General features: G+C 40.8%; 2 protein-coding genes across 2 annotated transcripts; both read left to right on the plus strand.

Moving 5' to 3' along the window:
• Positions 1-12,160: 12,160 nt before the first annotated feature.
• Positions 12,161-46,817, plus strand: LOC125017708 (SH3 domain-binding protein 4). The gene is made up of 5 exons (XM_047601155.1): positions 12,161-12,535; positions 28,603-28,821; positions 29,439-31,801; positions 41,536-41,724; positions 43,408-46,817. The coding sequence occupies exons 2-5, from the start codon at positions 28,698-28,700 to the stop codon at positions 43,630-43,632; spliced, it is 2,901 nt and encodes a 966-aa protein (XP_047457111.1). The 5' UTR covers positions 12,161-12,535; positions 28,603-28,697; the 3' UTR covers positions 43,633-46,817.
• A 19,636-nt stretch (positions 46,818-66,453) lies between these two features.
• On the plus strand, positions 66,454-68,542 carry LOC125018217 (ADP-ribosylation factor-like protein 4C). The gene has a single exon (XM_047601995.1). It carries the CDS (start codon positions 67,211-67,213, stop codon positions 67,787-67,789), a length of 579 nt encoding a protein of 192 aa, XP_047457951.1. The 5' UTR covers positions 66,454-67,210; the 3' UTR covers positions 67,790-68,542.
• Positions 68,543-72,089: the final 3,547 nt, after the last annotated feature.

Raw genomic sequence — 72,089 nt, forward strand, 5'->3', positions numbered from 1 at the left:
ATTGAACAGATACAGATACAGTACTTGCCCTCAAACAGGTGTATATTTCAGCCTTTGTTGCTAAGGCCATTGCTAAAATTGTTATGTGTGGTGTTGGTTAGTTGTCTGGTTGCATATTTTCCATATTGCATATTTTAAGCCAGGAGTTTAATGCACAAAATTTTCAATTTGTGGACAGGTGGCAGCACAATGCACAGCCATGTCTCCATTCAGCACACCAGAGACTGAGAGGAAGGAAAGACAGGAACACAACAAACCCACTAGAAGCAAAGTCAAACTCACTTCTTATCACAATGTTGGTCAGGTTACACAACATTTTGATTTAATTATGGGATGTGTTTCTACTTATGAAAGAAAAAACACTGTGACACACAATTGGATAGTCCTCCAACCAACCAGTCATTTAGTTCAACTCCACAGTGCTCAGATGACATGTACGACTAGATCGTTCTTACGATCTAGTCGTAAGGTCAGGCTGACTTCCAGGTTTGTACAGATTATATATTGAAGAAAGAACAAGAAAAATAACTGAATCATACTTCTATTATTAATTATATCCAGAAACGCCTGGAATTTGCCCAAAACACAAGTCTGTTTCCAACAGAGTTTCTGCCTGAAAATCAAAACATTTAAACCATATTCTTGTGAATTCATAGAAAAAGAATACAGACCCTGAAATGTGCGTGTAAAACTCTAATAATGCACTTTCTTTGTCCTGTTCCAGTTTGGACTAGAGGAACAGAATTCATTTTAATGCACTGAACTGTTTTTCATATTTTCTGTATTTCAGCACCAGTGACCTGGAGGTCCCTTGTTCAGTCATAACCATCTGCTTGTGTTGAAGTGGCAGAAACTTTCTTTAAAATGCAGAGCAAATAAACCAGAAAGATGGCTTTACTTTAAGTCTTTGTCACCAAGAGGGAAACATAAAACAGCTGAAAGTGAGTATAATTCATAATGTACGATCACAGTATCCTCTCAGGTAGCTCCTTGAGTCTGAGAAACAGCTGAGGAATAAAAGCCGGATGTTGCATTTCGTCAAGCTTCAGTGAGCAAACATCTTTCCTCTGAAAGGGCGCTTTCCACTCTCAGATTCAGTGCCTTCAGAACGTTGAAAAGCCCTTTGTCATCCTGGAAACCCTTAAATTCAACAAGCAAAAAAGCTTATTCATTTGATCTTTTCTAAAATCTCAGACAGACACAATGAAACATATGGATAGAAAACAAGCAGTATTAGAGAGGGTGAAGGAAATCCAAATATTTGCTGGACACAGGTTCAGTATAATTTACAGCAAAAGGTGACATAAGGTCAAGAACCAAACACTGAGTGCCTTTAGGTGTTTGAGTCAAGATGCCACAAAATGCTAAAAAATTAAACCAAAATAGTCATCAAAAACTTGGCAGTTGCTCTAATGTTTAGAGACTAGTTTTGTTTTATGACATCTGTATGGGGAGAGTTTTGTTATGGCTCACCTCTTTAAACCATGTTAGTCGAAGGGACATGGGGCAAACTAAAACACTGAAGTACATGTCAACTGGTTGGTTTCTGACATTCTGTCAGATATTTAATGATGTGTGTGCAAGTGTTCTGTGAGATGTTACATTTAAGTTTAACTTATTTGACGCCATAAAAACTGTCACAGTTAAACGGTATTGATGTTTAGTTCTTTTAATATGATTTGCACTTCCACTGGAAGTAACTAACAGTTACCATGGGTTTGTAAGGGAAGTAAATGCTGTGGCTACACACTACTTCCTCGTCTGTGTGCCTACTGCTAGTGGTCCAGATTTCCCCTTAGGTCTGGTGCCCATAGGATGTGACATGCAGGCGTACTCTTAGGTTGCTAGCTACTTGCTTCAGCTGCACTCACACTCCACCTCGTTGATCATTTTTGATTTAGCTTGGAGTTATGTGGAGCCAGGCACTGCTAAGATGGCGACAGCCAGAGACCTCACACTGAGCTTCACAACCGCTCTTCATGAAACTTAGGGGAGACGTCACTGGTTGTTCATCCATCTTTACATCCAGTTAGCAGTTTTAGTCAGCACTTACTGGAGTGCTATCTCGGGTAGCACAACCTCAACTGGCACATTAACTAGGAAAAAGAAGATATTTGTTAACCTGTTAGTGATGGGCAGCGCTGGTCTACCTCTATTATGTTGTATCCAATTAGCTGACTTGCTAAAATGATCTCCAGAACATGAATCCAACCTTTCCTATAGAGCCACAACAGATTCTGTCACTTTGAATGATCTACATCATTGAGATGAATTTTTTCAAGGACTGGCTGCCAGCAAATTTTTATTTTTCAATGAAAAGAGATGACATACAAGCTGTGAAGAATAAACTGTTCCCTACAAGAAAACTGTACCATCTAATCAAAGCCAGATGCAGTTGGAGACATCGTATCTGGCTGTTATTAGCTTTGCCTCTCCCCCCAAACAATAATCTGATCCCTCACAGTCATAAAAAAACTGTTACACTCTTGAAATGAAGCCACCAGTACTCAGCTCTGTTGGTCAACCTTCTTTATTACTGTGCTGCAGTAGGGATTCTGAAAAAGACGTAAAAGACCATCATAAGATCATGTGAAGCTCTCAGAGAAGTGGCTGCCCGCTGCTCATTTATCAGGCTGTTCAGATGTGAATAGAGCATCTGTCTCGTTGTTGACACTCAGTGTGTTGTCAGTTCTTTATTTGGGCTGATGGCGTGACTAATACTGTCAGACTGAGAGGGAGGATGAGGACTCGCCAGACCAAGGATCATAATAATTGGATTTTGAATAGATTCATTCAGTTTGCTGCTGAAAGGGAATGTTGTCAACTGTGTTGTTTTATCACCCACACTTCATCACTATCACTGATAAACGAGACCTGGAGCTGCATAGAAATTACACCCTTCAGAGTTAAATAGAAGGAGGACAGCGTTCAACTCGATCTCATGTATAATAAATGTTTGTTTTGCATAAAAACAAACTGCATGTATGTTTTAGGGGTTGAAAGACTTCACATCTTTTAAAACCAACTCTTATGTGATGTCAAGTCAAGTTGTTGACCAACTAGTCTCTGATGACTTCGACTTCAATAGTAGAAAGCGATGCTTTGCAACAATGAAAGCAATATTCTTTACCTGAATACATATGCTAAGTACAGACTATAGACATGTATAGCCTGCATAAAAACAGGCCGCAACTCAGCATTATCAATGGCATTTAACAGTAGTAAAAATATTTTGGTGTTTTTAAAAGCCCTGTCTCTAACCATATGGCCTCAATCGTATGGGTCCCCTCATATAATCTGGGTTATCCTCAAGGTTTCTTCCAGTTATGTGAGTGTTTTCTTGCCACCTTACTTGCTCTGGTGTTCTGGGTGATTAAGGCTCTGGGTTCTGTAAAGCATCTTTAGACAATATGAATTTTATTGACGCTATGTAAATACATGTGAGCCAAATAAAATGCACCTCTACAAGGATGTGGCGGCATAACTAAATGTGCTTATGCTGCATGCTAGCAGAAATGTTTTGCATCTGTCTGGTCTGATGAGAGAAATTAAAAGAGGAATCTGTCGCCAATGAGGACACTTGCACTCTGAGACTTTCTGCCGCTCTGTAGATTCACCTGTGAGCTGAATTTCAATGCATTACAATCCTAGACGTGTCACATCACCATTAACCGTGCTTATAAGAAGAGAATGAAGTGCTTCTGTGGGAGCGGTGGCTGTAATGGGGATGTGATGGGTACAGAAGATGTGCTGAAGTACTTTGCTGCCAGTCATATTGAGTTCTTTGCAGGCGTTGCTGAAATCCATTTCTGATGGGGAGAGACAGCAGCTTATCTTCATGACAGAGCACAGTCTCATTGACATGAACATGCCACCGACACATCTGCTTTATACTCCAAGAATTCGGATGGATTATCTCATTAATCTCCTCTTTCATCAAATATTTACCATCTTTCTCATATGTCCCGCATGAGATGGAGAGCAAGATAGTCATAAGGAAAGCTGATTGAATTTGTAATTGAGCTCATATCTCATAAATAAGCCTGAGCAGTGAGTTGGACTATGTCAAGAAAATGCAAATCAGCCTGCGCTGAGCGCGTGCAAATCGATGATCTGTTTATTTCTTTCGTACGGCCGAGGAGGAAATCTCAAAACAAGACGCTGTTTTGATTCTACGGCAAGATATGGCCCCCTGCCTCCAGACCTGACTGTGGACAATAGTGGATCCAAGGAAAAGGAGACATTTTTATATCACTTCATTGACTTTTTGGGGGTTTATATTTTGTAAAATTAGTTTGGGCTTTCTTGTTTGTATGTTGCTTTATTTTTTTGATACATTGTACGTTAGCAAAGCAAAGAAACAGTTGAACATATTTAAGTTGCAGTAATATAATAGTATAAACGCACACTTAGTCTCTCTGTCTAACTCTTCTTCAGCACACACACAACCGCATTCATACACCCCTGCCCTTACCCATATAAGTCACATGCCAGATACTTTTACTTAAAAATTAATATCAACAAGCAGTCCACGGACACTCCTCCCATTTTTTTCTACTCCAAGTACCTTATTTTTTTGTTTGATATGTATGTATTTCCTATATTACCTCTGCAATAACATGTAAATATGTAATCCCTGTAATTCATGTTTACATATGCACCTTAGTCACTCATACAGTCATGGTTATATCCTTCATGGACAGAATGGAACATTTATGGCATTTGTGTCTTGTACTTACAAGACATGCTCCTCACTTTAAGTTGTCATATTTTGCTATGGCCCCTTTCAGATCTTTCACTAACATGTCTGTAACATATCTGACTTTCAAAACCTCTTGTAAGCCGTGTGTGCATTCACAGTTTGTGTTTTTAACATGTGCTGCAATCATTTTCATCTGGAGGCTGCATAAATCTGGAACACCAACATCACTCTGAATTATAACGAAGCTGTGCTGAGACAATTACAACAGCAGACCTTTGAAAACATGTAATCATAATTACTATAACAGTGTGAGGCTGTAATTTCACAGCGGCCGTTCTCCTGGAGGGACGAACTCTGACAGCGTAGATGATGATGTCTTGTTTGTGTTTTGACCTTTTGAGAGGCAATCAAATGCGGTGGATTCGCTCATCTCTTCTCATTTTGAAGACACACCGTTCACTGCAAACAGCATAAACAATAACATGGAGACACTGATCAGTCGTAGGTGAAGGGATAAACACATCAAGATGACAACTACAGGATCACAACTTTCCTGTCATATTTTAGTGCCATGAGTTTCAGTTTTGGACACTGATTCTGTTTAGGTTTTGTTATACTTTCATGTTTCTTCTCCGTTCCATATTTTGCTTACGTCCATTTCACAAATCACTCTGATGTTTTGCAATGAAATCAAAGCGCATTTACTCTTCTCAAGACAAAATGCATACAGAAATGCACTGTGCACTACTTGCACCTTTATAGACTAAAGAAGCTCCTCCTGTTTATCAGTGGGTTGTACAGCGTCATCAAATGGTTTCCTAGTAGCCAGATGTGAGTAGTTATACTCGTTAGCTGCTGTTGTTAGTTGCTGTTGTTAGTTGCTGGAGAATTTCTCTGCCTGCAATACATTGTTGTTTTTTTGTTTGTTTGTTTGTTTTTTATGATCAGCTACACTAATTTACACGATCTGGGAAGTTAAAGTACTCAAAATATTGGGTTATGGCTTATGAAAACCTTTTGGCTGGAAACATGAGGCTGTATCTGTCAAATTAGTCCTCTTTCAACAGTTCATTCCCCTTGATTTCTTACCTATTGAGATAGCTTGCATATTTGTGTGTGTCCTCTAGTTGGAGCCTTCCTCCCATTTCTTGCTAAAGCGCTACGCTTTCCATTCTCATGTGTTCAGTTTCAAGGATGTGGTTTTGCCCTTGGTTTTGTTTTTGTTATTACCTCCACCTGTGCTGCACCTGCTCAAATAAGTCAAACATCCATGGGGAAAGGTTGAAGGCAGCTCACAATAGAGACTTTTCTGGTCACCACAAAGAACACATGAACAGAAGTTAAGTCCCAAACAGGAAAAAAAGTGGAAAGCCCAATCCATGTGTGAAGACATTATTTCTTGGTCCATCATCTTGCAGGTCTGTGATTGCCACACGTGAAATAAAATATGGTACTGTGCACCCAGTCTCACTGTTTTTTTAAATGGCTGCTGTGACAAAAGTTGTGATGAGCTGCAAAAAAAAAAAAAAGTTCTAGTAAAAAAATCTAAAATGACCTCCTCAGTCTGGACTAATCTGAGTGTAGCCTACTGTTTCTTGCAAAATCCAACTCAAGAGACTTGCCTCTGTCTCCGCTAGAATCTCTATTGATATCTCCACTGGCATTTCCATTGGTTTCTCTGGGACTTGTAATGTTGTTCGAATAATATCATTTCCATGGCAAGTCTGTTCAGCTTAAAAACTCTAACTCTCACTCTTTGTCCTTTACTAGAGGAGTCCCTCAAGGCACTGTTCTGGATCCCCTATTTTTTTGTTATTTACACTTTAGCCAAAGTGTTTCGTTAAATATTCATAACTGGTCCTGTCAGGTTAAGAGTCTAGGTGTTGTCCTTGACATAACTTTATCTCCAGAAGCAAACATCAACAGTGTCGCTCAACCTGCATACTTCCGCCACCACATTAATCAACTATTTTTCACCTTGAATACCACTGCCATTCTGTAATTCAGGTTGTTTTTTTGTTTTTTTTGGGTCTGTGCTAAAGTTCTCAAGTATGTACAGGACTCTGCATAAATGAGCATCACCATATCTGTCTGATCTATTCCAATTATAGACACCCTCCTGTGCTCTTCAGTTGCTCAACTCCCTAAGTACAGACTCAACTCTTCTTAAAACTGCTCTGTTTGATTTCATTCCTATATACTTTTAAATTTGCTTAATTTTTATGATGTTTCGTGCAGTACCGTTTTTGGTAAAATGTGTTAGCATAATTATAATTATAAATTCTGCAATAGACTGGCGCCCTGTCCAGGGTGAACCCTGCCTCTCGACCGATGCTTGATGGGAAAGGCTCCAGCAACCCCTGCGACCCTAGTGGGGCTTAAGTGGTATGGAAGATGAGATGAGATGAGATGAGATAATTATAAATTAGCTTAATTCAGGCCAACAGTACAGTGGTTGTAAGACTTAAAACTATTCACAGATTTTTTTTTCTGTCCATCTGTTGGCCTGCTGTTCAGTAAGCTGTGAGCTATCGCTAGTCTAAAAGTATGTGTTTACACTTCCTTCTCCCATCAACTGGGATCGCTCGTTAAATATTTGATGCTGTTTTCAGCACGTTTCCTTTCATGCACAGTCTCAGGCTGCTGCTCTCGCTGCCATGATGAGGAGTTCATCAGTGGAATTCTGTCTCAGTTAAAGTGTTTCCAAAGCTGCCCAACCACAGAGTTGTTACAGTCAGAGTTTTCCCCCGCAGGAGTCATTTTGCTTTGATCCAGAATACTTACTCGTCTGTCCTGCAGCTGTGGCAGTTTGTCTGTCTCTAAATTTCACAGGAGGAAGAAGTCAGTAAACCCACAGAGTAACGACATTTTACTCTTCTAAACTTCCAACTGGGCTTTAAAGAGAATTAAATGTGTCTATCTAAACACAGATGTTCTTAGTTTTCCTACTTTCCGACATGGGGTGTTGTCCTGATTTTGCTGCTGTTCACTCTGTTCAGAGTACATGTAGTATAATGTGTGAGTCACAAAGTGCTGTGAACGATGCACTGGAAACAGTTTTGACAGGTGTAGAATCAATGAACTGGACAAAGTCTGACAAAAGAGCTAAGAGCTCTAGAGGAGACATGGGATATAAACAAAAAAAAAAAAAAATACCACGAATAAAGGATTTATTTGCAGTGTTCTTCTTCAACATTTAAAAATAAATGTTAAAATAATTCCAGGCAAAAAAGTGCAAGATGGTGAACTGATTTGACCTAACCAGTCATTCTCATTGTTGAACTGTTGGACATGGACGTTGAAAACATGATGCGAACAGATATGCACACCAATCAGACTTAACATTATGAACACCTAATATTGTACAGGTCTCCCTCCAAAACATCTGTGACTCATCAGAGAATGGACATGGTCCTTCTGAGGGTGTCCTGTGGTGTCTGGCAACACAATGTTGGTAGTAGGGGTCTTTGGGTCTTGTGCTATTCTTTGTGTTTGTTTTTTTTTTTTTTTTAGTTGTTCCTAAACTGTCTTATGTGTGTGCCAGTGTCAACCTGCATCCTGGGCTGCAGGCTGCATAGGGTGGGGATGTCTAGGTGGGTGGTACATGTCTAAATAACAAATGACAGGTCCAAAAGCAGAACATTTCATTGGAAATTTTGCCTTTTTGGTAATGCTAGAATGTTCTTTAATTTTTCTCCTTATTTTGTTTTATTTCTTTAAATTCACCTCTTTCCAGAATACATTGGAGATCACCTTCAGGAGCAAGTGTTGCAAATTGGTGGTAAATTGGTGGCATTTTCGTACTTTACTTGTATTTTCTAAAATTGAAGTACGTCGTGCTCTTTCTGCTGCCATAATAATAAGACAGGATGTTAATTTGGGATACAGTGGTCCATAGTAAACATTTATACATCCATCTGCCTCGTCTTCACTTCCTGGTCAGACACTGATGCACCCAAGCCTCACAATAAATATAAACTGATAGTGCTGGTTTGACAGAAGTCACTTTCTTGCAAACTGTGATCTAATTTAACTCCAGTGGGAAGTTCAGACAAACAAAGTGTTTGTCACATGTCAATAGCTGCTCAGGGGTTGGTGTTCCTTCCTTTGTTCGGCTACTTCCAGCATTTCTTTCGCAGGAACAGCTGGAGCCAACTTGCCCCGCGGGTTTGGGAGCTGAGTTGTGTGATTCTTATGCGGAGCTAAACTGCTGTTTAATATGATCATAGGGAGTATGTATGGATGCCAGAAAGTTCACACTGTCTATTTTCCTGTAGAATGATAACATAGGTATTACTCCATCTATTTCTAATTTTATTGGCAGTGCCAGTGAAGGGGCCAACAACTGTCACAGCCTCAGCCATAAATGCAACTCTTCTTGAATTAGTGCTGCAGTGGAGTGTACACAGAGAGTTTATAAAGATGGATATAGTGGTGGTTTGCATTAGAGCCACTTTGATATGCAGCTCATGGCGATGCAGTCATTTCAGTCTAGAGAAAGCCCTTCTGGAAACTGGCTTGTGCCTTCTGGTAACACACCTCAGCACTGCTAACCTATCTTGAACAGCAACTTTCTAAATTATGTTTGCTGATCAGATGAAGAGAACTATGTATTTGCAAACAGGATGCACATAGGTGTAGTATTCATGATGCCATGTGCAAACAATCAAGAAATAATGCTTTTGGTTTATATTTAATGTGACAGCTTTTCAGTGAAGTAAAAACTGTATTAAATAAGTATGTATAATTACTTTTCGCCTCAAACACTAACCACGGCAATATTTTAAAACCAAAAACTGATTTTGGATTTGCCATTTAAGATCCATTAATCACCTGCTGCTCATACAAACTGTAGGATCTGTGCCCCTTGCAGGCAAGTTGTTACTACAAGAGGTATCAAGTGTAACAAGAACTTGGGATAAATATTTTGGCAGTTGGAGAAGCGACATTACACAGCAGAGTTCCAGATGAATGCAGACGCTGGTGGTAATGGAGGAGGAGAAAGGCTGATGGAGACTTTAATTACCCATACCACAATGACATGGAGTAGGAGGAGGAGGAGGAGAGCTGTTACAGCAGACGATCGGAAATTCATATGGACAGAAAGTGCATTGGCTCAGAGATCACAAGTAAACAGAAGAAGTGAAGCTTCTGGAATTAAGAATGAATTGATTTTTAGCGCATGGCAAAGCAGAGGGTCTGAAGAGAACGGAGCAGCAGAAATAGACTGAATTATCCACACAGAGTAGAGATGTGTGAACATAACTAAAAAACAAGCTGAAACAAGGGCAACTGGATGTAGTTAGCTGTTCGTTAACAGATTCTCATCATGTGGTTTCCATGTGGACAACACACACATGCTCCTACTTAAACCAAAACTCCCCACCAGTCTTTTAGATCTGAAGAAGCTTCTTAGATGAGGCATCTTCAAGAAACCCCACAAGTCCAGTTCTCCAGGATGACTGTTAGGACCAGATTTTAATGTGCAATACTCAATTCTTTAGACTTTGCATGAGTAGTGAATTGCAGATCATGCAAGGAGGACGACACATCCCATATCCCATGTCCAAAGTGTGTTTCAGTTGAGGCAACACTACCAGCTAATTTAAATCCCATACTTTTCCTGCAGAGCTTTTGTGAAGCTCAGTGTGGTGTCTCCAGCCATCGCCATCTTGGCAATACCTGACTCCACCGGGCTCCCAGTAAATTAAGAAAAGTTTCAAGAGGTGGAGAATGAGGATCCACAGCCTTATTTAAGAATAGCTTAAAATATTTAGTATGAATATATGCTCAGACCATCTATTTCTTTGGGTTTGTTGTCTTGCTACTTAAATTTAAAGCTATCTCCAAGATGTTGTTGTGCACAGGTCTGTGTTAGAAAAGACAATGCTTTTTTTTCAAGGAGAGGTCTTCAACTGAATATAAATATATATATATATATTTTATTTTGGCTGCTCACTGTCAGCCCAGCTTCTTCTCTGGCTTTGTGGAGATTGAAGCTTACTTACTTCAAAGTCTATGAAGCATAAAACAATTTGTTTGGCGTTGTGCATGATTATGCAGCATATATCTGCCATGCAAGGGTAATGTAATCTGGTTTCCTAGGCGTGTTTAGGCAGCCTGTTAATCTGTCAGGACGCAGCATCAGGTATGAGCTCCACTCCAGACATCAGCCTCAGAGCTGATAAATTCCTGCATCTCCAGCTTGCTGTTCATCACACTGATTGAGAGGTGTGGGATTCCAGCACAAAAGCAAGTCAGTCATTTGTGTTATTGTTTGTGCATGTTTGCCTTAAGAACAGCAGTCTCACTTCTGTTCAGGCTGAAATCTCTGGAGATCCGATAAAAGATTGTTTTTCTGTTCCTGAACTTTCCACTGCAGATCATAAATTATTCTGTCAGTCACCCGAAAGAGGTATTGAATCTTATTGTTATGTCTGTCAGCTTGTTCTTAATGTCAGAATTCTACATTTAAAAATGAACGAGGATGTGTCTACTATTGTCCATCACATACCTGATAAAAATCATAAATATTGACTTGACTTTGACCACTTCAGAATACTGCGTTCTACATGACATTATATAAAAAAATAAGTTTTGCATAAATTATTTAAGCACCGTTGAAGTGTCTCTCTGGTGGTGTCCTGTGCTGTTTGTGATTCTTTGACGTGTGTATATGTTTTCGGAGCTACTCTTGTAGTTGCAGTTTATGGTCGATGGGACAAGAAAAGAAGAGATGGCTGTTTCTTTTTCACATTCTGGAAATGATAACCTCAGAGTAGAGACAGACAAAACAGCTAATGTAAGCAATACTGTGTTAACAGGCATGGTTCACAATTCTTACATCCCTCTGCATCCCCAATGGTTTTGCAGTAACAGTGCAGGTGTCTTGGCCTAATAAGCCACACCTGACTAGATGCGGATGAAGGCTAGGCTGACGAGGACTAAGAGGACATCACTCTGGTTGCAGAAGCTTGCACCATGTCTCATCTTGAGAAGAACGTTACTGGTTTAGAAAGACAGGTTTACATTGACACAAATATTCCACTATTAATCTGAATAAAGCCCCTGGCGTGCATGGAAAAGCATCTTAATCAATATATACAGTACATGGCTGACATTTTTATTTACAGGACAATAGTTGGACTTTGCTTTTGCTGACATGTTTGGACCCAAATGAAAAAAAATAAATAAAGATAAATCTAGGGTGTAATATTTAGTTGTAATTGAAATCCTGAGAATAAAACAGTGAGTTAATCTCAAGAGATTTGTGAAACAAAACTTGAAAAAGTTGGCGAGGACTTAAGCTTTAAACTTTACTCATCCTGAGGGAAATTCAGTGTCCAGTAGCTCTGTCACATATAATAATAATAATAATAATAATAATAATAATAATAATAACAATAATAATAATAACAATAATGAAACAAATTAGGGATAACGGTTGCAGTTTTCTATGTAATTTTATATTATATTAACATATACAATAAAATATGAAATAAACAATTAAGACGGAAATTAGTATTTTAAATGTGCTGTTAGTATCTGCAGATGTCATTGTTGCAGCTCCTTGCTGTTGAAGACTCATTTGAACCAGTAGAAGTGACATCACGTCCCTATGGAAATATGTCCCGGGGAGGCCCCTCCCTGTCCCGGTGACATCAGCCGGAGCTCGGCTGCTTTCCTCCAGGAGCTCTCGGTGGATCCGCTCTCTCTCTCACTCATCCAAGCACCGCCACCGGGAGAGAGAGCTCGACGGAATCGGCGCCTGCTCGGCTGTTATCGCTGTTTTTTTTCCTTTCATGGGACAAAATAAGACTTCTTTTCCGCCAGGTAAGCTGCCATCTTCCTCCCGTCTTCATTCTCCTCTTCATGTCTTGGGTTTATTTTGGGGGTTGATTTCGTTTCCCCACCTGGAAGCGACAGTTTTTCTTTCTTTTTTTTTTTGCAAGCTGCAACTTTTCACTGAGGGGGAAATCCGCTCCAGCGGTGCTCTTATTTCACGGCTGATGAGATGAGAAAACGACGGTTAATCGGCACTAGTCTACCTTCTCGATAACATAATGCGTTCAGACTTTATTAGTTTGCTTTTATTTGTCTTATTTTGCCTGTTTGTTGGAGCCCTTAGCCTTACTGTGGCTGTAACGTACCTGCTGTAAAAAACTACTGTAACGGTTGTTTTTCCACTGTCGCTGCATTTATGTTATCAAAAGTCGTTTAGAAACATTTGTCAAAGTTTCAATCCACATTTAGAAGGCGGCTGAATGCGTGAAAGTCGTGATAATTGTCAGATGTTGAGCTGCAGTGGTGTTCCAACCTGATGGTTCCTCTGTATGCTAATGCCGTTAGCTGGAGTGGGGCTGTAGGGGCACTCTGGTTGCCATGGCATCAAACTCAACACTGATTCCAAGTGGCACCATCATCTTCGTCATCTTCATCACCTTTACCACCTCCATTGGATTATGACAAGCTGCACTTTAAAGCTTTGTGGCCCCGTGACCTTCAGGAGCCATAAGCAGGCACCATTTATTTGTTTCTTTTTATACCGAATTTTTATACCGAGTTTAATTTGTGTACATTTTTTGTACACCAATACAACTATCAATTTCTATCTGAAATTGCAGTAATAGCAGCGTAACCGGTTACCGTAATAACTGCAGTCTGTGCACAACGTGCTCACTGACTCTTCCTGTCTGTCTGCCGTCATAACTGTTGTTCTAGTGTAAACTAGATTTACTGCAGGACTGTTGTATTAGAATGTGTTTTTTATTGTACCTAATGAACCTGCATGTATGTCATTATGTTCAAGTGCACAGTGTTTTACATAATGGAGTCTGATTTCCATTCATCCAAATGAAAGGTTGTTCTTGACATCAAATATTATCTCAAATGCCAAAATTAGTTTCAAACCCTTGCTTGTACATTTTCTTGGTAATCCGGTGAGCTTTTGAGGTGGAAGGTACATTTAGTTTTTAGTAGATCTACTATTAGCTAGGAGACTAGGAAGAGTAAGGTGACCAGATTTAAGCTGGAGAAAAAGAGGGTCCTTAAGCGGCAGGGTGAGACACACAGAGAAACACAACACAACTTCGATGTAAACATGTTTGAAGCTCTAGTAGAACAAAGTTTGAAATAGTTGAAGAAGTTTGATTTTTATGTCTCAAAAAGAGGACATGACAAATCAGCGTTTTTGTTATCCGATTAAGACACCAAGATAATGCGATTGGAAATCGATGTTCTCTGGCATATATACACTTAATGGGACCTTTAACTGGACAATGCGTGTGTGCATGCTCCACAACCGCTGTGGTGGCATATGAGATTAAAAAAGCTGCACTATTATCCATCTGGCTGTTGTTTGAAATGCTGGTCTGCCACATGAACGACTTTTGTTTATTATATGATATAATTGGTCAACCGGAAAGGGGGCCGTATTAACACTTGACACGTATCGCCACCTGGTGTGGAGGAGTAGGACATGTTCCCATCAGTTAGTCAGAAAGTCGAATTTGGAGCTGTATTAAGCTGTAAGCATGTAAACTGGTAGTTTTAGAGTTGGTTGGTACATTTAGTTTCCTTTAGGACTGTCTGTTTCTAGTCTATAAGATTATCAACTCCTGTCTCCATCTGTGAGTGGACTGCACTCCCTACTCAGATACACTAGCAGCAGTGCCCTGGTGGATTTTAGTGAAGATTAGATTAACATGAGCGTGACTGATGCTGACATGACTGAAGTCTGAGAGAATATGTTTGTGGAAAACGGTTTCTAGATCTTTTATCACTCTCTAAGCATAACTTCATCCTTCCATCATCCACGGGCTGATCTTGTGTTTCAGCTGGACCTGAATGGATTTCTTTGTGTGAATGAATGCATGTGATTGCAGATAAGCACCCTCCTCTTCCCCACCTCCTCCCCTCCAGGGGTGAACGTGCGTGTCCTGGTGTCGCTGAAGCTCAGTTCCAGCTGATTACAGCATGAGTTATGACAGGGAGGGCATGGCTGTTGTTGGCACAGACAGGCAGCTGGTTCTCGAGCTCTCACCGCACCCCCTCACCCCATTCCTCCCCCGGCCCAGGGCCACCCCCTGAAACCAGCCTTTATACCAGGGGTGAGTCATCTCAGAGTCTTTCCCTACCAACCTCCCCTTTCCCTCAGGCTAGGCATCAGCTTGATCCTCGTGTGAGCATTCAGTACCACTAGTGAGTCATGGCTACCTGTTCCCAGGAAGCAGGCGCGCCACTTATCAGGGTTATTTGCATTTTCTGTATCATGCTCCATGACCTGGTGTCAACATCCCCTCCATGCATTTCTGTTTAACATTCATAACTGCAGCAGTCTTCTCAGCATTATAGTGTTTGTTGTTGTGTCTTTTGGTTGGGATCGTAGGAAGGTGCAGTTTTTCTGTCACCAATATGGACAAGGACAAGGACAAGGACATCCTGACCTGATATTTTTTTTGTCAAGTTGGATTATGTTGCGTTACAGGTGTACAGTCAGAAATTTTTACCTTGAAATAGGAAAGAAGTCTGTGACAATAGTGATGTACTTTTTGATATTTTAGTAGTTTAATAAACTATAACCTGAACAGTTTCATTGATAAAGATCCCATCAGCTTGTTTAATGGTGCTTTCCCACCTGTTACCAACCTGGGAGTGCTTTCCTGCCACGTCAGTTCATATGAGCTGGTGTGAAGGCAGCAGTTGCACTTGTTTCTAGAAACAAATCAATCGCTCCAGGGACTGTCATTGTGAACAGACATCACCAAACCTTTAATTATATAATCAAGGGGTTTACTTGATGTGATGTGAAAAGAACTAAGGTGTGTGCAGCAGTGTTCAGTAGCTAGACACCTGTGGCTGTTTCTGCCAGACTGACTACTACCATGGCAATAATTATACAACCAAGCAGTTTATGGTATGCATCTTCCAACAGATCCAACAGTGCCTTCTCATACTCGTTTGCCAATTCATTAGGTATACGAGTCAAAACAAATGCATTCAAACATTGGTACATGAATCGCAGAACCAAAAAAAAAAAAAACGAAAAAACACCAGTTCCCACACTCGCTGCTGTTGCTCCATTTTTACATTATTTACGGTTTTCCTAAAATCCAAATATTCTGCAAAAGTATGACCAACTTTAATAATGTGAAAAAATGTGAATGTAACATCCTAACATACTGTACAGGGTTGGGTTTCAAAAATGGATTATCTATTCCAAATTGAGCTTCATTGAAAAGATAAAATCCTCGGATCAATCCTCTCGCTACAAATCCTGATGCAGTCTCGTGAGACTGGTCTTGCGGCCAAATCTTGCGAGTCGAAACGAGATTAGTCCACGTGTGATGGAGATCCAAAACGTGACAGAAGCTGTGACTCTGACAGCATCGTCAGACCTGAAAGCTGATTGGGTCTAAAAAGTACGGCGACGGAGAAGAGACACAGAAGAGCAAACACTTATCCGAAACTAGAGGTAAAATATCACAGAAATACCACAAATTTCTGGAAACAATGACATTAATTTTGTGAAAATCCCTTTCACAGCCGGAAAGTGTGTTTATGACATTTTCATGCTGACTAGGCAGTAGGCTCAGTAGGCTGATATCAGGCATCTGTACTCATCAGTCGAATTCCAAACAGCTACTACAGAAACCAAACAAAATATCATTTCCTGCAATAGCACCACGGCCAACAAAGCCTTGTGTGAGCAGTGTGTTTGCTGCGCTACACCAGTATCAGTGGATGTGGAAGTTGTTTGCAGGCCATTTAACGGGTTATAGTAGGAATTAAACACGTACACAGGATGGGTTCTGGTGCGTCACTCCTCCCTGCCGTTACAGCTTCAGTCTTATGGAACAAAGCAAAGGGAGTGAAGTGTGTATGTGTTGTGGCAGGGGGATAGGGGTGTGTTTGTCTGAGGGTGTGTGCATTGCCATTGTTTTCGGGTTCGTGACAAGACTGGCAACACTGAAAGCAGCCCAATGAATTTTCTGATAAAGACCCAGAATGACAGCTTAACATGATCCCCAACCTCCCCCCTTTGTCGTCAGAAGAAACCCCCCCCCCCACACACACACACACACCACCACTCCTCTTTCACTTGTATAATGGATGATTTCATTTGGAGCCCGGCATTCCTCACATTCCTCCTCACTTTATCCCTGCAGCCCCTCTCCACCTTGGTGTGTTTATGTTGTGAAGTAAAAGAATGAATGATGATTGCAGCTGCTGCTGCTGCTCTGACAAATAATCATGCAGAAGACATGTCTGGCTGCAGACGTGCAGTGTATCCACCATGAGTAAATATGTGCTTAAATAAATGGACCTGTTACTGGGAGAGCCTGGGGTGTTTGCAGCCCAAACGTTTTTTAACATGCACAGTTTGCTGCCTCTGGTCGTCTCTGGGGAGAGTCTGTCATTCAACAATCACCCACTGTGCCCTACAAAAACAGACTGAACTGAAAATACGTAGTCTGTGTCTTTGCAGGTTCATCTGAGGTCGTGCAGGTGGACCTGGGGCTGTACGGCCCTCGGACGAGAAGGAGTTTCCACAGAGAAAAGTCAAATTTGAATATTTTTCACAAGAAAGAGCAAATGAAGCAGGAAGTACGATTTGTTTTAGTCTCTGTGCAGACATGTCAGATGGTTGACATGAAATGAGTTGCACACAACTATTTATATATATATGTGTGTGTGTGTGTATATATATATATATATAGCCTTCTTTGTGGAATAGTTCCAGGAACAACTGAGTTTCTGGTACTAATTTAGGAACTAAAAAGTACCTTATCTTATCTCCCTTTCCATAGTCATCACATTCATGCAACTGTAAAGAGCAGGCAAATTAGGCGACAGTAACATTCACCTACCAGGAAGCAGGAATCATGTGGTTACTACTGTCTGGTGTTTAATGCTTGAACGATAGTGTGTAAATGTAATGGAGCCAGTACTGGTGGTTTATTTTTGGCTATAGGCAGCTAATGCTCAGTCTTATCTGCTCTCTCTTCTATATAGCCATGCTTCATTTACTTTGCTCTTTTTCGAATAGGTTGTTTCAATAATCTTTGTAATAAATGTCTTTTCTTCTGTCATAATATGGCTTCTCGATAAACGAAGCACAGTTGTAGGTGTACTTAGCAACATGTGAGCTTCTGGCCTTTTTGTCAGCTTTAGTAGAGCTAACTGTAGTCGCTTAGGTTTTATACTTCCTTAAAAAGCTATTGTCTGCAGAGTCTGTTGAGGTTCTGAGTCATATCGTTACCTATAATATTATATTGTTTTTCACACAGCAATTGGTCTGGGTAATAATCACACACACACACTCTAAAAACACCTTGCAGTGAGTTTGGGTATTGCTGTGTGCTGTGTTTGTTTACATTGAAAGCGCCCCAGAGAACAATATATACGTTTTCAGACTGAAATCTAACTGAAGTAAATGTTGTTTTAAACTGTCACTTATTTTTGAATCACTTCTTACGTATTCTGCACTGGTGCTCACTGCTGTATTTAGTTGCAGACTTTGGCTGCTTGTGGACTCAGTGTGATGTTACCGTTTCAAACTGTAGAAAAATCTTAACTATTTCCAAATCTCAGATGTGGTGTGTGATTACTTTGCAATTGGGTTCCTGTGATACTGCGAGATCGTGACTTGCAACAACCCATTCTGCCAAGCTTCAGCCTATGTATTTGTGGCCATATCACTGCGGTTCAAGCAATCAGTTAAAAAAATATATTTGTGTTTACCTTTATTTACATGTTGGTGTAACCATCCACCAACGTGTTTACTACATAGCATACAGTACATACATAGATACTTAGATAATACATAGATACTTATTTGCTATCCTTAGATGTGCCTTTCTGTGTTGAGCATATGATATGTTCCTTTGTCTTGTGCCTGGCTCTCATTGCAGTTACTCATATTTAAGGTTTGGTTTCCCTTGTTTTGGCCCAACATCAGTCAATGACTCTTGCTATAGTTCAACAGTGTGATTAGAGCAGTCATCTTTAAACTCCCAGCAGAGGCCCAGCCAGCGCTAAGGGCTCATACAGAGCCAGTAATTTGGATGCTTTTATTGCTGCGTTGTCATGTGTTTGACCTTGTACAGTTAATGGCTTCATTAATGCTGATCCACCGCACCTTCTTTTAATGTCAACGACAGCACAGGTAGGAAGGTGGTGCCTGATTTAAGACACAATATTTTGTTAAAGTTTTCAAAGTTCTGTCCTCCTTGCTTTGGCTCAGCATGTGTCAACGACTCTTGCTCTAGCCCATGATGATTCATACACCTGATTTCAGTGGTCAAGCTCTGACTGGCTTTTCAGCTGCTGTCACATAAGACTCCTCAAATACTTTCATAACTTCACACAACACTTTATCTGAAATTGACCGTTAAACTTCACAGATTTTTCTTTCAGGACCTCAACTTCAGCTTTTTTTTAGCGTTGAACTACAAAATGTTCCAGTATTTCAAAGGTTTCTACAGCACAAACAATATAAACGTGTCAAAAGAATCAAAGATGATTGTAATGCAGCGACTGTTTAGCTGCCGCCCTGATGTTAAACGTTTTGTAGGTGTAGTTGTGACCACCAAGCGTCACTCTCTCGATGCACAGTTGTGTGTACTCTGCAGCGTGGCTCAGCCTCGCAGCGGGACGTGATATACTGGAGCTTTGTTTCTGAGCACTCGAGGCCTCAGCAGTGTTGACTCAGTATGACACTGTTTGTATTCTTACACGTCTCGCTCTGCGCTGCTGCCTGAGAACACAGCATCTAGGTTTCTCTGAGTATGTCACAAGTTAAGCAGCTAATTCGAGCTCTTTGAGCCTGTTTAGCAGCCAGCATTCATCAGCTGCTGGAAACGAATGTGATGCAGCTCTGGGACCGGTGTAACTCTGTAACTTTCATTTTATCGTTACCATTTAGAAATCAGAAAACATCCTGATATTATGCTCTGAATGTCGCAGCGGTTCACCTTATATACAGTACATGCCTTTTGTTTTATTTTTTTAATCTTTGTTGTTGATTTTGAAGCATCCTTGAACAGATAAGAGCAACGTATCGAAGGCGGCACTTTGAAGGAAATGTAGCAGGCAGGGAGAGTCAGCAGAGATCTGGCTGCCTCTCATCACAAAGGCATTTCCTCCTCAGCCACTTCCTGCTAAGGAGCAGTCATCTTTAAACTCCCAGCAGAGGCCCAGCCAGCGCTAAGGGCTCATACAGAGCCAGTTATTTGGATGCTTTTATTGCTGCGTTGTCATGTGTTTGACCTTGTACAGTTAATGGCTACATTAATGCTGATCCACCGCGGCTCCGTTCAGATAAACACTGTGTACTCTGCTTTTAATGTCAACGACAGCACAAGTAGGAAGGCTGATTCTGATCTGTCTGATTTAAGACTCAACCTTTGATCCAAAGCAAGAATATCTAATAACGGGTGCAGAAAACAGGAAGGTAACATTTTTTAATGTTATCTGATACTTTATGTTACATTGAGATGCACGATACAGATGTTTCATCTGAATCTGGGAACACAAAACCATGTGTCTCTGTTTGTGTTTGGTGAAATCTTGTCATATGAGCTGGGTTCTTCCTGTTAAAAGGATGCTTTTCATGCCAGCGTTGGATCTACACTAGAGCGATGATGACTTCAACTTATTTTTTGCTCTATGGGTACTATGACCTAATCATAAGTATTTGCATCATCTGTTCCTGCATTTTATAGTCTGTCAATGTTAATCCAAACTTTGCTTTCAATAATGTCTCCAAGTGTCTGAATGACACTCCAACCGCAACTCAGCAGAAATGTTGCTGCCAGAACAGACCAAGTTCTTGTTTTTATTGCTTGAAGTGTAAACAAACCATTAGTTCATGCTCTTAACTTGAGGTTTCAGAATTAAGTGAAAAGTCTCTTGCATCCTTAACGTTAGATCATTAGCATTGAGCTATGCTTAACAGTGTCCAAATACTGAACGGCCAAACTCACATTTCTCACCAATTTACAATTGCTTTTTGTTGTTGTTGTTGTTGTTTTTTATAACTTAATTTACTGTTTTCATCAGTGTGTCTTCAACTGTCACCCAAGACAAATGGGGCAGATTCAGTCATGTGCTTTGTAGGGGCTTTTGGCTAAGAAGCGTCAGTGAATAGCCACATTACTTTAAGAATCATGAAGCTCACAATTGACACTTGTTAGCACTTTTTTGTTTTATTTGTCTCCATTATTGACTGAGCCTGTTCCAGGGAGGAGGTTTAAATTTAAAATATTCTTAAGGCAAATAGTTCACTGGTGGAAGTTTATCTTGTTGTAGATGAGCATGTTCAGGGTTTTTTGCTGACTAGGACTAAAAAGATCCAGTGCATATTGGCACAAAACAAGTTGTTTAAATAACGTTCACCTGTTGAAACACCTTTGAAGGATTAGTCGAAAATGGAAAGCCAAACATATAATTCACAACCCAGGCACATAGTGAGAAGGTATTACCTATAAACTATAAGAAACTGGGATTTCTTTGATGAAGGAAAGCAGCTGCTGTGCCCTATCAGCTGTTTAAAGACATTTTGTCTTTTCCCCATGAATCTAAAAAACCATGTGGCACCAGCCTTTTCCTCGGGGACATCCACCCCACAGGAAATGCACTGCTGAATAAAAGGAGTGGCACGGATGACAGCCTCGTGGAGAACTTCCTCTGCGGGGAGTGTGAAGGAAAGGCCAAGTGTCTTTTTTTTTTTTTTTTTTTTTTTAAAGCTGAGTTGTTCTCCCACAGCTGCTCTGGTGAATCCAAGGGTGGAAATCGCCTTATGGTGCCTCAGTAGGGTCAACTCACTCCGTTGCTGGAGCCCCGCTGATAGTGGCCACCCCACAGTCCAGACAGGAAACGAGAGCAGAGATTGGAGACTGGCAGACATGATTATGATTTTATAGCTTTGGTTTGCATTAGGAGAATCCTATTAGACTGGAGCAGGTAACACAGCAGGGCCTCCCTCTTCCTCCTCCTTTTCCTTCTCCTGCTGCAGACACTTTGAAGGACAGACAAGTCTGAGGCTGGCTGAGCTTTATCTGGTCTGACAGTGGATCTGTGCCATTAAACAGAGAAAGGCAGCAAACAAATGATCTCCTCACAGCTCGCAGTACACCGCACCACAGTTTATTGAACGATTTGCATCTGGAGCCTGTTAAATGTCCTGTGTAAATAATTTAGAGATTATTACTTCTTTCCCTGTAGATATGCCGTTTATGTGCTTGAATTTAAAGCTACAAGGCAAATAGTACTTAAAGGGATAATCAATCTTTTTGGACCATTAGTGGTGATGGAAATATGAAGAGCTGATAAGGTGGGGTTGACTCATGAGCAACCAAAGTCTAATTCCAAGTGAAAGTTTGTGCCAGATGTAATGAAATTCCTTCAAGATGTTCCTGAGACATCACACTCACAAGGAGGGGAAGTGGTCACAGTGACCTTGACCCTTGACACTAGAAACAGAAAGTCAGTTGCCACAAAAACACTTTTGCAGTTTAAACTAAATCACTTTTATTGGTTAACTTTAAAGCAGCAAGAAAGCAGATTAAAACAACTTCAGGTCTATCTTGTGTAAATTAAAGCACCAATGTTACATTGTCATTCTTGACGAATGTGAAGCACAAAACCTTCACACTACAAACTGAAACCAGGGCAACTGGACTCGCTGGGTTTTGTTTATACAAATAGCTTCTTCAATTTTAAAAGACTGGAAGGAAATCTGAGTTTAAATACAGATATCTGTGGGTGTTTTCCATCAGAAACTCGCCTCTCTACCTTAGAAATAAAAACCTTGGATGAGTCCTGTTTCCCTTGTTTGAGCTTGTTTCATCTGGATATACCATTCCCTGGATGACTGAGAACCTTCACAGATCTGTATCAGTGTAGTTTCCTTTTCCTTATCCTTTTCCTTTTCATCCTACTTAATGCAATTAACTGAAGTGTTTCAGGATTTATTACTAGTGTGGGGAAATACAGTAAACACAAACCTTTAAGCCTCATTCACATACATAGCCTCATTGTCCACTTGTATATTTCCCTCCTTAAATGTTTTCTAGCATAACAAGCAGATCACAAAAAGGTTGCTAGTGTATGGACAAAGTTATGAGCTTTAATACACTCTCTTTCTTCAGTGTGGTTGTAGAAACCAGATTTGTGGATGATGTTTCCTTGCGATAAACGTTTGGGGAACTCTCTATTGGTTTCATATGTCAGTCAACTGTATCAGTTCTTCCCATTGGTCGTTGCCTCAAAGATGAGATTATTTCAGCTTGGTACCCCCACACTCTTATCATTATTCTCCCTTCATGGCAACAACTCGCTGAATTTCATTAACTTTTCATTGTCTCTTGATGCCACGTTGCAAGTAGTCTCTTCTCATGTGTACAAATCTTTACACAAAATTGAACACAATAATAATTTCACACCGTGTGTTATTATATTCCTTGTATTTTACAAGCTATCCATTGTTGAAAATTGACACGGGAAGGTGTTTGGAGCATATGCCAAACTAGGAATTGGTTTTTCACTGCCACGTGAGCTCCAGGGGTCTTAATCTTAATATATCACAAAATAGGTTTGTGGCACTTCTGCGTCCTCCATGGTAATATGGTGTATTGGTGTTGTTAGTGAGAGAATTTCCCTAGACTATCCTATGAGCTGAGAAGGGTTTGGACTGCATATTGGACTCCACTGGTCCCTAAGCTTATGTGCCTGCCTTCAGTTATTTTCTGCAATGGGTATGATATTTAATTTACATCTACATGAGTGCCCTGAAAATTTTGTCCTGGCAACTGTCTTGCCTCTCACACACACACAAGGCTTGCAGTAAAGGGCTGGGTTCGTAAAGTTGGTGTTAAACATTAGAGCATATGAAGATGGTCAGTGGAACGGCTCCTCTTCCCTTGGTGTCTGGCTGCAGTATGAGTCATAAGCTCCACCTCCTCCGTGTTAGTGGATGGGACTAAACGCTAAAATAGATGTCAAATATTTGTATTTCAATGATTGTTTCTGTCATTTTAGGTGGTTAATATAATGCTGTTGCTTACTCAAATGCTAGTTTGTTATTTGAAGCAGTTTGTTTACTGCTCCCTAGATCATTACTGCCCCCCTACCCCACCACCCCATAAACAGGTCACGGTTTATGGGGTGGTGGGGTAGGGGGGCAACAGTGGTTAATCCAACATTTCTTTGTAACTGATGGAGGAGAGTGGACTGCAGTATTAATCAAATGAAAATGTGAGTGAGTCTGGAGGAAATGTGGGCGGGCCATCGATAACGTGGCTCTGCATGGCTCCACTCGCAGACTCTAGCTTCAGATTTGCGAGATGGCGGTGCTCTTATCCCTGGGTAAATGGTGTTAGTTTGGCCAATGCAAAGAATTGGGTGGTCGTCCCTATTATATACAGTCAATGGTATTAAATTAAGGTATCCAACTGTAGTAGTCTTAGTCATCCATTCATACTTGGAGCATAGTTGGATCTTTTTTCAGCATTTTTGAGCTCCACTGCTTTATTTCTCAAGCCTGCCAGATAAAATGACAGCCTTACAACTTACTTATTTTTATGCCATAAACATACAACGCGTATTCTGTTTCATTTGATGCCAGGTCTGCAGTGTAATGAATATTTTTTTTATTTGTAGGTTGAAGTGAGAGGCCAAGAGGGCCCTGCAAATTGCAGGATAATGGGGGTAATAGTCTCTTATCTGTGAGGGTTTATGGAGGATATGGCTGTCTGTCAGAAATTATCAAGCTACTGGTCATTGCATATAATCTTATATAACAGAAAAAACGAATCATACTAATAGTTGATGAGACTATCTACAGTTCTCTTGCATGTGTGTTTCTGAGCAAAGTACCAGCATGAGTGAATTTTCTTAGACACATGAACTTGCGTTAACTGTTAATTCCACACGTTATGAAAGACTGGGCTAACAGCCGAGCAGTTAAACTCTGCAGAAATATTATTATTGGAGCCTTGAGGGAGAGTTTTTGACACGCCCGCTACCAGAGAGGCTGGCTGATCCTCATTATTGCCTCTCCAAGCGCCTTATTACCAGGCAACATGTGGTGATTTGCATGACAGAGTTTTCTTGTTGTTGTGCTCTCTCAGATTTACGTGCCAGGAGAACCACACCCACCATTGTTCTTAGTTAAACGATGCAGGCTGGTCAGGCTGAGGTTTGGAGATCTGCTGCCGCTGTAGACCACCCAGAGTTTACATCTGACCTCACCTCACCCCTGCACATCCCCTGCCTCCCCCTGCTTCAAAGAGATGCAATCCAGACGTCACGCTGTCATGCAGAGCATGATAAAACATCAGGACTGCATTCGCAGTGGCAGAATCACTTGAGGGGTCAGATTAACAAGGATCATTGAATGTGATACTGCTGATCTGTGATCAAAGCAGCCAACGGTGGGTTATTTTTATCAAAATGTTTGTACAGCACATTATATAAAATCTAGTGGAGTTAGTTATTTGAGGTGAAACACACTAAATGAGATGGAGAGCATTACAATTGAATCAAGAAAGTAACGTTGTATTTATATAATAATGTGTTTGTTAGTTGCAATCCCAATTTACTGATATTTGCGAGTGTACGTCATTAAATGCAGACATATCCCCATCCTTCAGGAAACTGTTCATCCAGTTCCACGGCTTATTTACTTTGATGCTGACGCACAAAAAATCTGTTTTTAGTATATATATGACATATACTGGTTGTGCTCAGGTGTTTAACAAAAACTTTTTTTTTAGCTAATGGCTGAGTAATATACCTCTGCACATGAGTACAGACTTTCTTGTCTAACTTTAAAAATGTAACAACACATGCATGTCTAAGCCATGAAGCTTCTACCTCTGCACTTTGCTGCAATATTTCTCAGCTAGCGTAAGTGGATACAGATTCATCATACGCTGAGATCAGACAATAGGGTTTTGTTCTGCTCTGCCCTAATGAGGCTCGGGCACTTTGCATGTGGGTTTATAGAAAATCATATACTGTGAAGTAGCTGATGTTGCAGCTTTTGTATACCAAAATAATAATTCAGCTTCAGTGAATGGGCTGTTAACAGTTTTAAAAGCGTAACAGAATAAGTCCTCCGAATGCCTAAATGTCAACACAAGATAGGGGGGAAGTTGTACTGTGCATGCATGACTTCTTTTTTTGGAGCTGAAATCAAATGGTTATATACACAACATAAAGAGTGGGTGATAGTTCCAGCCTCAGTGCTTTTTTCTACCTCAGACAGTTTCTGTGTGAATGTTTTCTTTGCAGCGGCAGGAGCAACTTCACTAACTATAACTCCAGCGTCACATTTTTCTCTTTTTCGATGCCTGAAGTAAATAGTTCTTCTTGCATGATATGGTTAAATCAGTCTTATCATATTAACTTCACAAATATTTCCCCTGTAGATTTATTAAATATATTTTATAGCTGACCACTATGTGTTCAGTGAATGACGACATGAGATTCAGTTTGAACAATAACATCTGGCTGATGAGAAAGTCATCATTGATTCAGAAATAATTATCCAGGTGTTTTAAGTAGTTAGGCTAGACCATTATGAACAAAAATGTCAATAACCAATGACCAAAGCTGTTGGGTTTTATATGCTTAGGGTTATGATTAACTTGACCGTTAACCTGACCAACCAAGACTTGGCCTTAACATGAAGTTCAACATAATTTTGTGCTGTAAATTGAAAGATGGACCCAGATGGGACTAGAGATGCTCTGATCCACATGCTTGTTTCTCAAGTCTTTATACTGGCCCATATAATGTTGAAGAAATCTGACTTGTGATATACTCCAGAACTTGACACGCATCATTGATACAAGATATTTACTTCCCCTGGGACAGGGCGTAATAATTTGGATCATTTGTGCTTAACAACATGTGGCCATTTTTATTGTGTGTGGGTCCCATAGAAGAAGTTTGTGTCAATATGGTGCTCATAAGATCCACTAAAGTGAATTATATAATGTATGTTGTATCATCAGGCCTTTTGGATGTTTATGGTAAATTGTCTTGCTTTTATATAGCACTTTTCTACCTATTGGTACTCAAAGCACTTTTACAGTCACAGAAGTCAAACTCACACACGCACATCCACACACCAGAGCAACTGGGGGTTCAGTGTCTTGCTCAAGAAGACACTGAATATGGCACATTCCGAGAATCGAATCGGTAATCCTTCGGTTCGTGGACAACCCGCTCTACCTACTGAGCCACAGCCAATGTTTGGATGTTTCCCAAAACCACAAATCAGATTGTAAATTATAAATAGTTAGATGAAATTAGGAGTGTTGGAATTTGCTGTCAGAACTAAATGCCTGGCTGCTGTAGAAATGTGTCAGTACTAAACTGCCTTCAGTCTCTTACTCCCTGCGAACAGTGTCACCCATGAGCTCATGCTGTTATGAATTATGGATCGAAGTGAAAAGCCTGGTATCTCTCAAGCTGCTGTGTTCCACTGACCCACATCCACAGCTTTCATTTGTTGAGCCTTGTGTTAACATCGTCTGCAATGGTTTGAATATATATTTTGCAACTGTGAGGGACCCAAAGAGCATCGAAAACTTGACATGATCGATCTAACAGCCTACCAACACCAAGCAATCAGAACAGCAATCCAACATTTTGAATATTTTTTGCATCTTATGTCTCATGGCCATGATAATCTATCAGTTGACTTTTCAATGGTTGGTTTGACAGATCTAATGTTAATGAGTCCTAAGTGGATGGATGGATGGATGGATGGATGGATGGATTGAGGGACTAATTTAAGTCCTATTGATTTATTTTATATACAGGTCAAAAGTCTGGATTTAGCAGACAGTATTTGCACATTTCAGAGATGCAACATCCACATAGAGCAATGTAAATAACTATGTGCAATAATGGGACATGTGCAGTGTCCAACCTGACATGAATGTATGATTGATGTTGGATGAGAGCGTGTTGTATTTATTCAACTTTGTCTTACTTACTTTTATAGCTACATTTTTACTTTTTTCCCTACCTTTATAGCTCCTTTTTACTTTTTATGCTGTATTTTATAGTGTTTGTATGTAGTACTGGTGGGTCGAGCTTGACAATTTTGTTGTTTCAACAACAATGACAATAAAGTCATTCATTAATTAAATCAGAAAGGTCTATTTTGAGAAATCAGTTATTTTTAAGACTTTTAAGCCCTCAAGGTACCCTGTTGGAAACTTGAGATTTAGATGGAGAATTGCTTTGGTCCGTGCGTATGATTTATTGACTTCCAAGAAAATACACGGCATCACCAGTCTGAACCTAGCTGGTTAAGATCAGCCTTGAGAAGATGCTGATAATGATTCCCTTCATCTTGGCTTATTTCTGTGCATATTTCGAAAAACTCTACTTCACAGACTACTATTGATTTTCCACTCACTTTACCATTGTGCTAATCATCACAGTAATTATTAATCAGCGAAGGGTAAAATTGCCTGAATAAATAAGCTGATATCAGTGAAGATTAATCAGACATCTGTATTCATAAAAGCCATGCAGCCAGAAAAACTGTTGAATTTGCCATTCCATTTAATGATTTTCTAATTCTCCTGCAGGTCCAAATCTGTGGAGATTGTAACTCCCAAGGGGATGGCGGAGAAACAAAGTTATTCAGAAGACTTTAATCTGAATTTATGCTTATGTTTATAGTGGATGTGCGTGTAAACATTGGTGTTCAGGGGCTAGTTTATGTTGATTTGAAACACATTAAAAAAAGAAAAAGGCAAACTGGGTTGAAAATCCTGCTTACAGCATGAAGCATTTGAAAGTACATACATTTAATAAACAGTTTATGATGTTTCTCGAAAAAAGCTACATAAAATATTTTCCATGTCTTGCAGAGATCATGGGAGGCTGTTGACATCCAACCTTGCCACTTGCTAAAAGGACAGAGTAGCCTGAACACCTACTGGTGCACTTGGTGACAGGTCCAAAAATGGCCGCCCATCGAATCAGAGCCACCAACAACAACAATACTTCTCTCCCTCGCTGCAAGTCCGAGGGAACGCTCATTGATCTCAGCGATGGAGTGTCCGAGGCCAGCCTCACTGATGTCAAAGGTAAGCCACTCAAACCAAAATGCTTTCAACAGGAACGAAGAGACTGTAGTTACTAGAGGTCCCTGAAAACTTGTTTCCGCAATCGGCTTGTGGCAATCTGTACATTCAGTTTGTACATCTGTATTGTAGACGATGTACCCAAAAATGTAAAATAATAGTACAAGATATATGTAAACTACATGAATAATCATTCTACATGTGTTTTACCATGGATAATGTTGATTGAAGCAATTTCGCAGGAGGCTCTTGGCACATCTGCTAATGGGTTACATCTGGTTACAGAGATGAAACTGAACAATAAGCAGATTCTGCTTTGTGCAGTTTATCACTGCCAAAAACATGGAAGCATGAATTAGTGAGCAGCCTTTCTTTTCTGTGCTGAAACAGACTGAGTGGATGTCTATGCTCGACTTAGTTGAAGCATCTGGTTGTGATAACTCATTGCTGCACTGGATAGGTAAAGAAAGAGTTTATCCATGCAGATGACGTCCTTGTAAGCAGAAGTTGTATAAACATTGCATAAATAGACAGTAATGTACACCAACATAATGATTTGTTTCAGCTAGGAAGAAGGGATAATTATTTACATGGGACTGACACTGCTCTTTCTTTTCCAGTGCCTTCTCCCAGTGCCTTACGACTGGATGCGACTGCCTCCTTCGGCACTGCCCGGGAAGTTGTTGCAATCAAGGACTACTGCCCATCCAGCTTCACCACCTTGAAGTTCTCCAAAGGGGACCGCCTCTACGTCCTGGACTCTTCGGGAGGAGAATGGTGGTACGCCCACAACAACACAGAGATGGGTTACATCCCTGCAGCTTATGTGGAGCCCATCAACTACAGAGATTCGTCATTCAGTGACAGCGGGATGATTGACACTCTGGGAGACTGTAATGAGGAGGCAGCCAAAGAAATGGACCTTCTAGGAGAGTGGGCAGGAGTGATTCTGAAACCAACCACCTTCCAGAATGGAAATCCCTTTGCAACAAACCATACCTCTACAAATCCTTTCCTAAACGGGGGTCCTCAGAGCTCTCTTGATCAGAATAGTAATGAGAAATCAGTCGACCTCCTTCTATTTGATACACTCACTCCTTCAGTGCCCAACTCCACCAGCAGCACTTCTGACATTAATGGTTTTGGCAGTGGCATTTTTAATTTGAATCCTCTTAGTCCCTCAGTAGGGATGGGGCAAACGTTGCGCAGGGACAACCCTTTTTTTAGAAGCAAACGTTCCTACAGTCTGTCTGAACTTTCCATCCTGCAGGCCCAGTCCGATGCCCCTCAGACCTCTAGTAGTTTCTTTGGAGGTCTTAAAGCACCGGCACCAGAACAGTTCCAGAGCAGGGAGGATTTCCGGACAGCATGGCTCACCCACCGCAAGTTGGCCAGATCTTGCCATGATTTAGATTCACTGGGTCAAAACCCAGGCTGGGGCCAAACACAGCCAGTCGAGACAAATATTGTCTGTAGGTTGGACAGCTCAGGAGGTGCTGTCCAGCTCCCAGATACCAACATCAGCATCCACATACCTGAGGGCCACGTGGCCCCAGGGGACACACAACAGATCTCAATTAAAGCTCTGCTTGACCCACCATTGGAGCTCAACAATGACCGCTGCACCACTGTCAGCCCTGTGGTGGAGATTAAACTCAGCAACATGGAAACCAAAACCACCATTACCCTGGAGATGAAAGTGTCTGTTGTAGTAAAAATGGAGAGCAGGCAGACGACTGAAGTCTTGTGTGTCCGGAGTGATTGTAAAGAGGGTCCTTATTCTCCCATTCCTCAGGCATACATGTATGGGGACACAGTCCAGGTGTGCCTGGATAACCTTGAGCCATGTATGTACGTGTGTGTCGTGGCTCAGGCCCAGTCCATATCTCCGGACTCCACAGTTTGGGAGCATGTGGTCAAAAAAATCACTTTAGGAGTGTATGGCCCCAAACACATTCACCCGTCCTTCAAGACAGTCGTGGCTATGTTTGGCCACGAATGTGCCCCAAAGACACTATTGGTAAGTGAGGTTGGCAAGCAGGCACAGTCTGCACCACCAGTTGTGCTGCAGCTCTGGGGTAAACACCAGTTTGTCCTGTCTAGACCTCAGGATCTGCGTGTTGGAGTTTACTCCAACATGGCCAACTATGAGGTAAAAGCCAGTGATCAGGCCAGAGTGGTTCGGGGCTTCCAGGTTAAATTGGGCAAAGTCAGCAGGCTCGTCTACATCATTGCATCACGCAACACAGATGATGTTTCAGATTTCACGTTAAGAATCCAGGTCAAAGACGACCAAGATTGTATACTGGCTCAGTTTTGCGTTCAGACACCAACACCACCACCCAAAACAGGCCAAAAGACATCTGTGCAACGGCGATTCCTGAAGAAGAAGGAAGTGGGCAAGATAGTCTTGTCTCCTCTGGCCATTGCCACCAAATACCCCGTTTTCCAAGACAGGAGAATAAACAACCTGAAATTTGGGAAATTGATCAAAACTGTCATCAGACAAACAAAAAACCAGTACTTGCTCGAGTATAAAAAGGGTGACTTTGTAGCTCTCTTGAGTGAGGAGAAGATCAAGCTGAAAGGCCAGTTGTGGACAAAAGAGTGGTACATTGGATATTACCAGGGTAGAATGGGACTTGTTCACGCTAAGAATGTGCTCGTGGTTGGCAAGGTTAAGCCCATCTACTTTAGCGGGCCCGACCTTACAACTTCACTGTTGCTGGAGCAGATCCTGAAGCCCTGCAAGTTCCTCACGTACATCTATGCCTCTGTAAGAACTATTCTAATGGAAAACATCGGCAACTGGCGGGCGTTTGCGGATGCTCTTGGATACGTCAACTTGCCTCTGACGCACTTCTGCCGCGCAGAGCTGGACAGCGAGCCGGAGAGGGTGGCATCTGTGCTGGAGAGGCTGAAGGAGGACTGCAACAATGCAGAGAGCAAAGAGAGAAAGTCCTTCCAGAAAGAACTCCTGACAGTAAGTTACAGCCTTGGCATCCTCCTCTGTTGCAGTGACTTAGCATTTTCTCCAGGCCATTGATTTCAAATCCTCCTAATCCTTGCTTTCCTGTTTTAACTTTTGATTCTCAGTTTGTTTGGTCCTTTGTGTGTCCAAATAAACAACCATATGTTTCTGTTTGTATCCGCCTGGGTGGATATTTCTGTCTCATAGCACAATTGTGTCTTTTCCGTGTTATCCTCCCACAGCTGTTTCAGGCTTTAGGTTTTAGGCTGTGGTCCATTCTGCTTATTCTACCAGGAGTGCAGTCGATAACTGCTGTGTAGGCATCAAGGGCTAATCGGGACCTGAGGAGCTGTGGAGAGCAAAGTGCTTTGTCCAAATATGTGTCTGTTGCTTGATTTACAGAGTGTGCAGTGTGAATACAGTATGCTGATCCTATAAATCCAATTGATTACTCAGGCTACTCCAATAATTTTTTATCTTTATGGATGTATGAATCAGAACAGAGGCAGAAAAAAACAAGCAGTGAAACAGCTCAATGAAGTAGATGGATAAGCTTGTATTCATTTCAGGAATGTTACCACCAGCAGCTTACCAGTATCCTTATTTCTCTGGTATTTGTCTGGTTTCAGACATGTTTGACATTAGCTGGAATTTCACTCGTGCCTTTTACCCTGAAGCAAACAGATGTGTCCACAGCAGATGAAGATGTCTGCCCATGGCTTTTTTCTTTTCAGTGCACTCAGCCTTTCTGAGAATGCTGAGCTGTTTTCACTGTAAATGTGCAAACCAGCTCTCTCTGGTGCTCGGTTGTGCATCTTCTGTCTTCTTCTGCTGTGGATTTTCAGCATTAGGCAGCAAGTTTCGTCTTGAGATGCTTAAACGCAACAAGCACTCCCCTCATATCCACAGTATGTTTTAGGCCTATAAGTCTTTGCATTGTAAAACTTAGCATTTTGATTTTTATGATTTTATTTTATGTATTCCGTGCTATGTTTGAAATACTGCACTTTTTAGAGAGCAATGTCCCTGTCTGCCTTTAACCACTGTTTCTCCACTTTGTATCTGCGCCTGTATATTATCCTCCTGGCAGCCTCTGTCAGAGGTCACCAACGTACTACAGCTGAAGTAACACAAGGCAGAAACACTGTAATTTACAGAAGGTTGTAAACACCAGTTAGAGCCTTTTATAGACAGAGAAACGACAGTATGGAAAAGAACATAATAAAAGGTGGTGACTGAAAATATGCCGTAGGCCTGTTTTTATGTTATTTCTGTCTGAATTACACCTAAACTTCTGGTTATTGTGGGGACAATCAAATCATGCAGCGATCCAGCAAATTTGAAATCATGAAGGCTTTCTGTTTAACCAACACGAATATGCTGTTTGTGCCATGTGCAAACATCTTCATGTTTGTCCTCTGAAAAGTGGATTTTGTTTCATGTGTGGGCTTCATAATTAGCTGAATCTTCCTCTCTAGAAAATAAAGCATTTCTGTCAAAGAGGACAATCCGATGATTTAGCAGTATCTCACTGGACATGGACAGAAGTCTATTTTTAGAAGAAAGAGAACCAAATCAAAAGCTCTGTGGCAGCACCAAAGAGCCGCCTTTATGTTTGAATGTCTGAACCCATTCTGGTCGGGTTTGATTGTTCGTGGCGAGAGGAAACATTAGCTCTGTGTGCGCACACATGCAGTAAACTGTATATCCTAAGTATAGATTTTTTTGTCTGTCCTCCCTCTTCTCTATTTAGCCACTTCTCAGGCCAGTAAGTTCTGTCTGTACATTCATTTTGAAACAGGATAGACACCAACTCAGAAGTTTATTGGGTTACAATAGCTACAACCTGTACAACAGTAGTGGATTAAAAGCTTCCTTTATGAAAGTTTTGATGTTCAGTGTTTTGTTGGTGAATACATATAACATATATGTGTGTATTTTAAGTACTTCCATTGATTGAACAATGAGCTGGAACTTTCCCTGAGTCCAAGGTTATCCTCATTCATATCAGAGAAGGTTAAACTACCAAGGATTCAGGATTTTGTTTGAAAATTATTCAAACTACAGATACATTATTCACATGTAATGTAAACACAGCACATTCCTACTCCTTAGACAATAACTGAGATTAATTTTGATAATTAGCTGACTTATTTTGTCATTTCTCCTTTCCACTAACAGTTGTTAACGTTTAATTCGCACACATAAAACTGATTAAATGTAGCCACTCTTCAGAGATGGCAAGAATTATTCCATTCATTTATTGACCAAAAGTCAATCTGCAACAGTGATGATGGTCTTCACTTTTAAATGCTAGCGATTAAACAATTACTATATAAGACAGAGTAATCAGTGCTTTACCAATGCATGCAAACAATGCTTTATTGGTTGCAGCTAATTCTGTTGGACAGAAATCTGGCTCAGGGTGTAGTAGTATTTGGATATTAATCAACCCAAGGACGTCTTCTTCTTTCCCCTACTGACAGGACTCTTAATAGCTTAACGTCAGATGTTTTTTGGGGCATGATGGTTAATCTTTAATTGTTGAGCAAAAGCTCCAACAGAGGCAGCTGTGACTCAGGAGGCAGAGCAGGTTGTCCAGGTCTCACAGCGTGGCGTTATCTCAGCCGTTAAGCATTAACAGTTCAGGAAAACCAGCGTCCTAAAAATACAGATTTGACAAGATTATCAGGATATGATGTCACATCTTAAGGTTTTCAGTTCAGAGCGTAGTTGAAAAATATTGAAAGATGATGTGTCAATATCTTGTTTGCAGAATGACTTACAGCACTGCTTACAGTCTACCACCGGTCATGGCTTTTGATTCTTGTTTCTTGAGGTTTGTCTGCAGCAGCAGGCAGGAACAGGCCTGAGCTCTCAGTGGGAAGCTTAGGAACGCTTGTTGACATTCATCATCATGTGTGATTGTGCCAACTACCTGATGGGTCGCTGGCTTCCACAGTAATTGTGCAAAAAACAACTGTGAAAAGTTGAACAGAAGAGTAGAGTGGTGCAGGCTGGTTGTAAGAGGCTCAGTAAATACAGTATTTCTGCTTTCAATGAGGCATTGACAGATGTATCCAGGTAATAATAGCTGTGACTGGAGCTTCTGTCATATCTTTAACAGTGTGGACCTGCAGAACAGTCAGATGTGTGTTGGTTTTGTTGTTGTTGTCAGCGGATGAGGGAAAGGATCCAGGTTGTGTCTGTTGGATCTCAGTCCTGCAGATGTTTCCTGTCTCATTGTTCAGAAACTAAACAGGAGTTGAAGCTGTGGACCCACAGGCGCCTGCAGGCCTCTTTAACCTCATTCTCCTTCCAGAATCTTCCTTGACCCAGAGCCCCCTCTGCACAGGCAACCAATCACAGACTCCACTGTCCGAACTGTCACGTTGAGTATGGCAGGTGGATTCTTTTACAGATCACATGATGGTTTCTGTTTGTTGTCAGTGTGCAGCTGCACTGAAGGCAGATGCATTAACTTTAATTAGTATTTATTATTAGTCAGAAACTTTTAAAACAAATCAATGAATACTTTTTATTACGCTGTATTGGAAAACATATCAGAACTAAATTTTATGTGGTGTAAAAGCTGCACAGAAACATCAATATCAATGCAGGACAAGTCTCTCATCAACCACTTTCAATACAACATTTCATTTCAACATTTCAGTTAATAATAAAAACAAGTTGGACTTGCAGTTTCAGTAATGGACAGTTTAAATTATGCAATTTATTTAACAGATGTACAAAACTCTGGATCAGTCAACTGCTTCAAAATCTGAATTGGTGTGTAATTAGAAACAAATAGTAGTGAGGCTTTTCTACTCATTAAAATTTAATTTATTAAACAGACTCAATTTCACTAATTCCAGGAGGAATTAAACTAAATAAAATGCACAAAATAGGCACTAATAAGGCACTTTGATGCACATGCTGTAGGAGTGTGCTGGAAAAATAATCCATTTTATAAACCAGAGAACTCTTTATAAGTTTTAGTATTGTGTCTTAAGATGAGCAGTGACACACTTGAGCAGTTCTAAATGCATGTTCCGAATGCATTCCATAGTCCTGATGTGAACATGATCTGTTGCAAGACTTCCTGATCTTCTTGTAGCTGTAGATGGTTCTTTTTGGCTGACTGGATGTTTGGATTCACCGTCCCGCAGCAGAATGAATGTTGGTCATTATGATAGCTGCATTTCCATTGTAGTTGCAAAATCAAAGCGATATTTCTGAAATTTTGATAAATTACTATTGGGCTTTGTATGTGCTTCCATTGCAAGGTGTTTTGTGAATTAGCTGTAACTCTCGGAATGTCTCGTCTTGAGACTTCATTTTAAGGACGATGGACTTCAAATGAACCGAACATGCATCTACTCCAGTGCCATACCTTGTGAGGCAATAAAAATGTTTTAGCGTTGTTTGAGAGGTTTTTCGAAATGTAGGCACTTCCGGTACCAGTTTTTTCAATTCTAAAGTTTTGAATGCATGCTCTAAACATTCATATTAAAATACTGAGACAAACTGTCATGAAGCCATTTGTCACTATTCCTAAAGTGTAATTTCATGTCCGTTTCAGGTTTGCTAGAATGTTTATATTGACTTTTGAGTATAACATTGTTTTTTAAAAGTGTTATGTTGGATTTTCTGCTGGACTGTTGGTCACTTCTGTAGAAAGAAATATATGAATGTGTGTGTCTTGATTGTGCCTTTGGTAAAGGGTATATTTGAATAAATGACAGCATTGACTCCCATTCAGTTCTATTTAAGAAGTTACTGATGTCACCTAGTTTCCCCTTGTAATGCATTGTCTCTGATTTTTATTTTTAACATGTGCCTAAATAAATGCTTGTTTATTCTACAAAAAGAGAATGACCTAGAAGGATTGTGTCACTGAGGAGATTTCAACATTAGGAAAACTCCCCCAATACTTAAACTATGAGCTTCAGTTTGTAACCTTACAGCCCGTTCCTTACTTTATGAGCCACAAACTGCAGGTTTCAACTTGTTGTGTGGAAGTTTTCCTGTCCTGGTCTGAGATGTGATGTGAGGGCTGTTTCTCCTATTTTCTTTTGAAAGAAAAAAAAAAACTATTTCGACACACGCTCATTCCAAACTGTGGAGTGATTAAGAAATTCTGGACAAGCCTCAACGGGTTCTCTCCAACGCAGGCTCCCCCTTGCATGTTTCTGCTACAGGTTCCTTTAGGGGCTTGCACGGGAATTAAAAATACAAAACACTAAGTAACCTACCTCATCTCTCCATCTGTTTCTTTGTGGACCAGGCAGTCAGCATCGATCAGCTGTGACAACTACAGATTTACTTTTAAACTACATTTTTATCATAAAATCTTTCTATCCTTTTGATGTTTATCTAACAGAACTGTTTTCTTTTTCTTCTCCATAAAGACGGATGTACTGAAGTGTCATTTTCGTGCTCATTTACATTTACATTTCCTCTTTCTTGAGAGCCACTATGTCAGTAGCAAACTAAAGTCCCAAAAATGCTCTGGTACGTGTTTCTTTAGCTTGCTGTAGTTAGAGGTATTACTGCAGAGCTATTACTGAATATTGATGAGATACATAAAGGCTATTCTTGTCTATTGTTTACTCACCTAGACCACGTGTGCACTATGTGGATTAAAAACACACGCCTTAAAAAAGAATACACAGTTAAACCAACAGCTCTCAGTTACTTTAAACTAAGGTTTGATGCATACAGGCACACAGATACCTGACTCAAATTCTGATAAGAATAGGTTTTTGCTATGCCTAAGCACTAATAGAAATCAGAATAAGAAGAAATCACTGTGAGCTTCTGTCTTGTGGCTTTTGTACTGAGAAGCACCAGAGAAAACCCTCCTCCTCCTCCTCCTCCTCCTCCGCCTCCCCCTCTGTCCTGTTCTTCCTCCTGTAACGCAGACAGACACCAGAGCGGATTCCATGAGGTCTTGAGCCGTGAGACCACAGAAGGGGAACCTTGGCTGTATCTCTGTGCTAAAAGGGGATTTTCATTTCAAAGGTCTCACTCAGCTCTGCAGCAGAGCGTCCAACCCTCCTAAATTATTTGCAGTGAGATCAGTGTGGCAGATAGAGCCTGGGAATAATAATAATAACATCCTATTTCTGGAAAACTTGAGAGGCCCTTTATATGCAACCAGCTCTCTGCTTTGCCATTTTTGTACACAGATAAAGTCTTTTTTTTTTCCACCATTCCTGGCCTCCTTCCTCTTTTTTTCCCCTCGCTTCCTTTCCTCCTCCCCTCCTTCAGTAGCTGGGTGTGGTGTCTTTCTGCTTTTGGAATAATTGACTGAACAACAGATCACTCACTCTCAGGAGATTGGGCCTTGTTTGTAAGTCATTTCAGAGCCAGTTCATGAAGAGAGAGGAAAGTTTTTTCACATATGTCGGGTCAAAGCCAGCAGCCACGACCTTTAATCCTGGTCTGGTTTTTGAGGTTGACGTCGCTTCTTGCAGAAACGCAACGCTGGAAAAGGGACGAAATTGCGACCAGAGGTGCAGCTTAGATGAAGTAAATAGGCTGGAAATGAGAGAGGTGGAAGGAGTCAGATGGAAAATGAAGATGGGCTAGAAACATAATAAAGAGGAGATTGAGGTGGAAAGATTGAGTGTCAGATCCGTAGCTGAAGGGGGAAAAATAAAAACAGGGTGAAGGAAGGAACAAGTAATTTATCAAAAGCCTGAATGCTGGTTGGAGTAGGGGTTCAGTGTTGTTTTCCTTTAAATGGGAATGCACTGGAACAATGTGTGTGTTACAACAGACATGATTGAACCACCCGACTCGGTTTCCACATCAACGTTATCTCTGAGAATGTGTCTGAAGGAATTTTTTTTCCTTCTCGTTGTGACAAGCAGATTTATGCAGCCGGGGGAGCTGCAAGGCTTCAGAGCACTCATTGCTGAGCTGGTGAAACAAACTCTGTGGCATTTAACTAATACACACTCACTCAGAGAGCCCTATAATACATAGAACGGCTGACATTTTAAGAAAAAACACAGCACTGAAGTTAATTCCTCCACTGTTGAGGAGTGTCGTGACAGTGCGTGGAAGCTGTTTAATTTGCACTAATGACCATGTTCCCTGCTCGGTCTGCTGCAGAGCAGTTATTAGTTTAAAAAGCAGACTCAGACTTGCAGGGTACTGCTCTCAGTGATAAATACTTTACAGCACTCCATCAAAAATGTACAACAGTCGGTCAAAACAGGCCAGAAAAAGACCAAAGTTGAACTTCACAGAAACCTGAAGTTGACATCATGTCACGCAGGCGTCATATGAGACACTTTTTTTTAACACAGTGACACTTTTCCTCTGGTTCACTTCCTGTTTTAAGATGAGGGGGGATAAATAGGTGTAACTTGATCAAGAGCAGAGAAAGTAAGAATGTTATTGCAGAGTAAAAACTATTTTAAACCCCATGTGGCTCCCATAGTCCTGATCTCAACATGATCTCCTTCAGGACTTCCTGATCTTCTTGCGGCTGCTTCTTTTTGACTAACTGGATGTTTGGACTCGTCATGCTGCAGCAGAATGAATGTGGGACAGCAGATGTTTATCATGGCTAAGAATCTGAAGAATCATCTCTGGTAAAGCTAAAATGGTTCCGGTTCTCTTCTCATCCTCTAGGCTGAACAGCCAGTCAGAGTTATCTGATTGGCTCCTCAGCCACTTGCTGTGATTCCACTGAATTGCATTCAATCTCTTCTGTCATTTTTGCACTTTGCAAATGATCCCAGGCTGGTTTTAGCCTGTGGGTCATATGTTTGATACCCCTGATCTAAATGTTTGTGTGACTTTGTGTGTACTTTGTAAGCAAATTATTAGTGACTGTGGCAGGAAGGTATCGCCTTTACTTTAGAAGAGATTTCCTGTCGTTATCCAGTGAGGAAACAGGTGCTTGTCTCCCAAGCCTCGGCTCCAAGTCTCTTTGATGCCTCGCAGAGTTTCTGCAGAAACACCCAGCTCCGTCTGAAAGGCACACAGCCGCTGATAACTCATCCTCTGGTCACATCTCAGAGTGAGAGAGGCTGTCGTCGTAGCTTGGCATCTGCATTCTTCACCTCCTCCCCCCTTTTCATATCCTGTCGTTCCACACATTCCTGCACATGGAACGGAGGCCCGGTGGAGCTTTAAAAATCACCTTCGCTCCATTGAGCCTGAGGCGAAAAGCTGCATCCCAGTGTGTGTGTGTGTGTGTCTGGACTCATTTCCTCGAGAGGAGTCACAGACAGTGAGAATATTTGGGGACATTTTAAGAAAGTTGAAGTCATTCAAAGTGACCACATGTTGAGAGGGGTTTGACTGTCTGCAAAGTGTGGTTTTACAAATGAGCACATTTGCTTTGGAGAGTCATTCACAGAGAGGTTTGATCTGGATTGTCTGTCTGAGGGTTCAGACTCGGTCTCAGGGTTAACTACAGCTACAGTTAAAGATAGTGGTTAAGCCTGTAATCTGTCATGAGGGTTATGCTGCAACTCAGACATAAAGTGGAATTGGGAGTTTGGGATTTTTTGTCAGTAAGTGCTTTTGCCCATTTTTTCACAATACCCAGAACTTTAAATATCTATTTGTTATAAGAGTTTTATGACCTTCCGGGAGAGGTGCACGAGAAATTACTGTAATGACACCACTGAAATCTTTTGGATGGCACAAACCATGAAATAATTACGGTAATCCACAGTGTGTTTGTGCAAACGTGTTGTCAAAAAGGTTAACATGTTTTTAATTTCCTCTATTTTGTTTTGAAAAACTTGGCTTGAGCAAATATGGATTACTACTAGTACTAGTGGCTCTGGAATGCAGTGTGGTCCTGACAAGCATTCAAATGCCCACTGTACCCAATGTGTTTGCAGCTGTGCATACGTGTGAATGAGATGTATATGTCATATATGACAGTGCCAATGTACTCGTATTTGCATGTACCACATTTGTTTTTGTAAATCCCCCTCAGAGGCACTGCTGGTTCTCTCCTTTGTACCAATAGACAGTCTCCATGGAGCTTTCTTTTCCCACAATCACCAGCTCCCTGGGTAGAATTGAGGCAGACACAGAGGTTGCAAGGGGCTGATGGGAGGAGCCGGCCTCCAGTCCAGACCAGTTAGAGCCAAACAAACAGGGGCCACTTTGGCAGGATGCATATTTCTACTTTTTTTTTCTTCTTTTGCTTAGATTGCAGCGAATCCCGAGGATGGAGATGTTGTTCAGCTGTACAGGATACCTTGGACACACTTATGTCGTGTTGTGTGTCACTGTCTGTTCCGATCCTAAGTGTCCTACTATGTCTATGTAGTGTTGATCAGCAGTTTATTTATTTATTTATTTTTTTTTTGATTTTTTTCCTCCACTCTTTTCAGATGTGACATAAATCTGCTGCTGGAGGTTCTTAGAATTTCCAACAGAAAGCATCTGAAAAATGCACAAAGCTGAGATTTGCAGGGGGATTGAGGAGGCAGGCTGTGGAAAATATCAGCGGATCAAGTCAGTGGAATAAAACCTGGAGTACATTTATTATTAGTCTTTTTGAAATGTGTGGGGTTTAGTTCAGACTTGACTGACCTCTGCTCAGTTTTCATCTTCACCACACTCCACATTAAAATTTCACCATTAGTCCTCTCTTTTCAGAGTTTCTTTTTCCAGGCCTCCAGAATTTCATCTCTACCTCCCTCTGTCACTTCAGACCTTTCTAACTAATCTTTTATTTACGTGCCTCTGTCCTTTGTCTGCAGGCTCTGTTGAAGATGGACTGCCAGGGTCTCGTGGCCAGGCTGGTCATGGACTTTGTCCTCCTGACCACCGCAGTGGAGGTGGCAGGGCGCTGGAGGGAGCTGGCCGAGAGGCTTGTCAAGGTGTCGCGACAGCAGATGGACGCTTACGAGGCTCCACACCGTGACAGGAAGGGGGTGGTGGACACAGAGGTACTTCTATTGTCCTCACATTTATGCAGTGGAACATTTTCCTGTTTGAGCAGACAGAAGAATTTAGAGTGACACTGAAAAGCCAAAACAGCTCACCAACATGCAAAATCTCTTTTAGCCTGGGATGTCCCAATTGATATCAAGAGATCGGGATCAATCCAGGTATTTTTAAAATGATCAAATCAGGCTTCAGCCAAGCCTGATCTTTTGTAGCTTCTAAGACTGGAATAAACCAAAACCACGTCCTTGCAAAAGTCTTCTTTTGTTTTAATGGTGTTGGCTTACGTCTAAGATGCCAAAAATCACCAAGAACCAAAATCATGTCACTAAATGTGTCTGCTGGTTTTTTAGAAGACCTAAATTATGTGATGTGGATGTTTGGTAAGGCACGCGAACCAACGCCAAAAAAAAAAAAAAAAAACAATACAAAAAGACTGCAACCACGACAACAACAAACACTGATTGCTGAGTTTAAAAGAAGAGAAAAGTTTCCAAGGGAAAAATCTTCCAGAGAGGGTTAGGGAGTTTATGGCAGCGTTGGTTGACCAGAACATTTCTAGAGTAGAGAACACAAGGTACGAGCTACCCTCTCCACTACATTAACTTTAACAGAAAGATTTATTGGACTGAATCCAGTCGACTGTAGGAGAAGACAAGGAAGACAAGAAAAGACTTGATGAATGTACAGGGGGCCAACTTTGGGACATTTAAGATCAGAACAGGACTCTGACTGGGCGATATTAAATATTAAAAAAAAAAAAAAACTTTGTGACACCACTTGTAGCAACTGGAATCAGGTCATAGCAACAGATTGCCGTCTCTTCAGAGTTAGAAACAAGGCACTGACTTGTTTGTTTTTGTCCATAAAAACCACAGTGTATTATTTTATGGAGTTTAGTTGCTGGAATCTGCTCAATCATGTGAACATTTGCTCATTGTTGGTGTGTGATCTTGCATAGAAAGCAATAGTTGTGGTTGTGGTAGTGATAGTGATGTGTGTTGCCTTCAAGACACCCATCATTTACCTCAGTTCTGATCCTATTGGACAGAGAATTACCGATACAGAGAATCTTGACGTGACACTATTCAGAGGACTGTATAATTTATTCAAGACTACAAAAATGAAAGTGGTTTCCATCCAAATGTGGTGAATGTTTTAAGTTTCAAGAACATCAGCAAAAAAAAGACGGTAATTAATGCCTGTGTCCTCTAGCTATTGTTTCATGACCACACTTCTGAAGAAAGGGACAAAATGAGATTGTGTTGCCACGAGGATGAGATAATGATAATGTAGAAAGACATGACGGGAAGGACATGTTTGTGTGTTTTCTGCTCCACGATGATCAGATATTTTCTGCCTCTGCAGCAAAGCGGAGGCTGCGTTGAGGTCACACATTAAATGTATTCTCCTCTTTTTCTCTTGGACTCTGTTTCCATTACACTTGGTGGCATTTTTCTCCTATCAATGCACATTTCCACCTCATTTATTTTAATGTTTTGTTTTTCTTCGTGGGATTTTAATGCACAAATTGAAAACTCACTTGAATATGTCAGTAACATGTACAGCAACATTACAAGCTTTCAGTCTCCTGTGACTGCTGCACAGGAGACTGAAAGTTTGTAATGTTGATCGAGCTATCTGCACATCATGCATCGTCTGTTTTCTCCCTCTGGTGTCTCCAGGCCATGTGGAAGCCGGCGTACGACTTCCTGGTCACGTGGGCCGCTCAGATTGGCGACAGCTACAGGGATGTGATCCAGGAGCTGCACATGGGCCTGGACAAGATGAAGAACCCCATCACAAAACGCTGGAAGCACCTGACCGGCACGCTTATCCTGGTCAACTGCCTGGACGCCCTGCGGAGCTCAGCTTTCAGCCCCGCCGCTCAGGATGACTACGCCATTTGAAGTCTGCATCACTCCTGCCAGCTCGCCTCACTCACGTGAAGCACCTTGAGAGAAGTTACACACGTTGAAATGCTGTACATCAGCCGTCTGCTCACTCTGAATGCCACTACTGCTGTCGTATGTTGTTGTTTTTGTTCCTGCGGCATTGCCTTCAGCTCTTTCGTGCCCAGGGGGAACATCACCCGACGGCCCCCACCACACAGTGCTATACGGAGCTGGCAGTATTCACAGAGACTCTTTTAATAGCCCCTGTCTTGCACAGTTATGTATTTTTGTACTCCTTATTATGGCACAGCAATTTTTAAAGCAACACTTTGGTTAAGAACTGTGGATTGAATGCCAAGAAAGACAATTTTACACAAAAAAGACATTTTTAGATGTCTAAAGTGGTCAGATGTCGACATATCCATGTTACCATATCCTCGTCAAATGTGTCAAATTTGTTGTATTTATTTATTCATCAAAGAAACGTCAACATTTCCTCTTCGTCTTTATCTTCTGTCTCGAAGACGTCCATCTCATTTCAGAGATCCGAATATGTTGATGTCAAACTAATTTATTAATCATGCAGACTGAGTTTCCTTGCTCTCCATCAGTAGAGGACGATTAATCATTTTATTAATCAGCAGATTTATTTTGATATTATTCATTCTCATCGTTTCAAAATTGGAACCATTTTTATATTCACCCCAAGGCTTTCTTACTCGTTTTGTTCCTGGGTCTTTTGATCACACATCTTCATCAGCAGCCACATATAAGGCAATTTGTTTGTTGCAAATGTCTTTGTAGCTGACGTTTATCATTAACTTCAGGTGTGCATACTTGGTAGCTGGGACTTAACAAGTTTAGGACTCTGGAGGATGAAGGTCTGGATTTGAAACTGTGGCGTACTTGTTAGAGCGAGGTATCCCACAATGTATTTCGCTGGCTTCATCAAGTCCACACCACACAAGTTACTTCTCAACGCATCCTTGATGGAACGGACAGGGCAAGAACACATCCAGGTGTTTGGTCAGTTGTGTACTTTGACTTGGGACAGTACTTGGGCCGTGTCTGATGACGTTTTCACAAGAAAAGACAAGAATGTATATTATTAATAACGACCTAAACATCCGCCTGAGGATAAAAACCAAAAACTTTGTGGTATCTGAATTACTGCAAATTCAAAGTGTGACTGAACAGTAGGAAGTTGCGCTTTCTGGAAAAAAAACCTGCCATTACAGTAATGATGAAGAGAGAGTTGTTTGGGGTAATTTGTTCATAAAAACAAAGTTAGTTATTCCCTTGAGATGTCACGAAGGCACATCTTCCCAGTGTTCAGCCTCACTTTGAATATTGCCAGTAGCGCAAACCATTGTGAGTTACAGTAATTCACATACCGCATGCTTTAATGGATCGCCGGCGGTCTGTTCGGTTTTAAAGGCCCTTGTTCTCTAGTAGTCGTTTATGTTCCACCCCTTTTGGTTGTCACTCCACACGTTGAGACGAGTTCAACACGGGCCACGTATCAATACCAAGGACACAAACCTAGGACTTGCATTACAGGCTCTGGTTAACCCCGGGTAACCCTCTTCAGTATTTCCCACTCTGAATGATTCCCAGTAAAGACAAGCCGCGAAAAGAAATCAAGAAAACGGAAGCTCCACTTCCATCACCGCTATCGGTTTGAAAAGGAAACGGCACCGATGCCCTCGCCCCTCCATCTGGGTGTTGAATTTTATGAATGAATTCTGTGAATTCTAAGCCTGCTATCAGCATGGTGACTTTGGGCCGTGTTTCCTGTGTTGAGACCAGTACACAAAGGACTTGACAAATTTTACTCTGAAGTACAGACGGAGCAGTCTTTTAATAATTTGGCACTTGTAAAATACATTCTGGGATACCCTGGGATAGACTTAGATGCGTCCTCAGTAAAGTAAGTAAGGCAAAAACACATCCAGGTATTTGACCTGTACTTTTTCAATGAATTGGGACAGAACTTGTGATCTTGTGAAACATCTCAACTCCCTGACCAAGCACAGACAGGAACACATATTGAGAAACATCCTTAGTCCTCTTGTCACCACTTCCGTGCACATCTCTTCCCGTTCACGACTCGGGACTCAGTCTGCTGATTAGTTGAACCTGAGATGTAGAGAAAGCTCCTGAACAAATGCGTAAGCTGACTGGGAGTTTAGATTGTCCCATCATTAGTTAATCTATTGATTAGTGATACCAACATTTTAGAGTACTTTCAGCCAAACCCTCCATATAACCCTCAGGGGTGTCAAACTTGTTTTACAGGGGCCCCAATACAGCCAATTTGATCTGAAGCGGGCCAGACCAGTAAGCTAATAGCGTCATAACATATTAATAATGACAATAACACATTTCCCCTCTTTGTTTTAGTGCAAAGAACTATATGTACATTAATAAAACGTTTACATTGAATTTGCATCCTCACAAATCCGTGCTACAGCCCAGGTCCAGCCTTATGGTGGGCTGGTTTTTGCCCTAGGGACATATGTTTGACACCCTGATATATCGTCTCATTTCTTTCCTGTCATCAGCCTGTATTCCTACTTTCAAAAAAAAAGTATTTTCATACCAAAGCTTGCCAAAAATGAAAAGAGCTCCTCTCAGATGTACAATGTTGAGACCACTGTTGTAACGACACTGTCTGTCAAAGCTTCTGGTTAGGATTCGTCTCAGTGCTGCATACTGTATAATGTGATAGTAACACAGCCAGTGGTGAGTCTGAAAACCTTTTTTTGTGACTGCATACTTTTCGTGTAAAAGACTAAATAAAATGTAAATATTTGTACACACTTCTTTGTGAGAGTGTACCTTCTGCTGACACCGGGCCCAGCGTCACAGTCGGAGCTTCTTATCTGTGGCTAGAGCGGCAGGCCGTCATGCCTTATCAGTGCTCTGTTTGTGGAACAGCGTGAAAATACATTGGCTTAGAGAGTGTGCACCAGAAAGAGAGAGACAGAGACTTTGGGGCATCTTCTGGGTAAAAAACAGCAAGGTCAGAAGAAATGAGGAAGATAAGCCAGACAGGATGATGCTGGAGGTTTTCTTAATGGTGATGCCGACCTCCAGCTGGCTGACTGCTTATCTTCACGCCTTCCCCGTCTTTCAGGGGTTTTAGTTTAAAGCGTCAACCTTCTACAGCCAAAAAAAAAAAAAAAAGGAAAGAGCCATCAATTTCAAACTGAAGTTTAACTTTTTGGGATATTCCCCAAATGCACGACTGACTGATTTTTCAATACACTGTAAATGATTTTTTTGTATATTTATAGTAACTTACTGTATTTGACTCACATAGATCTACTGTAGTTGTACTCTAATGTAATTTATGTTGTATGTAAACCATTCTGTAGAACTCCAACACAGTAGTTTACTGTAGTCTTAGTGCTTAGTAGTATACAGCAACCTTTATGTTTCATACAAAAAGACAACTGGACCGTACTTTAAAAAATAAGTGTGTGTTTGTGTGTGTCATAAGAGCAGCGCAAGCGAAATGGCCGTAATGACACTGTATTGGCTTTCTTGTTGTTAAACTGTGACATTATTACGGTAAGCCCACGTGCACCTGGTGGTGAGAAGACGAGAGGCTTTATATGAGAAGAGGAATCAACTGTGATGGTTCCAACATTCTGGGACTGGATGAAGAGGCTGGAGAACAACGTCTGATAGCAGCGGAGAAGAATATTTGCCAGCAATGAATTGAAAGGCTAGAAACAGCCCTAGTCAGCTGATAAAAGGAGCAGGGAGAAACAGGAAGGATAAAGACAGGTCCTCACAAAGTAATTTGAAAACACAACAGTTTGTTTGCAAAGCTTTCTCTGGAATCAAAACAAGACAAAATCTGTCCGCCTTTTTTTTCTGCCTGTGTGTGCAGCAGATTGACTTTTGCTTTTGTAACCTTTTCAAACATCACCAGTTAATTAACTTTTGAAGAAACTAATGGTAACGTCTGTGGTCTGGATATGTGCACAAATACAGTACGCAATACAACAATAACTGGGGCTATCGCAGAGGAAGAGAAAAAGTCTTGCAAAAAGTGGATGGAGTCACCTCCATCACCTTTAGTTTATAGTCTGGACTGAAAACCAACAGACAGAAGGAAGCCCTGATCCGATAACCTGAGAAGACGTGAGACTGTAAAGGTACACTGATATGGTGTCTAGGTGTTGAGGGGCTGAGCCCTCAACCTGAAGGTTAGCAAGTTCAAGGAGATAAACAAAGAGCAGCAGCATCCCTGGTGACAGGCTGGGGCTGAGAATATTTCTTTAACTCTGGTAATTAAAGAACGAGTCACAACAGGTCAAACTTCATCAAACAAATGCATGAATAAAAATCACTTGAGTGTGTGACATAACACTTTGTAGCTGTATCATAGGAATCCCAATGTAGACATGAGTCAGGGCCTGGGCTAAAGGACAAACGTTATAAGGATTTCAGCTTTATTCCTGCTAAGTTCAAGATAATTGACCCATAGCCTCAGTATTTAAACCACTGGTTCACCACACATTGTCTGCCGGGTTGCCCTTGTGCTATTCAGAATACAATAATCCTTCAAGGAAGATGTCTGGTTTGGAATTGCAAACAGAGTAAAATAAAAATACAGTAAAATAAGAATATAAAAGTGTGAGATGCATAAAAATACCAGAGATGCCCCACAGCAAGAAGGTTCTGGGTCCGAATCCATCGGTCAACTGGGATCTTTCTGTGAGGAGTTTGCATGTTCTCCCTGTGTCTGTGTGGGTTTCCGGGTACTCCTGCTTCCTCCCAGGCTACTGGTGACTCCAAATTGGTTAGAATCCCCTCCCACACAAAATTAGTCTGAGCTTGTAATATGACTTCAGTACAATTTGAAGCAAGTTGGACTTTCTAGGCCAACCTCCTCCGCTGACTCTGGTCTGTCCAACCCAACAGCTAGATGATGAGTCCACTGTGTTTAGGTGTCTTTAGGTGTGGTCAGACGAGGCATTAACATGCCTCTCCAAATGCTTCCCCTGATCCCATCTCGGTTTTGCGCTCTGTATACAAATAAACCCCAACATCATCCGGGGCCAAATAGAATATTTTAACATCTACATGTCTCTAACGGAGCTCTACCGCTCTACCATGACTTGGCACACGAGCACAACTTAATAATTTACTGATCTCCACCCTGATGTTAGTGAATGAATGAGGCAAAACGCTGCTTACGTAGGAGCACCCCTGTTGAGTGTAGCAGCTCTTTAATAAATTAGGACTCATTCAGTACGTTTACATGCACAGCTTAATCAAGCTATGTTCTAAATTATCATCAGCTCTAACAACTGTAATAGCCTACTTATGTTAACCATGTAATTGTCCATGAATTAACATTTACTGACTTTAGCATGGCAGAAGAAATCAAATGTTAGCATTAGCTTGGTGTTCCAGTACAGCGCTGTACAGGACATGCATCAAACATAACATTATATACAAAATGAACCACTTTTACGCACCACACAAAGTTTTCTCATCAGTAAAACTCAGTTGGTAGTTCTCATTGTGACTGTCCAGGTATGGGTATAATAAATGGGCGGGGCTAAATTAACACCTGAGGTGTCATATCCAGGTTCAGAGCTCGTCGTAGAAATGAATGAGTTAAATATATTGTACTGACACTTACAGAGTTAATTCACCGACACTCAATTTTAGCACCAACTATATGTCCTCAGAGAGTTATATATAAGTTATATATAACTCATTTAACTCTACAAAGAGTATAATTAACTCTACTCTTGTTAAACTTTTAACTCCACAGCATTTGCTGTGTACAGAGGCACTACGTCCTAACTGAGTGAACGTGACCATATTTTCCTCTTTGCTCAGATAATTGAAAGGATTTCGACATAACTTTGATGCTAATGTATTTTTCCCCCTGCCTTTTGCTCTCTATGGCGTTATAGCGAACAGACCTTAATTAAATACACAGATTAATGGAGGAGAAAAAAGAGCCAAAAAGAGTGGAATTAATTACAGCCGAGCCCGGTCTGACAGGCTTCAAATCCCAGCCTGGAGTGCCGGTAATGAGCTCCCCCAGGGCGACGGGGCTTACAGAGCGGCACTCTGCTCCACAATCCAGGGATAATCTGTACAAAGAGGGGACATGGGGGCTGCTCGTTCAACATGTTGACTTTTCATTGTCATGTCCGCTGTGTTCATTTTTTTTTATCGGTACACTTATTAGACTGGAGGATTTAGCTTCCACAAAAATCTACTTGCAAGTGATGCCGTGTGTGAAGGAGTGGATTACAATTAAAGCCTCATAAATGCCTCCAGGTGTCACATCAGAATGGAAATGTTAAAATCAGTAATCCCAGAGGTTCTTGCGCATACTTCATATTATTTTAAGGAGGATAAAGTCTGTCTGCCCCTGCTGCCTGCAAGATATGTTTCCATTTCCATAAAGCTGCTGCTAAATGTGGTCCACTGCAGTGATCGAGTGTGAAGCAGGGAATCAACAGTTCTCCAGAAATGAGGGTTAGGGGTTAGGGATAACCAAGAGGCCACCGGCTGCTCCCTCACTCTCCCTGATATCAGACAGTCCAGCATTTTCCTTCTTTTTTGCTTCTCATTGTTTTATATTTTATCAGATAATATATGAAAATGTCTCTAGTTGTTAAATATGAGAATGTTGCTAATGAATCAGATCCCAGCAACCAGGTTCAAGACTGAAGCAAAACTTATCATTGGTCACGTATACAACAGCCTAAAACCCACATAACAGAAATAAAACTGTCAGGATGGCCAAGATGGAACAGGTTTATGCTGTAGATGTCCCCTTGATGTGAGAAAACCAACCATAGCACCAACCTTCTTCAGGACATGCTTCTCTCTGAGGTGACTTTTCTTGTTGGGAAAAAGAGGCAGAACAGTCACCAAGATATGAAGGCTACAAATAGCTGCAACAAGATGCAAAATGGTCCCAAAGAGACATAAAACAAGCATAATGGATGTACACCAACAAGAAACACTTGGAGCAATGACACATATACCAAAACAACGACAATTAGATACAAAATGTTATCCTTAAGCAGGGGTGTTCTGTCTGTCTCAGAGGCCCCAGCTGAAAAAAAAATGTGACAGAGCTTTCAGGGTATGCTGACTCTGATCTCTACTTAAAGCTTTATCAGAAAGCCTCTCCTGTTCTTGTGTTAATTGAGATTTTTATTTATTTTACTGCATCTTTGTGAGTTTTGTTTTATTAACTTTGATTTGACTATTTCTGTTGCTGTGCAGAACTGTGTTTTGTATCAGCTTGTGGATGCTTTGTTTCTTTGTAATGTTGGTTTGAAAAGTGCCATGTAAACACAATGAGGTGCAAGCCTTGCACCGACAGACACAAAACCGTCACTGCAATTTAACTGCAAATGCACCACAAAACATACAACATCTACAAACTGAGACACAACAACCACGACAAACTGACCCAAGTCGTCAGCAAACACATGCAAAACAACTACAAGTAAATGCACAGAAATCAGCCAGAAGGACATCAAGGAGACAAATTACCAGAGGACAACAACGGGGAAGATGCAAAGCGACGACAAATATATGCAAATTGTCAATGAACACACACGAAACAACCATAAAGAGAAGCAACACATGGAATGGACTCAAAATGGGACACAGAACAACCACAAAAGGATACAAAACACAAACCAACAGACACAAAACATCCGCACAAAGATGCTAAATAATTACAAAAAGTGTCACGTGCAAAGTGATCACAGAGATGCATTAAATGACCTCAAAGAGATGCATCTTTATGTGATTATAAAGAGACACTAAACAATTGCAAAGCATGCAGAGGAGCCACAAGGAGACACAAAACAACCGAGAAGACCCAACCCAAGCAAAAAAGACATACAAAACCACCATGAACACAAAGAAAGGCTTTGTGTGTCCGTATACTTTTGGCTTTGTATTGCACATTCAAATACTCAGTTCAGACAGCGTGAAATGTCTCTGTCACAATAAGATAGCTTAGTGGAAACTAATTGAATCTCTGCAGACATGACATATCTTCCGGCCTTCAGAAACATATTTGGATTTAATTTTGTCACTTATGTTCCATAATTTTCTTCCCAGTTGAACGTTCACAAAGAGGTGTCAGAGTGAGAGCTGGTTCGTCTCTGACACCAGGATCCTGGGGTTCTTGTTTTTCCACGAAGAGTGACAGTTCCTTCAGTCAGTAGCAGCCAAATGTCAGTTTAGCTACAGCTGAGACCACGGCCAACACTTTGACATCTGTGCCAGTTGAAGAGGGGCCTCTTGTAATATGACTCATTTTTCTATCATTGTGCTGTCATTTCAGTGTGGCAGCTAACACCATCGCCGAGGGAAGGTCAACGTCTCAATGAACGGCTCAGCCGGAGACTCTCTGAGGCGCTAGATGGATCCATTTTTGTTGCATTTCTAAAAGTTTGGCTTTTATTTTCTGCTGCTAATAAAACCGCACATCTTGTTGTGATATGGGAGTGACTTTAACGGGTTTAGGCAATAATCCAGCGTGACTGGTAAAGTTTAATGTGAGGCACGAGTGTGTAACCACTGCTCATTAATTTATTTAACCACAGACGACATTCTGATTATTTGACTAAAATCTTGACTTTTATATGACTTTTCTCTCTAGCGCCACTATCAGCCAAAATCTCTTACGCAATAATTACTTCAGTGGAACATGTCTGTCACAGACCAGCTGCTCCTTTTAATGTCCAAAAAGCGTTAAAAAAAAGGCGCCTTTTGGATTACCATGACCTGAATGACTCAGTACGTTTACATGCATGTGAAAAAAATGAATTATTGCCTTAACTCTAATTGTCTATAACAGGAGAACTTAAGTGCATGTAAACACGTTACTCCGATTAAAATCGGAGTTCTCATTATCCGATTGAGACACCCAGATAATGCATTTGGAATCGGAGTTTTCAATTGGATAATGTGTGTGCGCATGCTCCACAACCACTGCACTGGCGTATGACCCCGGAACAAAAACATCCAAGAAAGCCGGTCACAGAAGAAGAAGAAGAGAAACTGAGCTGTTAGAAGAACCGTTTGAGGGATAGCGCGGATCTTACCTGCACCAGAAGTAGCGCGAACATTACGTACAAGATTAAAAAATGTACTATTATCCGTCTGGTTGTTGTTTGAAATGCCCTTTCTGCTGCATTAATGACTCTTGTTTATTATATTAACGTATTAACGTGGTATTGACACACTGAAAAGACACGTATCGCCACCTAGTGTGGAAGAGGAGTTATTCGATTTTCTTGCACTACATGTAAACTGGGACAGGGACTGTAGCCACAAAGTTGAATTTTGAGCATAGCTCGATTAAGCTCTGCATGTAAATGCTTTGATGTCCCGTAAATTTTGTCTATGTCTATGACAAACCACAAACTGCTTAATTTTTTTTTGGTGAAATATTTTATCGTGAAGCCCAAGTCATCGTATTAATATTGCCTTATTTAGACTGATTTTCTATCAAACCCCCCAAAATGTTTAGCGTGCTGTCACAGATAAACGAGACACTGTAAAATATTTACATGTGAAAAACTGCCGTCAGAGAGCTTTTGACATTTTTAAATAATTGATTAATTGGAAAAAATGTTGCCAACAGCTGTGGAGCTGTGGATGATCTGTGGCAGCCTGAAGAAATTATGAAGCTGTCGTGTCTCATCGTCCTCAATGGGAATTTAGTAACAAGTGTGACATTTTGCATTAAGGCTGCACTGATAAAATAACTGAGAAGACTCCAGTAAGGATTTACTGTCTATACAAACACGTCCCACTATATAAGCTTTTCACAATACACTGCACAGATTTAAAATATGTAAGACTTGTGTCTGTGGCAGATTTCTATTTTTTTAATAGAGTACTAATGACTACTAATACTTTTTTGCAACACGGCTGGATACATATTTCTCTTATTATCCAGCTAATTATCATATGGCCTTAATTTCTTCTATTTGTTGAATAAAACATTTTAAATAAAACCTTTTAAACTGGACTGTAGCAGGAGAACATGTCTTTCAGGCAGGTGCTCAGTCAAAGATCTTTCTGAACCATCAGAAATGTTTGCTGTCCAGGAATCCTCGCATCCAGATGAGAGTCACATTCATTATTGATGTCTTCACCGTTAACTTTGCCTGCTTTACTTCTGGTCTTCGGGTGGTTTCAGTTTCGTGGATACTGAGCTGAGCCTGTTTCTAGCGTCGCTGCTGCAGCAGTAGTTTGTGTCTCTGCTGACGTGAGCAGAACAGAAGCCTGTTTGTTCTCAGGGCAGCTCGCTGATGAGAAAAGGTGAGCGAGATCGAAACCTGGCACGGAGGCCGAGGCTCTCTGTTTACTCGGCACCCGTCAGCCTCCTCCCGTGACCAAATCCTCCTACTCCCCTCTCTCTAAACCTTCTGTGTGTTAGTGTGTGTGCACTAAACACTCAGGTATGAGGGCTGGTGGGGAGATAAGGAGCCAGAGCTGAAGGAAAGAAACGCTGACACATTCAGAGATCTGATGGATGGAGCTCTGTGTTGACATGACACACATGTGCAGAAAACCCCTCTTCATATTTGTGGAATGGAAAACATGTTTAAACCTGTGATGAATGGGCCCTGGAATGTTTTTCAGACACTAACACACCTCTACTCATTTATGAGGAAGATTAAAATTAAACCATCTCTCACAGTGATTTACAAACACACAGATGTCCCTGGAATGTAGAAAATTCATCAGAATGTAGTAAGTTGTCCTGGAGGAACTGTGGGATGGTAGAAGATTTCACCTACACACTGATCAACCACAACATTATGACCACTGACAGGTGAAGTAAATAGCATCAACCATCTTGTGACAGTTCAGTGTTCTGATAGGAAACTTTTGGACAGGGCATTCATGTGGATGATGCTTAGACATGTAGCACCCACCTAGACCAGAACAACTAAGAAAACACATGAAGAACAACACAAGGTGTTGACCTGGCCTCCAAATTCACTAGATCCCAAACCGATCAAGTATCTGTGGGATGATTCACAGAGGCCCCTCCTCTCAACACATAGGACCCAAAGGAGTCCTATGAGGAATCCTTCAGCAAGACACTGAATCTCCAATTGGTCCCATTGCGTGGCACTGGTGTGCGAATGTGTGTGTGTTTGTGTGAGCAAATGGATATGTGTCTGTGACTGTAAAGCGTTTTGAGTAGCAATAGGTAGATAACCGCTACATAATAGTCCATGGGCCATAATAAGAGACCATTTACCATTACCAGTAGACAATAGTCTGAATTACCGAGCTAACAGACAAATGCTGACATGAGAGATCCTGACTACAGACATCTCAATAGTAATGTTACATAATAATCTCCCAGTCAAACTCAACTTTCCAAAAGTTATATGCTGCCTCTACATCCCAGTTAAGGTAAACAAACAAAAAAAAAAAAAATGCAGAGCCTTCTCCATTATAGAAAAGAGACTTTTCACCCTGACTCCTGAACGTCGCTCAGTCTGGGTGGACATAGAAATATTCAGCACAGTCACATGACAAAAGCAGCTTTTTGAAAGGATATTTGTCTTGTTCTGGAATACAAAGAATTTTAAAATTATTTGTTCAAAATAAGTATTTGGAAAAAAACACATTATTTGTGCCTGTATTTGAGTTCAGCTCCACCCCAGCCCCCACTAACAACATCCTGTTGCCAGACACAGGACACCCTCAGAAGACCCATGTCCATTCTCTGATGAGTCAAAACTATTTGGAGGCACAGTTGAGACCCACACAATGTTAGGAAGGTGATCATAAAACCAGAAGAGGAAGAGGAACAAGAGCCCACAGATGGGATTTCAGGTATTTGTTGAAAGTGCTGATTTTAATAGCAAGGAAAATTGTCACGACTGTCTGGCTTTAACCCCAGAGAGAGCAACAGAGCTTTTGGTTGGATTCTGGTATTATTGCTCTGTTTCCATTTTGTACTGTGTTAGTTTAAAACAGGTAGTTTCATGGATGAATCGCTACAGACGTTGTTGAAGTAAATTAACTCGGGGCGGATATGTCTGTTGGTGTAGTTTCTCCAGCAATAAAAAGAAAGTGAAAGAACACACAGATGTCACAAAGTATAGGACACAGCTGCTCTGGCTTCTGTTTTTTTATTTGATGGTAGGGGCTGACATAAACCTTGTTATAACCTGTGAAGTAGAAAAAGTAACTGGGCACTGAAAATAGCATGATACACTCTGTACATAAATAAGAAATTGTTCATCTTTTAAACAAAAGAGGATTGACACCCACCAGGATTCATGTGGACATCAACACTAAACACGTAGAAGCATCGTGCTCTGTTGAATCAATTCAGATTTGTCACTAAAGTTGTAAAAAAAAGCTTCTGTCAAAAAACTCCTATAATGATACATATTTTGGGGCATGTAAACATCCTATAAGATCATTTTGTTTAGTGTTCATGTGAAGAGGTAAACTGTAAATGCTGCCATAGTCAAATGGCTGTTGTGATTTAATATAGTGGTACATGTCAACACCAGACTGGAATAGATCACCTCACATGTAAACAGTTGACCTGACACCTTCAATCGGAATGAGAATAAAGTCTCCATGTAAACCATGTAAACCTGGCTATTGATGGGTCATATTCTTGTGTCTGTAGCTGCAGCCCTGCACCTGTTCTGCAGAGTGGAGACGGACAGACGGATGAGGCGTCTTTGTGAGATAAATTTGCCTTCAGAATTTTAATTGAGGAGGATCGGCATCATAATTAAGTCTGTGAATGGAAAGTCTATAGAAAAAAGACTTCACAGAGCACATTGATTAGCTGCATGTTCTGCAGACCGAGACACGAGGTTTGAACCTTCCCTGTTTTACCTTCACAGCCTGTTCTCAGCACTCCCTAAAAATCCAGCAAAGGGTCAACACAACAGTGATGATATATAGAGGCCAAGTGTCTGAAGGTTGCCTTTCTTCCTGTCTATATATTTCTGTCTTTGCCACAACATAAAAAAGCTGCACACTGGGTGATGTTAGCCGTTTGTCTCCTAGGAAACATCGGCGGCTTAAAGCCTGCTCGGTTTCAAGGAGGATGGGTTTGCCTGAGATAAGAATATTTCATCAGCGTTGCACTGGAGACCAGGTTAAAGAAACTCCTGCTTTTTTTTTTTTTTTTTTTTTATCTCCAGAGAGCAACAGAACCGAACATTTCACAGTGAGACTCCTTAGATCAAATGTGTTTTTCCCTACTGTGATTTAGTCTGTTTTTTTTTTTTTTTTTTACTTTCTGATTTCTTACTGTAGGAGGAGGAGGCTGAACTAAGTAGGAAACAGAATAAAATCTTTCAAAGTTGTGGACGTGGTGCTGGATTCAGAGTAGTGCAGTTGTCTCCTCTGCAGCCTCTCCTGACTTTATTTGAGTTTTCAGACTTTTAATGCAGGGACTGATTTAGGAGGAAGGCATAGAAAAACGATGTCCTATTTCCCTCCATGTGCACACATTCTCTTCCTTGACTTCAGCCCTGAGTCCTCTGTTGACTGTCATTCTTCTTTTCAGTCAGGGGATCATCATAGATTATGTCTTCAAAATACGCCCCTTCCTGATATTGTGTCTCGCCCACATCCTCCTCATCCTCAGCCTGGGTCGGTAAACATCCAAACGCTGCATTCTACAGCCTGAGCCGTCACACTGCACCATCAAAACACCCTGCTCCTCGTAAACACTGGCGCCATGGCAACCTCCAGCGCACAGCATGCAAATCTCCTTGGCAACCATCGCATGATTGTTTTTTTTTTTTTTGTGGGTGTGTGTGTGGAGAAAAGACAGATAATGAATGAAAGACATCAATATAAAGGACTGTCAGCAAAGACTGCAGCATCCTGGAGATGAATAACAGACAACAGCACTACATCCAGATACATACATACAGATGTCTGTCATGGTCCCACTTCAGTTTTTACCCTTACCCTTTTTTATGAGGCTATAAAAGAGGAGTTCTCCCAAATTAAAGACATTTACACTGATCACGCAAAACATTATGACCTTCCTAATATTGTTTAGGTCTCCCTTGTGCCTCATGAACAGTTGCAGTTCATCAGAGAATGGACATGGGTCTTCTGTTGTTAGTGGGGGTCTCCTATGGGTTGAGGGGAGGGGCCTCTGTGGATCATCCCACAGATACCATTTGGAGGCCAGTTCAACATCTTTTGCTGTTCTGTTCTTCTGCGATAGAGGCTCCTATCGTCCCTTTGAGCAACAAATATAGAAATTTCCAATGAGATCTGCCAAATCTGCCAGATCTGTAAAATCCTCAATTCAACAACTCACTGAACAGACGGGGTGTCTCTACCTGCAGACTTTTATAGCTTGTAGTTTGTGTTTTCTCATTAGCGTCAGGAGGTGTTAATGAATGAACGCAGCTCCCCAGGTTTCCACCGCCACAGGCAAACAATCACAGGAAACTAAAGCTGTCATTCGACTCGGTGACGGCTGCGATGCGTCCTTAAACGGCTCGACTGGAGCTGACTACAAATGGGGCATCCTACCTCATGCAGGTGAGGAATTCGTGGTGTGTAATGCAGCTGTGAACAGATGTTTGTTGGACGGGTGCTCAAACACAAGGAAAAGGCCAAACTGCAGTACAGAGACTTTTAAGTATGTTCCTATAGCAAATGTGGAATTAAAACTACAAATGAAGAGTAAGTGAGAAGCTGCTTTATGTACTGCAGCCAGTCTCAGCTGAGTCTGCAGCCCCTCTAAGCTTAAGAAAGAAATCTCTGTTTCAGCTCTTAGATTAGCTGATCAAACAACTAATGGACATTTTCAAACAACTCTCAGAAGCATCTGTTTTCAAAGAAAAGGCTTCTTCTAAAGCTTAGAGAAAACCTATTTGTCTCCCCAATACATCGTGCTCTTATCACAGGTGGAACAAAGATCCCTTCCCTAGACAAACCAGCTCACTGATGGTCGCCTTTCAACGTTAAAAATTAACTAAGGAGACAAGTGTGTGCTGTCGAGATAAAAAACATTAATCAGTTGATTAATGATAATTACTTGTCTGCAGCTGCATTTTTTTTTTTTTTTTTTTTTTTTACTTTAATTACAATGCAGCATGTGTCAGATTCTCACCCCTCACCACAACATGCACCTCTTAAAGTAGTTGCCCATTGTAAGGTGAACAAGTATTAGTGGAAATATGCGGTTACACATAATTGTAGCAGATATTAACTAGCAGATTATCATGAAATATTCACATTAGTTTTAATCAGCAATCTTTTAGATCTGTCTTCATGAGCTGAACATTCACCCTGGACACAGTTAAAGCAACTGAGATAGCTATATATAACTTAATACAGGGAGCCAAAATTAGCCAATGAAACAGGCTTCTTTTTTTTTTATATTATTATTTTTCCTCATCTCCTTTTACATCAAAAGTGGTTGTTTCATCACTAACTATGTTTACATTTTTACAAATAACCATATTGGATACTAAAAATAAACGGGGGTTCTGTTTGAGTCATCTCAGTGTGATTGCTTTCTTTGCCGCTATTGATAATATTTATAAGATATACATCCTTTTCCTGCTGCGATTTTGCATCTGGTTTCATCCCAAGAATTGCTGTCAGATGATCTCTATCAAATCTATTAATATTTTGTTCACAGTGATAAAGACTGATTTCCAAACATCGTGTTTGTATTCTGCATTAGATGACAACAACAGTGAAACAAAACAACACCCTGTTACCTATTAAAAGCATTCGTTCCTAAGAAAGATGATTCTAAATGTTGACATGTAAACAGTATGAAAACAGGGTGACTGTTGTTGGTGTGTCCCAGTCAGAAGCCTGTAAACCAAATCTCCTGATTAAATGTCATGTCCTCTACCTTTCCTGCCTTCATGGTTGAACTTTACAAGTGGGTTACAAGGTGCATCGATCAGATTTTGTCCCAAACCAAAATATCTCGATAATATCCACTCATCCAGTAAAGTTTCTGAAGCTAATGACTTGATTGCCATAATCATGTTCTCCTGAGGATTAACAACTTCTAGCGCCACCATGAGGTTGACAATTGCAAATCCTCCTCCTATCAAAGAAAATGCTGGTGCGCATTAAATCTGACAGTCAGGTGCTGCATCATCATAATAAACTCATAAAACTGGTTTGGACGTTAATGTGTCAGTATTTAGTCACAGTAACAGTGACACCATGACATCGGAACAAGACCAATACTCACTACCAGAATTCCTTCATTAATAATAATATATATATATATATGTAATATATTTAAGTGAAGTTTCAATATCTAATACCTGGATTTTTTTTAATACTTCTGGTTTGAAGTACATGAAAGTCAGTAAGTCACTGACTTACATGTGTTTCACTGTGTTGCTGTACGTTAAATCTGCTCTGCCTTCTATAGCTTCTTTTACTCTGGCACACAGAAACGTGAATAATAATAAATAAAAAAAAAACATCCACTTCTAACAAAAGCACTCGAGTTGAAATGTGATGCATTAAAGTGGAATCCAGCCTCTTCTTCAAACACACCACTGTGTCTTTTCTTTTTTTATCCGGGGGCCTTCTAGAGTCCAGACTCTCTGTTGGGGGGAGGTGGTCTAGTCCTGTCAGCCTCCATTATACCTCAACACTCACTGCTGGGGGTGGACATGGCACTGAGAGTGATGCTTTTATCTCTGTGAAGCAGGTAGAAGGAGCCATTAAGACGGAGCTCACTGGTCCATCAGGCTGGATAACATGAAACCCGCTGCGTACCTCCATCGACAGCCTCCTGCAGGCAGCTCACAGACATTTCCATTCAGCTGAGGCTGGAAAACAATATCTAGGCCTGCATCATGTTTCTGCTTTCATGCAAAAGAAGATAAAAGTTTCATGTTTATGTCTCGGGGGCTCTATTACTGCAAGAATACATGAGCATCAAACACTACAGCTCATCATATGTGAGCTTTAAACTGAACCCATACACCTTGTTTTATTCTCAACAGACGCAGCTGACTTTATTCCATTACTTTGCTTCTATTTTTTCTCTCTCAATGCATTCTGAGAAAGATTAGGGACAATATTTCCTGACGTATTTCAGCTGGAGAGTTTTGAATGCAGTCATTTAGCAGGATTTCACATGAACAGACCTCAGTTGCATCAGTCATCGTTCACGGCTGCCGTACCGCAGCTCCTCAGAGCTGCTCTCTTAAAACTAGAAAAAGTAAAAACACGTCAAACTTCAGCGTGATTAGGATCGTCTGGATGTGATATCTAGATGATCAGACAGGAAGAGCTCAGACGGTATCTCAGCAGACGTCCCATTAAACCGCTTTCTTATGGACAATGATTCATCTTTGAGAAACACACCAACATTCATTCCACCCTCCTCCATTATTCAGTCAGAAGTTCCTGGCTAGACTTATATTTGCAAAGTGACATTTCACTGTGGCAGATTTAAAGCAGCTGCACACTGTGACATTTGGAAACGTTCATCCTCTGTGACACGCTTTGAGCTTCATATGTGAATGTCTCACACCCTCAGGTTCCTATAAAAGATGTCTAACAGAAATGGGAGCATCACATTTTCAAATCTTCACAGAAACTGTAGCCGGTCCGCAGAGGATGGAGAGGAACACCAGAGACACCAACACAACTTTACCACATAAACAAACATCTACAGATGAGAGAACTCCCACAGAGAACTTGAGGCCGCTTCTGGAAAACATGCACAAAAGTGTGAATAAATAATGGTTTGGAATATTTGGTTCTGATTTTTTTTTTCTGGTTCCTCTTTATGCTAATCATTTATCATTACTGAGGCCCTCAGCCAACACGCTAATGTTAGCACATATTATAAATAATCCACATTAGCAATTAGCTCATCTTTGTTGAATTTGGCTCAGAATTTAGCATAAACTGACAAAAGACCAAGAAGATGTAGAAGGAACAGATTTTCTTCTTCTCTGTCTGTCTAAAATAACAGTAATCCTGCAGCATTCAGCACAAAAACAGAAAATAACAAACTGTTATCTGAAGCTTTCTGAATGGGACAGGTTGACCTACAATAATGAGAACAAAATGCAGAAGGAATCTACGCTCAAGTGCATAGCAAACAGAAAGAGCTTTAGAGAGAGAGCTTTAGTTTAGTCCTTTAGTTTAGCATCCAGTCAGTGTACCAGGGATTTAGTTTTGTTGTGGCATTTTCCAAAAGAACATTTTTGACACAACAGTTTTAGAAAACAGTCATAATGTGTGGAATTACTTATGTTTCAGAGAAGATTAGTAAAATACAAAAAATCTCCCTGGTATCCAAAAAAAAATAAAAATTACCAAAAAAGATATTTAATTGATATTATTTTTGCTAATTTAAACTAAATTAATATTAAAATATTCAACAGACTTCACAAACAAAGTTCTATATCAGTAAAAGCAATTAAAGATATTTCTATCATATTTAAAAATATAAATATATCAAATAATGAGATTCATATCAAATAAGTATGGATGAATTAATAATATAATATAATAAATAAAAACCTATTTTAAAAGCAGTTATGAAAGTTTTGGAAGAGATTTGCAGTATTGAAGTAAAATAGGTTTTAGAAAAATATCTAGAACTCATTAAATTATATTTCATAAAATCTTCACCGTTCACAGCAAACCAGAAGACTTAAGGGTGAAATGCACCAGAAATACAGCAAAAATATACACATGATTTACTGAAAATAATTTCAGTTAATGCAGATATGAGTGTGGGTAGATATTTCCTCTGAGCTCTGATAACAATATCTAGGAGGGTGTCAGGTTTGTTTACTCCTGGTAATGACATCCCTGGAAATAAATCAGACTTCAGGGAACTAGTGTGTGCGTGTGTGTGTGTGTGTGTGTGTGTGTGTGTGTGTGTGTGTTATGCAGAGAGAAGAGGAGGTGCTCCTGCAGGTGTCCTCTCTGGAATAAATATGAAGGAGACGGTGAAGAGGCTGCGCACCAATGAATACAGACTCTTCTCACAGGTCACTGCTACTTCCTGGGACTGTTTGTGGGTTTGTTTGGGCATGCTCAGACCTCTCCTCCTTATTTGCTTTGATTTCATCTCCTCATTATAACACTGAGCCATCTGGATTATGGGGCAGACACCCAGATGAAAGGCCCTTTGTGGTCGTTTTGGATCTTTGCTGGAAATATGTAATTTTCAAACAAGAAATCTTAACGTCACTTCATCCCGATGCTATAACCAGTGGGAAATCAACAGATTAAAACATAACATTTTACCTCATATTCACGCCACAGCTGAGTAATGAAATAAAAACAGCTGGCTGATGGAAAGCAATGTCTGTTTCATTGTTAAATGTCGCCACCTGGTGGACGAAAATTGTACAACATATCAAGTTTAAAGGGTCAATTTGTATTTTCATTAGGTCAGACATTAATCAGAGAGATATTTCATACCAGTCTGAGAATTTGTGAAATAATCATGAAACTTACAAACAATAATATCAAGTTTGTGTTGGTGTCTTCAGTCATCTAGGTCTGTGGTATATCTAAAAACAGAAGAAAAAAACTGAAACGACTGGATTTGAGTTTCCCTGCCGTTGAATGAGTTTTCACCACTCAGCTGTGTGACTGATAGGGGTTAACGCAACTAATATTTGGTGAAAGTTGAGTCGACGTCGACTAGTTGATGATGCCACACATATACACAGTAGAAAGTAGCAACAGTGAAATCTATATTCTTGACCAGAAGACATATTGTAGCATCTCACACAAAAGAAGCTATAGAGGCTTTTATGCTTTAACACAAACTACTGTCGTCCATAGACCATGTCAACATCATGAACACCGTCAATCTGACACTTTTAGTATGCAGCTCTCACTTCGCACATGAATAAATAAATACCAGCTTTATAATCAAAGCAACAGTGTCAACTAATACAACACAAGAGACCCAAATATAAACACATGAAAGTATCAGTACTGTGCGCTGCAGATCTACATACATATATTGCCAAAAGTATTTGCTCGCCCATCCAAATAACTGAATTCAGGTGTTATGCTCACTTCCATGGCCACAGGTGAATAAAATAAAAAACAGGCATGTAGACTGCTTCTACAAACATTTGTGAAAGAATGGGTGGCTCTCAGGAGCTCAATGAATTCCAGCATGATATTGTGTTAGGACACCACCTGTGCAGCAAGTCAAGTCATGAAATTTCCTCGCTACTAAATATTCCACAGTCAACTGTCAGTTTTTATAATAGAGTGGAAGTGATTGGGTATGACAGCAAATGACAAGCTGCGTAAAATGACAGAGCAGAGTCAGCAGATGCTGATGAGCATAGTGTGCAGAGGTCACCAACTTTCTGGAGAATCAATCACTACAGACCTCCAAACTTCATGTGACCTTCAGAGTAGCTCAAGAACAGTGCTCAGAGAGCTTCATGAAATTAGTTTCCATGGCTGAGCTGCAGCATCCAAGCCATACATCACCAAGTGCAATGCAAAGCTTGGATGCAGTGGTGTAAAGCACCACCACTGGTCTCTAGAGGAGAGGAGACGTTCTCTGGAGTGATGAATCACCTTTCTCCATCTGGCAGTCTGATGAACCAATCGGGGTTTGTTGGTTGACAGGAGAACAGTACTTGTCTGACTGCATTGGAACAAGTGTGAAGTTTGGTGGAGGGGGATTATGTTGTGGGGTTGTGTTTCAGGAGCTGGGTTTGGCTCCTTAGTTGTAATGAACCATGCTCTGAATGTTTCAGCATACCAGTACACTTTGATGATGGCCCCTTCTGTTCCAATATGACAAAGCAAGGTCCATAAAGACATGGATGAGTGAGCTCGGTGTGGTAGAACTTGACTGGCCCGATAGAACACCTTTGGGATGAATTAGATGAAGAGTCTGAGCCAGGCCTTCTCATCCAACATCAGTATCTGACCTCACAAATGCTCTTCTGGAAGAATGGTCAAAAATTCCCATGAATACACTCCTAAACCTTGTGGAAAGCCTTCCCAGAAAAGTTGAAGCTGCAAAATGTGGGCCGACGTCATATTCAACCCTAGGGATTAAGAATGGGATAACTTAAATTCATGTCCGTGTACATCCAGGTGAGCAATTACTTTTGCCAATATAGTTTATGTATAGCCTTTAGGTAGCTGGGATACAATAGAAAATAACATATCTCTGAAGTCTTTTTCGTGTAAGGTCTGATAACTTTAGACAAGGAACTTCACCAAAAATAGTTGATGTACAGCCTGCTAATTGACTGTTGTCCAGAAGATTTGGACCGTTCCTCTACTAGTGTTAGAAGATGACTTTTCAGATGAGTGTACATTGTAGTAGTACTTCATTATTTGTACTTGTTTTATTCCAGGACTGACATGTTATGGTACTATGGGCTTCATTTTTAGTGAAGTATTTCCACATATTTAATAAACCGCTGCTTCCTCATCTGTCTACTAGGAGACATCCATGTTGTTATTGTCATTGTGGCTTTACTGCTTAAAGCATCATGGCACAGCAGTAAAGTCAATGAGTCAGGAAAACCCCTGATGCATCCACTTAAGGGAGACTATTACTAGATTAAAAAATTAAAAAATAATTAATGTATAAATAAGTCAACAGACAAATACAATTTGATAAAAATGCAATTTAACCAAACTAAGCAGAAATTCACTAAAATAAATTAAATTAAAATGAGGATATCTAATGTTTTACTTTTTAACAAGACATTAGACTAAAATATTTAAGTTTGTAATTCAGGAGTTAGTGGTGCAAACTCAGTTACTGCCAGTTACCAATGCAGGTTTTTATTTCTTTATTGATAATCACATCAGCATTATGTTGTAGTATCTTAAGTTTTTTCATTTACCATCACACTTTATGCTCAGTCCCTTGTATTATGCTTATTCCTATGTGTTCATGTAGCTCCGTGGTCCACAAGGAACATCCTCTCATCTCACTATGTGCTGCACCTGCTAAATATGCTTGAAATGATAATAAAAACCTTTGACATTTATGCCAACAATTAGGAGATTATTTTTTCAGATTAATCATCTACAATTAAAACTTATTACTACATGATTAAATAAAGTACATTTTTCAAGAATGTTTATTTATTTTATTTTATTTTATTTTATTTTATGAAGTGAGCATTTGTCTTCACTAATTAACATCTGATTTTTGGTTCAGAAAACTGAAGAGAGCAGTAAATATTCATTTAATTTGTGATTCAATTTGTGATCCAGAAAAAAGTTTTACTTGATTAATGACTTGATTATTTTTTGTGTCTGCTGACTCATTGCTTTAACTTACAGGTTGCTAGCAACAGTTACAGCAGCCTGGTGCTGATGTGTAATGTTGGACATGGGACACATATTGAGTATTTTCATTTTATGCTGTTTTACACTTCACTACATTAATACTGTTGATGAATTATTATTTCACTACCTTATAATTAGTTGGCAGTTTTAGCTGCTCATTTTGTTTGTTCTTTGGTTTCCCCACTGTGGTATCATTCAAATCGAATTTTAATTAAAACAGCTGTTAATCAGTGAATCCAGTAGGCCCTGTACAGGAGCCGAACAGACAAGAAGATACCGATGCGATCAGTTTGAGCTTATTTTCTCATAGCCCTTCACCTCCACCAGAAGATGGCGTAGTTGCCCTTTTTTTTTGTTCACATTCTCCACCGTATCTCCTCGGTGTTTTATTAGATCTTTAGGTTTCAGTGAGCATAGACAATAACAAACCTCTGAAACAAAGCCTTTGACTCTTTATTTTATTCCAGTTTCTAATGAGTGAACATCATGGTGTCCTGGACCAGACCCTGCAGGTTCTCTCTCATTGCTGCTGTGTTTGTGTGTCTATAGGAACCGGATCGCTGCAGCGGCTGATGAGGACGCTCGCAGCCTCATTGGCACATGTCCCGGCGGGGTGGAGCGTAGCGGGTGCAGGCTCTTGATTTGCGGTCTTGTTTTGTCAGCCTCGCCAACAGTACAGCTGCATCGGCCGTAGGGAGCGGAGGGCAGCACGTAGACACGCACTGTGAAGGGAGCGGCGTGGATGTTATTATTTTCAACTGTTATCAGACGCGAGGAAAGCGGGGAACAACCAGGGTCCTGGTTCCTGCAACTGTGTTAGTGCCCGCTTTCTTTAAGGGAGAGTGATTCTGGACTGAATCAGCGCCGAGGATACAGAAAGATTATTAGTGTTTTTCTGTGCTCATCTTTTTTTCTTTTTCTTTTTTTGAGTGCTGACACAGTAGCTACTGAAGGAGTGTTTTAACCGTGGAGCTTCTTCTACGACAAATGGATACGAGTGCGTGAGGAGAATACTAATGAACGGCGCGCTGCGTCCTACCGAGGCGCACCGTGTCCCCCGCTGCTGCTGCTGAGGGCCACAGCAGAGCCGATCATTCGTCCAGGGCCTGCGCACCTCTCCTGTCTCTCGACTTGAGGATTTTTACACCTTCAATCCAGGGATTATTGAGCTGGATCTGAGCTCTAGCGCTGCTTCACTTTCCAAAGAACACTCCGGGAGCTGCTGAGGGGGGGAAACGCCAACATGGGCAACAGCTTCTCCAACATCTCTGCCTTCCAGTCTCTCCACATCGTCATGCTGGGGTTAGACTCCGCTGGAAAGACCACGGTTCTCTACAGACTCAAATTCAACGAGTTCGTCAACACGGTTCCCACGATCGGCTTCAACACGGAGAAGATCAAGCTGAGCAATGGCACGGCGAAGGGCATCAGCTGTCATTTCTGGGACGTCGGGGGCCAGGAGAAGCTGCGGCCCCTGTGGAAGTCCTACAGCCGGTGCACCGACGGTATCATTTACGTCGTGGACTCTGTGGACGTGGACAGGCTGGAGGAGGCAAAGACCGAGCTGCACAAAGTCACCAAGTTCGCGGAGAACCAGGGCACGCCGCTGCTGGTCATCGCTAACAAACAGGACCTGCCCAAGTCTCTGCCGGTGGCGGACATCGAGAAGCAGCTGGCTCTGCACGAGCTCACCCCCGCCACCACCTACCACATCCAACCTGCGTGCGCTATTATAGGCGAGGGGCTTCACGAAGGCATGGACAAACTGTACGAGATGATACTGAAGAGAAGGAAATCCCTGAAACAGAAGAAGAAGCGGTAACGACTGCTGAATCTGGACGTTACTGTGAGGAATCCGGGTTCTGCCAGTGTTGCCCTAAACAGCTTGACTTTGCAGTGATTTATTATTATTATTATTATACATCCTATGTTTGGATTAAAGCTGTTCGACCTGTGAAGCCCTGCTGAAGATGCTTTTGCACACAGGAGGCTGCCCCAGCGGCTGCAGGATATAAACACACAACATTAATGTAACCAAAAAAACAAAAGAAAAGAAGGACAAATTAACCTTGAAATGACTCTTTGGAGCTTTCAGTGCTGAGGATGAGGAACGGGCTGGCCCGTTTTATATGCTGCTTATCTTCAACTTTGAACACAGTTTGACTGAAGAGGAGGCTATGGGCTCACCTAGGACTGCTTTTGTGAACACAGATGTTTTTTTTTTTTTTTAATTATTTCCATCCACAGGACGTCTTTGTGGAAACACAAGTTTGATTTTGCACGTGGCTCGGGTCCCTTCTGCCCCTGCCCTTCTTGTTTTTATTTTTTATTCTTACACAGACATCTGTAGCATCAGTCTTTGATTATGGATAGCAGACTGTCTTTTTTTGGGAGCATTGAAGTAGCCTTTCCTCTGCATGGTGGACTGAAGTCAGAGTCCGCTACTTTGCACTTTTCATTTGCTAACAAACAGTAGAGAACTACACTGTATTAATAGAGGTGCCGATCCAGGAGGTTTATGTACCAAGAAGCCAAAATTGAAGTATTTTTTGAATATTAAAAGATTTTAAATCCATGATAAGTATGTCTGCTCTTCATTTTGCATGACCTGGAGTTTACGGTGGGATAACAGGAAGTGATAACAGGCCAGTTAGTAATTTCTTCATCCATGTACTCTCACAGGTGTGGGTCAATGGTCACAGAGTTCATGCAAAAGGTTAACCAAGGGGTCGATGAGGCCCCGGCGCAGGTCTCCATTTTAATCTTCTGCCTCCTAACTTAACGTTTAAGTTCCGGTGGGTGGTTGGGGGGGTGGGCTCATTTGTTAAATTTATAGGTCTGCATTGCAGCGTTGCGTTTACAGCTCGAACTGGGCAAATACTTAGCAGCACATCACAGATCTGAGACCTGAGGATCATTATTTCTCGCTCACCACTCTGTAATTTTGGTGGAAGGACTAAAAATGTGTCTGGATCAGGGTCTGATTCAGTCAGGAAGCAGCTGGACATTTGTAGCATTAGTTAATCTGACTATTATCTGTTTATTATTTGATCAGTTTAGTCCATAACATGTCAGAAAACAGATCAAATGCAAACACATATTCCAGATGCCTGAGGTGTTTCCTCGGAAATCCTATTATAACAGGTATTCTCAATGAGAGTGTGAAACAAGTCTGCAGATTAAATATGAACAAAGAGAGAAGGCTCACATGAAAACATTCATTTGCAGTATAAAATATTCAAGTGAAATGGGAGATATTATTGTTATTTTTTCTAATAGAGATAGAGCAAACAGGTAGCAACTTTTCAGTGTCTTTTTTTCAGTAATTTCTTGCAGATAGATAAAAAGTGAAGCATCATTCTGAAAAGCAGCTCATATTTGCATTTAAGGTGACAGAGGAAAGACTCTTTAAAATGGAGGTGCAGGTTGCATTTACATAGTATCACTGTAGTAAAGAGCAGATCTTTCCTCGTGCCATTAATCATCTTCTGGCCCCTCACGCCTATCTGGCGAACCTTTGAAGGGGCCCATACCCCAGGCTGGGAATCACTGCTCATAAATAGCTCCACCAGTATAAATACTTCTTCATCATATATTACAACAGAGAGTTTACTTGTAATGTGTATATTGTAATACATCAGTGATTTTATACTTGGGCTAAACGTCTGAATACTTCCGTGCTGACGCACACTGACGTAATGAATTCATGTTGTGTTGGCAGGTTTTTACATTCCTGTAGTGTGAATGAATCTGTGTCACCTGATGCAGACAAAAGAACTACAACAAACCACGCAGACATGCTACAATATGAAAATAAATCACATCATGGGAAGGCTTCTTTCATTTCAAACTTGGATCACACTACACTTTGTATTGATACCGATCAGCCAGAACATTATGACCACTGACACAAAATGCTTTAGGAACAACTCAGAAAACATGAAAAACAGCACAAGGTGTTGACCTGGCCTCCAGATTCACTACATCCCAAACTGATCAAGTATCTGTGGGATGATCCACAGAGGCCTCTCCCTTCAACCCAAAGGACCCAAAGACCCCAATACCAACATTGTGTTTCCCGACACCACAGGACACCCTCAGAAGACACATTTCCATTCTCTAGCGAGTCGCAACTGTTTTGGAGGCACAAGGGAAACTTACACAATGTTAGGAAGGTGGTCATAATGTTATGTCTAATTGGTGTATATGCATATAAACACGCATACTCACAAACATATCCACATAAATGTACACACACACGAAATATCATCCTAAATGTATATAATTTTTTTTTTTTTAATTTATTATTAGTTTATTTAATTGGGACAATGTACATTGATCAACATTGATGTGTTAGCCATCGGTATAAACTGGACTTAGCACAAATGCTAAATTTCAGCCGTAGTCTTAAGGCAGCTACTTTGAACATGACAAATCAGCCCCTGAATCACTTCAAGCCACAGCAACAACAGGAAAACCTCAGCTTCAAGATCAGAGGGAACACTAATGGTTAATGTTAAAGTAAATTCTGAGTCAAGTCAAAAATAAAAGCGGATGTTCTTTGCCACAAACTGAATAAAAAACAAACGTACGTTGATGAATTGAGATAGTTTCTTTTTTTCTGCCCTTCAAAAAAGCATCAGTGTGGTTTCACGCACACACACACAAAAAAGGACAGAAACAGCCCTGTCATCTGAGGACGACCCATCGTCACCATGGCAACAGCATTCCACAATCAGCCCAGTCTGTGCAAGAGAACCAGGTTTCCCTCCTTGCTGCTGTCTTCAGTGTTTATGTGCCATTTTATGTCTTTCAGGCTCTTTTAAATATTCTGTGCCATCTTGTCGTTGCTCAATTTTAGTAGTCGAGGCCTATTCTACCTGCAGTGTTCCTCCAATTGCTCTACACATTTTATGATATTACAAAAGCTGCACTATATTTATATTCTCGTTAAACTGACACGTGGTCCAGACTAGAAAGTATTTAAAACTGTGTTTTGATCTAAGTTAAGTTGAAACAAATCAATTATGTTGAATTAATGATCAGATATGCCTTGTCCAGTGTGTATATTTGATGCTTTACTCTGTAATACTAAAAACTATAGGTTTATAGGGGGTTTAGTCAAAAACCAAACTGATGTCAACTGTGATGGTTTCTTTAAGAAAAACTAAACTGTTCTACAACATGCTCTGAGCTACAACATAAAAAAGCACCAGTTTGCTCTTTTTGGCTTTGACTACTTTTCTACTCTTATATAATATTCTGTGTCATCTTGTTGTAGTTCTACCCTTAAAGCTAAACAATGTTTACACTGATTAAAATTTTAAGAGTCAAGGCGTATTTTACCTGCAGCGTTCCTCCAGTTATTCTACACATCTCATGCATTGATCTTTTGATCTTCTGCGACCAAACGCTGCCTCTCAGGAGTTTGTAGCTTCTACAGTTTTCAGTTACAGTTTTATCCTTCAGAATGATCAATACAGACTGTTATATGTCTGAGTATAAAGTGTTATTTCCTCTTACATAGATGCTAGTAATGGCAGGAGTTCATATTTTTTTTAAAAGCTGACTGTAATGCGATAAAAGTCTAGTTGACACCAACTTGTCTGATGACGTCACTAATAAAAACACAGCAGAAAGTAATGAAATCTATATTCTTGACCTGAAGAATAGACAGCTCATGTGCTACATAATGTGAGCTGCAGATATGTATAGTCTGAATCAAAACATTCTCTGCACTGCAGCTCATGGTCTAATTACTTTATCAAATAGTTGATGTACAGCCTCCTACTCTCTGTTACCACAGGGTGTTTGGTGAAGTTGCTAATTGACTGTTGTCCGATGTCTTTTCAGATGAGTGCACATTGCAGTAGTACTTCAGTTGTATTTCAGGACTGATATATCACAGTAGTATGAGCTTCATCTTTAGTGAAGTACAGCATTTCCAGACACTTGATGACTCACTGGGTTCCTCATCTGTCTTCTAGGAAGTGATGCCCCAAAGTGAAGTAAACCTCAAATCCAGCAGTCTCATCTCATCCTCTATAACCGCTTACCACTAGGATGATGGGGTGTACCTACACACTCACACCTATTGCCAATTTAGGATCACCAATGAACCT

Source organism: Mugil cephalus, chromosome 12, assembly GCF_022458985.1.
Source record: "Mugil cephalus isolate CIBA_MC_2020 chromosome 12, CIBA_Mcephalus_1.1, whole genome shotgun sequence".
Classification (NCBI taxonomy): Eukaryota; Metazoa; Chordata; class Actinopteri; order Mugiliformes; family Mugilidae; genus Mugil; species Mugil cephalus.

Coding starts and splice junctions, on each gene's coding strand:
- LOC125017708 (XM_047601155.1), top strand. CDS start 28,698: ATGGCCGCCCATCGAATCAGAGCCACCAACAACAACAATACTTCTCTC. Junction 28,822..29,438: donor CAGCCTCACTGATGTCAAAG/GTAAGCCACTCA, acceptor TTTCTTTTCCAG/TGCCTTCTCCCAGTGCCTTA. Junction 41,725..43,407: donor AGGGGGTGGTGGACACAGAG/GTACTTCTATTG, acceptor TGGTGTCTCCAG/GCCATGTGGAAGCCGGCGTA.
- LOC125018217 (XM_047601995.1), top strand. CDS start 67,211: ATGGGCAACAGCTTCTCCAACATCTCTGCCTTCCAGTCTCTCCACATC.